At 41.8% G+C, this 72089-nt stretch overlaps 2 protein-coding genes, 1 long non-coding RNA gene and 1 gene segment (V, D, J or C); 3 read left to right on the forward strand and 1 right to left on the reverse strand.

The window, feature by feature from the left end:
- LOC143480512 (ADP-ribosylation factor-like protein 13B) overlaps positions 1-3458 on the reverse strand; it is a 10593-nt gene extending 7135 nt beyond the window's left edge. Inside the window, exons 1-6 of the mRNA XM_076978251.1 lie at positions 3123-3458; positions 1792-1862; positions 1196-1445; positions 651-756; positions 271-473; positions 62-186 (exon numbers count right to left, since the gene is read on the reverse strand). Coding sequence (XP_076834366.1) covers positions 62-186; positions 271-473; positions 651-756; positions 1196-1445; positions 1792-1862; positions 3123-3169 — 802 coding nt within the window. The 5' untranslated portion in view covers positions 3170-3458. The remainder of the gene's footprint in view (positions 1-61; positions 187-270; positions 474-650; positions 757-1195; positions 1446-1791; positions 1863-3122) is intronic.
- A 20123-nt stretch (positions 3459-23581) lies between these two features.
- LOC143480583 (immunoglobulin kappa constant-like) lies at positions 23582-29773 on the forward strand. The segment is given in 3 exon segments: positions 23582-23733; positions 24005-24042; positions 28993-29773. Coding segments are annotated over 3 exon segments (420 nt in total).
- Positions 29774-31211: 1438 nt separating this feature from the next.
- Positions 31212-33320, forward strand: LOC143480584 (uncharacterized). The gene is made up of 3 exons (XM_076978362.1): positions 31212-31365; positions 31472-31735; positions 31841-33320. The coding sequence occupies exons 1-3, from the start codon at positions 31361-31363 to the stop codon at positions 31881-31883; spliced, it is 312 nt and encodes a 103-aa protein (XP_076834477.1). The 5' UTR covers positions 31212-31360; the 3' UTR covers positions 31884-33320.
- Positions 33321-36337: 3017 nt separating this feature from the next.
- LOC143481197 (uncharacterized) lies at positions 36338-42268 on the forward strand. Of its 2 annotated transcripts, none has more exons than XR_013121975.1 (4): positions 36338-36440; positions 36519-36618; positions 39146-39321; positions 41623-42268. It is a non-coding gene; the product is annotated as an uncharacterized LOC143481197 (long non-coding RNA). The 2 variants fall into 2 exon arrangements; XR_013121974.1 differs by having other exon boundaries at positions 36338-36428.
- The last annotated feature ends 29821 nt before the right edge of the window (positions 42269-72089 follow it).

Here is a 72089-nt window from a genome sequence, read left to right on the forward strand (position 1 = left end):
AGCGGTCTGATTAAGAGGAACATTGAGGCACATTAAACACCTCATTGGCTGGGAGGGAAACCTGCCTCATGAACAACATTGTATATTGGCTGGAACGGGTTGGGCATGTTGGCACCCTCCTCCACCTCCTTCTTCTCCTTCACTCGCCTCTCTTCCTGCTCCGCCTCCTCACGCTCTTTCCTGTCCCTACAGGAAGAGTAAACCCTTCAAAATATATATTTCACCAGAACCAAAACAGTACTGTCTCTCTCACACACACGGTTTCCTGACCTCTCCTCCCGTATTTTCCTCACTCGTTCTGCTCGCTCCTTCCTGTCTTGCTCCTCCCAGGCCCGCTGCTTGGCCGTGTCCCTCTGCACACGCTCAGAGATCGCCTCGTAGTCCTCGGCGATGTTGCTCAGGAGCCATTTCAGGCCTCTCCTGATGGACTTGTCCACCGTCCGGCCGTAGCCCAACACCGCCGAGCACGGCTCCTGGTGAGGTCAGCACAAGTTCAGCCTCGTCTCGTTGGCTTGTTTTCTACAGCTGGATTTCACTCATCAAATGGCAACCTTGCTGTTAGCTAGCAGAGTGCTGCCAAAGTCTGCAGTAAGCTAGCAACCCCCCCCCCCCCCCCCCCCCGAATAAATACTCACTGAATAAATACTCACAAGCTGACAGCGACATTTATGCTCATTGACCAGCTTCTCCAATGACAGGCTCTCAATGATTTCGCCTTCAGGCAATGCTCCGTCCCGGTCCTGCTTATTGGCCAGTCTAAGGGGAGGGGGAGGGGGGTTAGAGTGAGCTGTATGTGTTCGCCACCAAGTGAAAGCTGTCACAAACACATGACTCAAGGTCTGCACTTCAGAGCACTGAAGAGGTGTGTGTGTGTGTATGTGTGTGTGTGTGTGTATGTGCCTAACACGGACAAAACACAAACAACACTGGACAACCAATACATCCTCATGGTGTCTGCCGTCTGCGATGTTGTGTCTCGTGATGTCTGTTACCACAATATCACGTTGGAGAAACATCTATGACAGGAGATGTCATGTGGATGATCTAAGGTCTGTGCTTCTCACACTGACGTTGTAGGAACTATGGTGTTGAAGTGCAGGGGTGCTCTGAAGGCTGCGAGGAGGTGCGGGAAACGAGACGTGCGTGAGACGCGTTTGAGACGCATGTGAGACGTAACGAGAGACGTGCCACTCACACTAGCACGGGCTTGCCGGCGATGCGAGGGTGTCGGAGGACCTCGGCCAGGGTGGCTCTGGTCTCATGGATCCGCTGGATGTCGCTGGAGTCCACCACGAACACCACGCCGTGCGACTCTGAGTAATAGTTCTCCCAGATGCCGCGGATGCGCTTCCCGCCGCCGAGGTCGAAGATGGTCACCTGGAACTTGCCTTGTTTCAGGTCCACCTTGGAGAAGCCCACCGTGGGGGCCACATTGACTGGGTTCTCTGAGGGAGAGACATGCGTTACTGTGAGACTACGGTGCGCTTAGCGACCCGCAGTAGCTTTAACCTTGGAGCGAGCTGAACTTGAAGAAAAGATAGACTTTGAAAAAGAAGAGAATAATAAGTAAATAAAAGCAAGAAATAGCAGCTACAAATGACAAACCACTATATTAATCACGATATGCTGTATGAAAGGGTGGGAATAAAACACTATGGCATCTGCACCTTGGCATTAGGAGTTTAAGGTGATGGATGAATGGCATACCACACACACTCTCACTCACACTCACACTCACACACACACACACACACACACACACACACACACACCCCCCAAGTGTATTCTCACCTCCCTGAATGCCCCGCACGGCTGCAGTCTTGCCAGCGTTGTCCAGGCCCACCATCAACAACGTCACCTTCCTGTGAGCACACACAAACACAACGCTAGCACAGAGCTCTTGCTAGTGGTCCGCCTGTGCCCTACCTCCTTCCATCGATAGCACGCACAGACAATGACTCAGGCTGCGTGTGGGCACTGCCCCGTGAAATGTTCTGGCCCAGGACTGCCACACTATTCTGGGATTAGCTGGGGATTTGCACTTTAGTCCTGAAGGATTAGTGGCCAGGTTGTTGGAGGGCAGTGTTAGTGTTTAGCATTCGGTGACACTAAATTAGCAGTAGGCAGCAAGCTTTATCACTGATTTTGGAGTACTCTTTACGTTGGGGTTGTGGTTTGAGCTGTATACTCAATCAGGGGAAGGACTCTGGGTCTTCCACCTCTTAGGGTATAGCTGCAACTAGGATTAACTAATATTTGACCCAATTCACTCTCACCATAAAACAACTTACACCAGGAAACAGTAGAACATTGGCCAATAGTGAGAGTGCACCAGTTTTGGAAAGATCTTTACTATGAAATTCAAAGTTTTCCATGCCAAGAAAGTTCACCAAGTTCACTGCACAGCTAGTGAAAGGTAAGAAATAACCTGTACCCCCAACAGAGGGAGCTTTGTGTTTAGTATGTGTGCACACTGTGTTTTTGGTCATTTCTCCAACAAACAGGGCTGAAGCAGAGAGATGTTATGAAGAACAGAGGTGCTCTGTTAGTGTTCACAAACCAACTTAAACTGCTTCCAAGGTGGAGGCCATGTTTCCAACATTGAAAGACAAAGACACACTCACTATACCACATATCATGTCTATAGTGTAGCCTACATAAGAAGAATTTTCTCTGAACTTGGTATTAGTTCTCAGTAATCAGACAGATTTTCTTCAGAACAAAATGGTCTCTCGAAAACACTGTCAAGTCTAACTTAGTGATGGTAATCTAGATTTAAAATGATATTGCAATAAATGTCAATACATCACAATTTGTTCTCAAACACCTTAATGACTGAGGGTTAACCGTATATAAACCTTAAAGAACAGTTGAAGGAGTTGATGAGGTGGAACCCACAACACACCTCATATAGTAGATCAGTACAGAAATGTACAGACCACATTTACAAACACATGTATGCCATTGTATATACAATACTTTGTCTAAATACATAGTACTATTAAGAAAAACAGATTTAAGCTCCTCTACGCGGCAATTACGTGGTCGTGCGGATTAAAAGTTAAAGTACAATTCAGACATCAGCGATGTATGGACAGTATAATCAAAATACACTGACTTACTTTGCAGGCTTACGCCACCTCTTCAACCAGCTGCAGCAGCTCGCCATCACACTGAACTTTATAATTCAGCGTTCACCCTGAAAGCCTAAATGGTCACCAAGACACGATCACACACTGGTCTTAATAACCAGTCAAACTAAATACAATTTAAACACAGATATAAAATCAAGAAATAAAGCTGTATGTATTAAACTTTGTCGATCCACGATTGTTAAAGGTAGCGCTAGCTAACTTTAGAATCCAAACAAGACGCTTTGGTTGCTGTTTACGCAGCGTTCTCTGGCTGCTATGGCTGCATGTGATTTCATACGTTCTGTCCCGCTGGCACGACCGTCCATATCGGCAGTAGCGCCCCTAGTGGACGGTGTGAGGATGTCAGGCCCAACACCTCACACGTCTCGGTAGCCGCAAAGCGATACAAGAGTAGTTTAGTAACTTTTATTCTGTGAAAAGAAACCGATTACATTGCATACTTGGAGTCGAGGTCCAGTTTTTGTAACCTTCCTACACTCTTCAGTGACAAGTTATGATCAGTGGGATTCATTTTGGAATAAACAAAAACATTTTATACTTTCATATATGCATTTTATAATTTTTTTTAGGACAAACATTTTGATATAAACCCTTGAACCCATCCCAATTATATATACCATTTTAATTTTTTTCAAACATTTACATAAGATAGAAAAAAATAATAAATAAGTAAATCACTGTTGCTCTTTGGAACAGTTCTGACATGTTTCTGTTGAGACAATATTTCTTCTCTTCATAATTCTGTTTAAAGAGAAGTCCTTTGGCAGGACACATACCATCAATGCTTTAGGAAGTTGTATGACTGAGACACACACACACACACACACACACACACACACACACACACATAAGCACACTCTCACACTTGGTCCTACAAATACCTTGGTGTCCACCTTAACAACAAGCTGGACTGGACTGACAACACAGCTGCTCTCTACAGGAAGGGTCAGAGCAGACTGTATCTCCTAAGGAGACTCAGATCCTTTGGTGTGCAGGGGTCACTCCTGAGGTCCTTCTTTGATGCTGTGGTGGCATCAGCCATATTCTACAGAGTGGTCTGCTGGGGTAGCAGCATCTCCACCGCTGACAGGAAGAGACTGGACAGGATCATAAGGAAGTGCAGCTCTGTCCTGGGGTGTCCTCTTGACCCAGTGGAGGTGGTGGGAGACAGGAGAATGAGGTCTAAGCTAAAACACATGCTAAAGAACCTGTCCCACCCCATGCACCACTCTCTGACCGCACTGAGCAGATCCTTCAGTGCCCGGCTGCTGCACCCGCGGTGCGTGAAGGAGAGATACCGCAGGTCCTTCCACACACCGTCAGACTGTTCAACACGCACTGCACTCAATAATCTGTAGTTAATGTTTAACATTGCTACCACATGCCGGACAAACTGTGCAATTCTTCTTTCAATATGGCTAATGTGCAATAGCTACTACTTCTATGTGCAATAACACCTTACATAAGATTACTACATTTTTAATAGCACATATTTCTGTAACCAGTATACATACATTTTTTTGTTTTTTAAATTATTATCTACCTTATATTATGTCTTTTTACTCCCTCTCCTTGTCTCTTCCTCTCTGTTGCTGTAATATTGCAAATTTCCCCGCTGCGGGATCAATAAAGGACTATCTTATCTTATCTTATCTTATCTTATCTTATCTTTAATAGTTAACCCGTCATTGAGATGGAAGTGCTAAGCTTGGCTTTGTTGGTTGCTAATACGTTCCTTCTTATAATTCCTTCTTTTGTTATTCCTTCTTTACACGTTCCACATCCATGCCTTCATATATTCAATTGGGTATTTAGGTCAAAAAAGTATCTTGCTGTTCTTATTTTAGATAACATTTCACACAACCTCCATGTTTATGTTTGAGATTAATGACAAAATGAAAACTAAATATATGTATAAAAAAAAGTGTTCATAGATTTAAAATACAAGTTTCTAAATAATTAAACTGAGTTTTCTCCCTACACATGCCAGAAATATGCTGCATTACAAAGCCAGTACATCCGCATTTATTCCTGAAATCAAAGTCAAAGCGATGAAACGGGTCAAAGCACGCTACGGCTCCCGAAGCCCTCCTTGGTCCAAACCAGACTCACTATGTCTTCCATCACCCAGAGAAAAAGCAGTCAGTGGGAACAAGAGAGGAAAGCAAGCCCCTCTTTACCAGATGAATGACGTGTTCGGCTCAAATCTGACCGATTTACAACTTAAACCACTCATAAATATTGTGTTTTACATCTGATTGCTGCAAGGCCTTATGCCATCCTCCACACTATGCACTGGAACATATAAAAGTGATGATCAACTTTTTCATTGAATTTTGAGTGTTTTAAACCAACGTTTTACATCTGTGTTGTTGTCGGTCAAATGTGACCGTCACAGGAAATGAATGGGTATATATGGTTAATATCATGTTCAAAAGTGCATTTTCTTAACTAAATAACAACTCTGCATTTCACAACGCAAACAAAGTTTTCTCTTTATACACCACTTTGTTAAAACACAGCAAGGTTTTCTCTTTATACACCACTTTGTTAAAACACAGCAAACCTGGTTCAGTATCCAATCATTCTTTCAAACACTAGCACAGATTCTCTATTTGAGATGAACATAATCAATCACTGCATAACCACTGTAAAAAACTAACATTTGATGGCAATACAGAAACAGTATTACATGTAATATTTTACTTAACAACAGATATTTTACAGTAACATCTGCTGTTTTCTTAGTCAGTTCATTTTTACTGTAATCCGCTTCGTTTGGACTTTTTTCAAATGTGTGCATTTTTGGCAACATACTGTCTACACAATGAGTGATATTTACTGTTAGGTACTATATGAAATGTAGATTAGACAAAAAAGGAGTCAGTAACAGTTTTGCAGTAAAGGGTATATTTTACAGTATTTGGGACATTACTGTGAATTGTGGCCTAACCCAAAAAATAATTACCGTAATTGTAAACATAATTAGCCATGGTCCCATATGTGTAAAAATACACATATACAAAAAAAAAGGCACACAAGGGGGAAAAAACAGAATACAAAACTGAACAGTCTTGTTATGTGTAATGTAAGTGGTCTTCAGCAGTTGGCCACATGTTTTCATCCACATCACATCAGATGTTGGCCCTTGCCATGCACCTGAGATAGAAACGCTTGGTATGCCTTATTCACCCCTGGCAGTCTTCAGCTGAAATGTTTCTGCAGCCGGGATCCATTGTATCCAGGACGAACTCGCGAATCGACAGCGCGCGAGGCCCTCGCGCACGGGCGGTGCCACAGCGATTATGTAATTTTCGCCGCGCGGACGCGTATAACCAGGCTTTACGTTCGCCACCCCCCCCCCCCCCCCTCCCCGTCCCCCTCGTCAACAAATTACGTTCTGGCCCTCTGCCAAATCTGGCCCGCAGATAAATATAGTTGAATAGCCCTGTACTAGAGCCTTCTAAAAAAAGTGTCTACATTAAAAGTATCTTCTTCTAAACGGCGTTTTCATTCATTTTAAAACCAAATTATCCATTCATTGCCAAACTGCGATATCTGTTGTTCATTACAGCCTACGTTTAACGAACACAAAAGACTACACATCTTTACCAGGACACTCGAGGACAGTACACAGACATGTAGGTCCCTGCGCGAGCGGCGTGCGCGTGAACGTCTCGCGGTGCACGAGGACACGCGCACAAAGACGCATCAAAGATCTACGGTGCAAAGTGCGGCGCGAAAGACAGCGGCCGCTGAAAACTCATATTTTGTTTCAAAACAGTGTTTGGATGTGATAACAAGCTGTTTTATCATGTTTGTAATGTTACACATGCATTTCCAAACAAGTAGTAAGTCTTGCATTAAGGCGTTCAAAACTGCGTTTGCTGGCGTTGTAAGTGCTCTAAACAATGTTTCTGAGCATAACTTGGGGCAAAAGTGCAACTTTTGAAGAATGAACTGAAAACTCATATTTTGTTTCAAAACAGTGTTTGGATGTGATAACAAGCTGTTTTATCATGTTTGTAATGTTACACATGCATTTCCAAACAAGTAGTAAGTCTTGCATTAAGGCGTTCAAAACAGCGTTTGCTGGCGTTGTAAGCGCTCTAAACAGTGTTTCTGAGCATAACTTGGAGCAAAAGTGCAACTTTTGAAGAATGAACTGAAAACTCATATTTTGTTTCAAAACAGTGTTTGGATGTGATAACAAGCTGTTTTATCATGTTTGTAATGTTACACATGCATTTCCAAACAAGTAGTAAGTCTTGCATTAAGGCGTTCAAAACAGCGTTTGCTGGCGTTGTAAGCGCTCTAAACAGTGTTTCTGAGCATAACTTGGAGCAAAAGTGCAACTTTTGAAGAATGAACTGAAAACTCATATTTTGTTTCAAAACAGTGTTTGGATGTGATAACAAGCTGTTTTATCATGTTTGTAATGTTACACATGCATTTCCAAACAAGTAGTAAGTCTTGCATTAAGGCGTTCAAAACAGCGTTTGCTGGCGTTGTAAGCGCTCTAAACAGTGTTTCTGAGCATAACTTGGGGCAAAAGTGCAACTTTTGAAGAATGAAATGAAAACTCATATTTTGTTTCAAAACGGTGTTTGAATGTGATAACAATCTGTTTTATCATGTTTGTAATGTTACACATGCATTTCCAAACAAGTAGTAAGTCTTGCATTAAGGCGTTCAAAACAGCGTTTGCTGGCGTTGTAAGCGTTCTAAACAGTGTTTCTGAGCATAACTTGGAGCAAAAGTGCAACTTTTGAAGAATGAACTGACAACTCATATTTTGTTTCAAAACAGTGTTTGGATGTGATAACAAGCTGTTTTATCATGTTTGTAATGTTACACATGCATTTCCAAACAAGTAGTAAGTCTTGCATTAAGGCGTTCAAAACAGCGTTTGCTGGCGTTGTAAGCGCTCTAAACAGTGTTTCTGAGCATAACTTGGAGGAAAAGTGCAACTTTTGAAGAATGAACTGAACACTCATATTTTGTTTCAAAACAGTGTTTGGATGTGATAACAAGCTGTTTTATCATGTTTGTAATGTTACACATGCATTTCCAAACAAGTAGTAAGTCTTGCATTAAGGCGTTCAAAACAGCGTTTGCTGGCGTTGTAAGCGCTCTAAACAGTGTTTCTGAGCATAACTTGGAGCAAAAGTGCAACTTTTGAAGAATGAACTGAAAACTCATATTTTGTTTCAAAACAGTGTTTGGATGTGATAACAAGCTGTTTTATCATGTTTGTAATGTTACACATGCATTTCCAAACAAGTAGTAAGTCTTGCATTAAGGCGTTCAAAACAGCGTTTGCTGGCGTTGTAAGCGCTCTAAACAGTGTTTCTGAGCATAAATTGGAGCAAAAGTGCAACTTTTGAAGAATGAAGTGAAAACTCATATTTTGTTTCAAAACAGTGTTTGGATATGATAACAAGCTGTTTTATCATGTTTGTAATGTTACACATGCATTTCCAAACAAGTAGTAAGTCTTGCATTAAGGCGTTCAAAACAGCGTTTGCTGGTGTTGTAAGCGCTCTAAACAGTGTTTCTGAGCATAACTTGGAGGAAAAGTGCAACTTTTGAAGAATGAACTGAAAACTCATATTTTGTTTCAAAACAGTGTTTGGATGTGATAACAAGCTGTTTTATCATGTTTGTAATGTTACACATGCATTTCCAAACAAGTAGTAAGTCTTGCATTAAGGCGTTCAAAACAGCGTTTGCAGGCGTTGTAAGCGCTCTAAACAGTGTTTCTGAGCATAACTTGGAGCAAAAGTGCAACTTTTGAAGAATGAACTGAAAACTCATATTTTGTTTCAAAACAGTGTTTGGATGTGATAACAAGCTGTTTTATCATGTTTGTAATGTTACACATGCATTTCCAAACAAGTAGTAAGTCTTGCATTAAGGCGTTCAAAACAGCGCGTTGTAAGCGCTCTAAACAGTGTTTCTGAGCATAACTTGGAGCAAAAGTGCAACTTTTGAAGAATGAACTGAAAACTCATATTTTGTTTCAAAACAGTGTTTGGATGTGATAACAAGCTGTTTTATCATGTTTGTAATGTTACACATGCATTTCCAAACAAGTAGTAAGTCTTGCATTAAGGCGTTCAAAACAGCGTTTGCTGGCATTGTAAGCGCTCTAAACAGTGTTTCTGAGCATAACGGAGCAAAAGTGCAACTTTTGAAGAATGAACTGAAAACTCATATTTTGTTTCAAAACAGTGTTTGGATGTGATAACAAGCTGTTTTATCATGTTTGTAATGTTACACATGCATTTCCAAACAAGTAGTAAGTCTTGCATTAAGGCGTTCAAAACAGCGTTTGCTGGCGTTGTAAGCGCTCTAAACAGTGTTTCTGAGCATAACTTGGAGGAAAAGTGCAACTTTTGAAGAATGAACTGAAAACTCATATTTTGTTTCAAAACAGTGTTTGGATGTGATAACAAGCTGTTTTATCATGTTTGTAATGTTACACATGCATTTCCAAACAAGTAGTAAGTCTTGCATTAAGGCGTTCAAAACAGCGTTTGCTGGCGTTGTAAGCGCTCTAAACAGTGTTTCTGAGCATAACTTGGAGGAAAAGTGCAACTTTTGAAGAATGAACTGAAAACTCATATTTTGTTTCAAAACAGTGTTTGGATGTGATAACAAGCTGTTTTATCATGTTTGTAATGTTACACATGCATTTCCAAACAAGTAGTAAGTCTTGCATTAAGGCGTTCAAAACAGCGTTTGCAGGCGTTGTAAGCGCTCTAAACAGTGTTTCTGAGCATAACTTGGAGCAAAAGTGCAACTTTTGAAGAATGAACTGAAAACTCATATTTTGTTTCAAAACAGTGTTTGGATGTGATAACAAGCTGTTTTATCATGTTTGTAATGTTACACATGCATTTCCAAACAAGTAGTAAGTCTTGCCTTAAGGCGTTCAAAACAGCGCGTTGTAAGCGCTCTAAACAGTGTTTCTGAGCATAACTTGGAGCAAAAGTGCAACTTTTGAAGAATGAAGTGAAAACTCATATTTTGTTTCAAAACAGTGTTTGGATGTGATAACAAGCTGTTTTATCATGTTTGTAATGTTACACATGCATTTCCAAACAAGTAGTAAGTCTTGCATTAAGGCGTTCAAAACAGCGTTTGCTGGCGTTGTAAGCGCTCTAAACAGTGTTTCTGAGCATAACGGAGCAAAAGTGCAACTTTTGAAGAATGAACTGAAAACTCATATTTTGTTTCAAAACAGTGTTTGGATGTGATAACAAGCTGTTTTATCATGTTTGTAATGTTACACATGCATTTCCAAACAAGTAGTAAGTCTTGCATTAAGGCGTTCAAAACAGCGTTTGCTGGCGTTGTAAGCGCTCTAAACAGTGTTTCTGAGCATAACTTGGAGCAAAAGTGCAACTTTTGAAGAATGAACTGAAAACTCATATTTTGTTTCAAAACAGTGTTTGGATGTGTTACAGCCTGTCTAGGCGTGAGGACCGTAACAGTGATGTATGTGAACAGCAGTGCGAATGTTAGTGATGATGGGACAACAGGAGTGGGTGGTTAAAGGTGTATTATACAGAAATTGTATTTTACAAGATATATACATACACGTAACTGGTCTCAGCTTCAGGAGTGGCCCAGGCCAACATAACAAACAGAACTGAACTATAAAATAAACCAAACACTAATTACTCTAACAGAAAACATACAGTACTACACTAACTCCCTAACAAAAAAAAAAACCATACAAACAAACCCAAATCCCAAAACAAAATGGCAGCCACTCCCTACTTACCAGAACACCAACACCACGTAGAATATTTACAAAATGTACAACCGGCAAACAATCCAACAGGGGCAAAGGCAAAAAGCATAAACAAGTTCAAAGCAGTCAAAAACCGGAGTTCTAAGATGAGGTACAAATGCAGAATACTAATTACTAACAACCAACACCAACCACGGAGCAAAAATGTCTCACTGGGAGGCACCGGGAAGGGCCTTATATAGTGCAGGGTGGAATGGAGTCTGGAGCGGAGTCTGGAGCGGAACAGACAGCAAACACAATACACAAACACTTTCATAGGACATAACACCCCCTCCATAAGTGTGAGACCTCCCACCAAATCACAGGTAACCCAACACAATCCAATTAACACCTAGAGAGGGTATCTGCCACATCATTCTCAGAGCCCCGTTTGTGTTTAATACAAATGTTAAAACCTTGGATATCAATGTCGTGTTCTAGTACGGAGGTACATGTAGGGACATCAACAAAAAGAGAAGGAAACCTAGCAATCAAAGATCTAAGATCAGACTGAGCAGCCAAAGGTAAATAAGTCAGCTTCTCAGACAGGTGCTTTAATGCCTCAGAGTTAGCAAGTCTAGCACTTGGAACACAGCTCCTACCCAAGTGAAGGTCATCCTGTTCAGGGGCATACTCAAGTGATGCAGATGCTACTGGCACAGGGACTGACAACTGAGCAACAGCTGTAGCACTTACAGTTGTGGGGCGATCAACATATGGCTTGAGCATGTTAATATGACAAAGACGTGACTTACGCTGACGATCAGGGGATGTCAACACATAGTTTGTTGAGGACAGTTTCTGCTGGACCACATAGGGTCCCGAAAAGCGAGTCTGTAGGGTAGAACCTGACATGGGTAACAGAACCAGGACCTTGTCACCAACATTAAATGAAAGAGCAACAGCGTTTCTGTCAAATTTCTTCTTCATAGCTTGCTGAGCTACACACAAATTCTGCTTAGCTGTTTCACGAGCTACCTTAAGGTGTTCACGTAACTTACTGACATAGAGGTCTACTGTTTCAAAGGAGCGAGTTGTAGAGGAAGCTAACCACTGCTCATAAAGCAATTTGAGTGGGCCACGGACTGAGCGTCCGAATACCAAGGCATTGGGACTGAAACCAGTGGACTCTTGCACTGTATCACGGATGGCAAACAACAGTAATGGGATACCTTCATCCCAATCGTTTCCTACTTCCAAGCAATATGATCGCAACATAGTCTTAAACGTCTGATGGAAGCATTCGAGAGCTCCCTGGGACTCAGGATGATAAGCACTCGACACTTGGTGCTGTATATGCAGATCTGACATGACTTGAGCAAAGAGTTTTGACATGAAATTGGACCCTTGGTCCGATTGTACACATTTTGGCAAACCGAAGGTAGTACAAAATTTTACAAGGGCTTTTATTACAGATCTTGACTTCAACGAGCGGAATGTAATGGCCTCAGGAAACCTTGTAGCAGCACACATTATGGTCAGAAGGTAAGTATTTCCTGAACGAGACTTCGGTAAAGGTCCAACACAGTCTATCAACAACCGTTCAAATGGATCTCCTACCACAGGTATGGGACAGAGAGGAGCAGAAGGAATGGCCTGATTTGGCTTCCCAACAAGTTGACAGGTATGGCAAGACCGACAATGACTAACATCAGATTTCATTGCTGGCCAAAAGAAATGCTGCAATAGGCGCTGAACTGTTTTTCGAATGCCTAAATGACCCGACAAGGGGTGGTCATGGGCTAAGGACAAAACATGCGTTCTAAATGGTTGGGGAACTACTATTTGGTGCACATCATCCCACACACCACTGGCATTTGCTGGAGACCATTTTCTCATCAGGACTCCATCTGTATAAAAATATGTCACACGAGTGTCTAGTGAGAGAGGGTTTTCCGTAACTGCATTAAAGAAAGGGACCAGGCATGGATCAGCCCTTTGTGCTCTGATTAATGCTGTTCTAGTAACAGGAGGAGGAACACTGGACTCCTCTACTTGTGATCCCAACTCACGTTTGCTAATATCCCTTGTCACATCAGGAACAGGGCTAGGGGGCACAACAGGGTTAGGATTCATAAATGTCTCTGCCAAATCTATGTCACCGAATTTACGTGCCTGTGCACGAGTCAACACACATGTAGGAAACACTGCATCAAGGTCTTTATCGAGTGAAACATCCACAGGTTCATCTACCACTTCTGGTAGAGTGAACAGTGTACCACCAGCAAGATCATTGCCCAGAATAAACGACACACCTGTGACAGGCAGTTTAGAACTGACCGCAACTTTAACATAGCCAGTAAGTGCCTCAGTACATAGATATACACGATGCAGAGGAACCCTAAGTACTCCAAGTTCTATTCCTTGGACAAGCACATCACTACCACAATAAGACTCTACAGAGAATGGCAACACACTCTCCAAAATAAATGACTGAGCAGCCCCAGTGTCCCGTAGGATGGATATGGGCTGTTTATGTGTACAATCCTCAGTTAGTGAGGTAGTCCCAGAAAACACAAATGGTTTAAACACAGGGTCTACTGTGGCTGAAACAGTGGCTCGACATCCTAGTGCAGGGGTACTCAACTGGCGGACCGCGGTCCGGATCCGGACCCGAACGCAGTCCTGTCCGGACCCAATCTCATTCCTGATTAACTGGATATGGACCAAAACAAAACCGGAGCATTTATTTCAGGGCTATTGAAAAAACACTCCGTCACGAGTGTTACGTTTGCCACCCCCGCTCAACAACTTACGTTCGACACCCCCCACCCCCCCACCCCCGCTCAACAACAAGCCTGCCTGGTTGACGCTTCGCGAGCGGCGCGAGGGTCCGCGCGGCGAAAATGACGTAATCGCTGTGGCTCCGCCTCGCGCGCTGTCGGTTCGCGAGGTCGTGCACCTCTCGAATTTTGTAACTTCGCGCCGCGCTTCAGCGCAATGAACAAAGTCACGTTTTCTGGGTTCATACACCTTTATAAGGTGGAATTCAAGCACTTGTACGTCACTTTCAAGGTCCATTTCAATATTTCCCAGCATGTTAAACATAATTAAGTTAAATATTTATACATATACTCGAAATAATTCGCTTTTTATCACATTATTTAATGGTTGTTTATTTAAAAAACGCCCAATCTTCACGTCTTCACGTTCTCTCATGTTTCGTCCTGGAATTACAAGAGGCTCGTATTTGTTAACCTAATACAAGAGAACTATTCAGTCAGACAGATATTTGTTGTGAAACCAAGTAGTTACAATTTCAAGCATTTTAAAGTACTTTAACCTAAATTCCAGCACTTTTCAAACCTGAAACATATAGCAACATTAAAATTGGTCAGGTAAATGTTCATTCCCCTGTTTTGAGGGGTGTTTCTACCACATATCGTTTCGGACAAAACGCCTATCGTTTCGGAGAACACTGCAGTGACGCTCGCGAAAGTATAAACGCCTCCACCGTTCGCGCACCCCCCCGCTCAACAACTTACGTTCGCCACCCCCGCCGCACCGGACCTCAGGTCACAGGTATCTGCCAAAATTGGACCGCGGACAGTTTTAGTTGAGTACGCCTGTCCTAGTGTCTCCTCTGTAGTGCTGGAACTAAAAACATTGACTTTCTTCACAGTAGGGTTTTGACGATCATTTTTACGCTTCAAAGTAGGACATGCAGCAATGAGATGGCCTTGCATATGACAATAAAAACATTCCCGTTTGTCTGTGGCTGAAGTGTTTTCCCGAGACTCTGAAGAAGCAACAGGTCTGGACATAACAGGTCGACTAGGGTTTACACTTCGGGGAGTCAAATGAAATACAGTTGTGTGTGTCAGCACAAATTCGTCTGCCAATGTAGCAGCAGAAGACAAATTAACTACCTTCTGTTCATTAAGGTAGACCACCATTTTCTCAGGAAGGCAATTCTTAAACTCTTCTAGCAACACAAGCTCTTTGAGTTGATCAAGAGTTGTTACACTGCAGGCTGCACACCACTTATCAAATAGGAGAGATTTCTCTCTAGCAAACTCAACAAAGGTCTGGCTCTGGGTTTTAGCCAGACGCCTGAAGTTCTGTCGATAGGCTTCAGGTACTAACTCGTATGCTTTCAATATAGTGGATTTTACAATGTCATAATCTAAGCTCTGTTCAAGAGACAGAGAGGAACACACTTCCTGCGCTTTTCCTACAAGTTTACACTGTAGCAGCAGCGACCAAAGACTCTGTGGCCAACTAAGTGTGGTGGCTATGCGCTCAAAAATGGGGAAATAGGCATCTACCTCATTTTCCCTGAACACAGGAACTAGGCCAATATGTCTACTGACATCAAAAGCAGTACTCACGGTTGGGCTTGCTGGACTTGTAGATGTACGTGAGGAACGAGGCATAGGGACTGGTGAGCTCACGTGAGAAAGGGGAACTGGTGCTGGTGAGGATACCTTCCGAGGATGAGGTATAGGTTTCTCCAAGCCCATACTCAACCTCTTCAGGGTAATCTCTTTGTCAGCCTCCACTTGCAACCCCCTGACTCTGAGTAGCTCTGCCTCGCGTTCCTGTATCTTAATTTCCAGCTCTAGCTCCTTCAGTTTCACTGCTAGCACAGGATCCACCTCATGAGAACGGTAAACACCAGGGTCCATGCTGGGCCTAGCCATGAAGTCGGTTACAGCCTCCGCTGCTTCCAGCCCCTGGGCCAAGCCAGGTGCAACACCAGGCGATTTGTCTCGGTCTGGCAAGATCCCGTCCTTAACCAACTGTGCCTCCAAAATCCTCTTAATCTCTCTCTTGGGAGCCAAACGAGGCACATCCACACTAAAGAAATCAGCCACCAACAATAAGTCAACCTTGCGACAATCATCAAACTGTTCAAGAGTCGGATAAACAGTGAACTGGGTAAGGTCAAAGTCCGGCATTTTACATACACACACACCCCCACCCACAAAGAACAAAACCCACCAGCCAAAACCAAAAGAAGCAGCAAACAAAGAGCCAAAAGAAAGGAGGACGAGCCCCCAATTCTGTTACGGCCTGTCTAGGCGTGAGGACCGTAACAGTGGTGTATGTGAACAGCAGTGCGAATGTTAGTGATGATGGGACAACAGGAGTGGGTGGTTAAAGGTGTATTATACAGAAATTGTATTTTACAAGATATATACATACACGTAACTGGTCTCAGCTTCAGGAGTGGCCCAGGCCAACATAACAAACAGAACTGAACTATAAAATAAACCAAACACTAATTACTCTAACAGAAAACAAACATACAGTACTACACTAACTCCCTAACAAAAAAAACCATACAAACAAACCCAAATCCCAAAACAAAATGGCAGCCACTCCCTACTTACCAGAACACCAACAACACATAGAATATTTACAAAATGTACAACTGGCAAACAATCCAACAGGGGCAAAGGCAAAAAGCATAAACAAGTTCAAAGCAGTCAAAAACCGGAGTTCTAAGATGAGGTAGTGATGGGACATCTGAAGCTAGGCTTCGAAGCGTGTACCGAGTAAAAAGGGGCGTGTCCGATGAAGCCCCGCTTCGGCGCTTGTGTCATATTGAGCAAAATCACGTGATCAGCAACAAACGAGGCCTCGCATTACATCGGCCACGTCATTGCTTCATTTTGCGTATCGTTTTTCAAAATAAAACGCTATGAACCCTGTTGCTTCGTGTTGTAGTAGGTGGTTAAATTTAAAATCTGGAACGTTCTAAATTCTTTTTGTTTGATCAGGATGTACATCAGATTCACACATCAAAAACAGACTAAAAACCATTGGAAGAGGCAAACCTTATTTGTAATGTTAAAAACATTTTACATTTGGCAGACGCCCTTATCCAGAGCGACTTACATTTTATCTCATTTTTATATAAGTGAACAATTGAGGGTTAAGGGGCACCTCAGTCATGGCCTCAGGCCTGGGGATCGAACCCACGACCCTCCGATTACAAGCTCAGTTCCCTAACCACTTCCCTTCCCTAACCACCAGGTCATGACTGCCAAACCAGATCTAGAAGCCCCAAGAAGCAATTATTTTAAACACATTCTGTTTTTAAAAAAAATCAGTTTCTAACTCCAAATATTCGGTCACTCAACAATCACTCAATTCCCAACATAGTAAAGTACAACATATCTTCATTGTCAAATACGTTCATGACATACAAGAAAACCCAACACAACCACTAATGGTCAAGGATTAGATTGGCTACAAATCATTTTAATAATTAAAACATGACAATTAAGTATGATTTAAATGATTCTCCTGTTACTAAACATGAGTTTGATGGAAACTTTGTGACAATATTGCATTTACACATTTTTGAAAGTATGATCCAACTGAATGACGAGGCTGTTACAGTTTCACCAGCAGATGTCACTAGTGAGTGATGAATGAAGCCTCGAGTAATGAACCTTTTTGCAAAGCAAAGGGTTGGAAAGCTTCATTGCTTCAAGAGGCTTCATTTGCCCATCACTAAGATGAGGTACAAATGCAAAATACTAATTACTAACAACCAACACCAACCACGGAGCAAAAATGTCTCACTGGGAGGCACCGGGAAGGGCCTTATATAGTGCAGGGTGGAATGGAGTCTGGAGCGGAGTCTGGAGCGGAGTCTTGTACGGAACAGACAGCAAACACAATACACAAACACTTTCATAGGACATAACAGGTGTGATAACAAGCTGTTTTATCATGTTTGTAATGTTACACATGCATTTCCAAACAAGTAGTAAGTCTTGCATTAAGGCGTTCAAAACAGCGTTTGCTGGCGTTGTAAGCGCTCTAAACAGTGTTTCTGAGCATAAATTGGAGCAAAAGTGCAACTTTTGAAGAATGAACTGAAAACTCATATTTTGTTTCAAAACAGTGTTTGGATGTGATAACAAGCTGTTTTATCATGTTTGTAATGTTACACATGCATTTCCAAACAAGTAGTAAGTCTTGCATTAAGGCGTTCAAAACAGCGTTTGCAGGCGTTGTAAGCGCTCTAAACAGTGTTTCTGAGCATAACTTGGGGCAAAAGTGCAACTTTTGAAGAATGAACTGAAAACTCATATTTTGTTTCAAAACAGTGTTTGGATGTGATAACAAGCTGTTTTATCATGTTTGTAATGTTACACATGCATTTCCAAACAAGTAGTAAGTCTTGCATTAAGGCGTTCAAAACAGCGTTTGCTGGCGTTGTAAGCGCTATAAACAGTGTTTCTGAGCATAACTTGGGGCAAAAGTGCAACTTTTGAAGAATTTACTCATTCATTCATTTTAAAACCAAATTATCCATTCATTGCCAAACTGCGATACCTGTTGTTCATTACAGCCTACGTTTAACGAACACAAAAGACTACACATCTTTACCAGGACACTCGAGGACAGTACACAGACATGTAGGTCCCTGCGCGAGCGGCGTGCGCGTGAACGTCTCGCGGTGCACGAGGACACGCGCACAAAGACGCATCAAAGATCTACGGTGCAAAGTGCGGCGCGAAGGACAGCGGCCGGGTGCGTCTCCCCATCAACTACTATCAGAGCAGCAAACTGTGGTTTATAAAGGAGGCGTGTAACTCAAACAGGGCAAATGAAGATACATTATTTACTTCAGTTAAATAATAGAGGAGCAGGCAGTACTCATTACACTTTGACTTATATTAAGGAGAAGGGAGCTGACGTTCAACGCTTTCCTTCTAACACATTAAAAGCATGTTCTGCGATGGCCTGGCGCCAGGGCCGGAGTGGGACACTTTTTCAGCCCGGGAGTTTCATGCCCAAATCCGGCCCAAAATTATTTTTCCCTCCCTATCGGCCCAAACTAGAGACTGACATGAGCCGGCCCATCGGGAATCCTCCCGAATCTCCCGATTAGCCACTCCGGCTCTGCCTGGCGCCATGTCCGAGTCTGCGTCCCGCTTTGTCGGTAAAGACTCCTGCGTTGAAGTCTTAAATGAGGAGGAATGAACGATTAAGCGAATGGCTGACTGCATGAATGAACGAAAAAGTGAATGAACATACCGTCAATTAATAATGACATGTTATTTTGTGTTTTATTGCGTTTTATTACTAGCAATAATTAATAATTATTAATAATCAAATCAAATCTAATATTGTTTTATTACATTTTAACAAGGATTTATTTGTTTCAATACACAAGAAACCGGAGGGGGATGATATATTTAAAATTGTCATTTATTTAAAAAAAGATAATCCACAGCACCATCTGCTGGGCACGCAAAGTGTTACGTGCGAGACTACTGTGTTTTTATATGAAAACCACATTACATTTCTTGGGACTATGATGACTTTGAACAGGTTTACAAATCGTAGAGGCGTATGGTTTATCTAGAGCTAATTAAAGTGTCCCAAGAGAACATATAACAGGAAAAATAATATAACAGAAAAAATTGCTGGATAGACTATGCTAATGTTTATACGTACATGGGAAAAGGTCTTCAAACGGGGTTATTTCCTGGGGTGTGTTTGTAAGAACGTGTCTGGGTTTGCTGAGTAGAACAGGTGTACAGAAGGGTGAGGTTCTTCTCCTTTACTAATGCAGAGTAACTACTGATATTCAGAAAGTATGAGGACCTGACACACACCCACACACACCCCTCCCCAACTGCTCTGTCTGTCTCTAGCACCTTTTTATAAGGAACTGTGTGTAGGAACACTCACGAAGTCTCTGCTATTCGATGCTGAGGGAAACATGGTGTGTGCCAGCTGCGTTTCTCTGACTGGCCCCCTGCTCACTGTGACCACTAAGAGCTTCTCAAAGCAATATCACTGAAGGACCGTTCTTCTGAGCGCATGGAGATTATGAGTTTGCTGTCAGATTACAGATTTTCCTTTGCTCTTTCTCTTTTATACTTTTTGTAAATATTACTTTGCCTGATTCTGTTTATGTAATAGTTTATTTATCAGTTTTCACTTCATTCGGGTTTGGCTGCCTACAGCTTGTCTCAAGAAAATCCATGAATCTGTGAGAGATGAAGAAGAAACGTTGCACTGCACCACATTTCATGGTAGGAACAAACAGTGGCAGCCCTCCGTTTCTGCTCAGAAACACCTAAAAACTGTAAAAACATTAAATAAAGTTTATTTGACAATAAAGAACATGAATTAAACAATATTGAAATAAATTGTAAAAATAAAATCATTTTATAAAACACAGGAGCCAATCATTAACATTCTGAATTGAAGTTTCTGCACTTTTTCCTGAACATGTGACTTGTCATGGTTGACCTTCCACCCCACTAGCTGTATATGACAAAATATAATAATAATGTGCAGGTCATCATCATTCAGCATTCTGTAGCATTTTGTTCACCTCTCTTTCTCTCACTGTGTGTGTGTATATATGTGCGTGTGTGTGTGTGTGCGCGCATACACACGTGCAGATGGTGAGGTGGTGATGGGGTGTGTGTGTGTGTGTGTGAGAGAGAGAGAGAGAGAGAGAGAGAGAGAGAGAGTACACTGGCTCCGTTTATAAGAAGCAGTGTGTGTGTGTTCTGCTATGAAGGAAGTCCCAGGCTCATCTCTCGTCTTTGAAGACTCAACATGATCCTGAACGTGATCCTCAACACTGTGTCCTTCTCTGCTCTCCTGCTGTCTCTGTCTGGTAACTCACAGCCAGCATCAGAGTTGTATAGTAACGAAGTAGAACTACTTTGCTACTGTACTTAAGTACTAAAATGCTGTATCTGTACTTTACTGGAGTATTATTTTTTTCTCCTACTTCCACTTTTACTTCACTACATATTTTCCATCAGTTTAATACTTTTACTCCGATACATTTTTTACGTGCTGTATAGTTACTCATTACAATTATAAACATGTTAGCTGGCGCTGTCACCGTGTCAAGCGATCAGGCTGTCTTATGAGAAAACTGCGCATGCTCCGGTCGCGTCTCGTTTACTCTGCTGCTGCATCTAGGTTCACTTGACACATCGTGACTGCCACAAGGGTCCGCGCGGCAAAAATGACGCAATCGCGGCGGCGTGTCGTGATGTCGTGATGTCGTGCACCACTCGATTTTTGTGCCTTCACCTTCAGCTTAAGCTTAATTTACATACAGTGAGTCCAAGAAGTATTTGATCCCTTGCTGATTTTCTTCGTTGGCCCACTAATAAAGACATGATCATTCTATACTTTTAATGGTAGATGTATTCTTACATGGAGAGACAGAATATTAAAAAGAAAATCCAGAAAATAAATCTAAGGAATATATATTAATTGATTTGTATTTCATGGAGTGAAATAAGTATTTGATCCCTTAGTATTCATTAGCAGTTCTGGCTTTTACAGACCAGTTAGACACTCCCAATCAACTTGTTACCTGACCGGAAGCCACCTGTTCTCACTAATCACTTGTGTGAAAAACACCTGTCCACAGAATCAGACAGATCACACAGATTTCAAGTCTCCAACATGGGTAAAACCAAAGAGCTGTCACAGGACCTCAGAGTCAGAATTGTTGACCTTCACAAAGCTGGAATGGGCTACAAAAAGATTAGTAAGGTGTTGGATGTAAAAGTAACAACTATTGGTGCAATTATCAGAAAGATTAAAGAGTATAACATGACAATCAACAGACCTCGGCCTGGTGCTCCAAAGAAGATTTCGCCTCGTGGGGTGGCAATGATGCTGAGAACGGTCAGAAATTGTCCTGCAACCACTCGGCAGGAGTTAGCAAATGACCTGAAGGCAGCTGGGACCACAGTTTGCAATGAAACAATTGGCAACACTTTGCGCAACAATGGATTCACATCCTGCAGTGCCCGAAAGGTACCCCTGCTGAAGAGAGCACATGTGGAGGCGCGCCTCAAGTATGCCAATGATCATTTGAAAGATGAACCAAGTTATTGGGAGAAGGTTTTGTGGTCAGACGAGACCAAAATTGAACTTTTTGGCCTCAACTCCACCCGCCATGTGTGGAGGAAGAAAAATGCTGCCTATGACCCCAAGAACACTGTGCCGACCGTCAAGCATGGAGGTGGAAGCATAATGTTTTGGGGGTGTTTCTCTGCCAAGGGTACAGGGCTACTACACCGCATCACTGGGAAGATGGATGGAGCCATGTACCGCACAATCCTGAGGGACAACCTCCTCCCCTCTGCCAGGGATCTGAAAACGGGCCGTGGTTGGGTCTTCCAACATGATAACGACCCTAAACATACAGCAAAGGCAACAAAGGATTGGCTCAAGAAACATCACATTAAGGTCATGGAGTGGCCCAGCCAGTCGTCAGACCTCAATCCGATCGAAAATCTATGGAGGGAGCTGAAGGTCAGAGTTGCCAAGCGACAGCCCACCAACCTTCATGATTTAGAGAGGATCTGCAAAGAAGAGTGAGCCAAAATTCCCCCTGGTGTGTGTGCTAAACTTGTGGTTAACTACAACAAACGTCTCACCGCTGTGCTTGCAAACAAAGGCTTTGCCACTAAGTATTGAGTGTGTTTGGCAAGAGGGATCAAATACTTATTTTCCTCATTGAAATACAAATTAATTAAAATATATTCTTTAAAATTATATTCTGGATTTTTGTCTTGATATTCTGTCTCTCCATGTAAGAATACATCTACCATTAAAAGTATAGAATGATCATGTCTTTATTAGTGGGCCAACAAAGAAAATCAGCAAGGGATCAAATACTTCTTGGACTCACTGTATTTATACAAATACATATTCGAAATTATTCCAAATAATTCGCTTTTTATCTCATTAAAAGAGATAGTACCGTGTTTGGTAACAGCAGAAGAGCGCAGTAAGCACTAGTTAGGTTAGATATCTTAGCCAACTAACCTAATTATGTTCATTGCGTGCTGCAGAATTCACTTAACATTAGCTGGCAATAAAGGCGATGCGCTGACTAATCATGTGGCCATTTTTATAGTGTAGTGTTTTTATAGGGTAAGGGCATTTAATGAGGGTAAACGCAGGGCAGTAGGCTCACCCTTAAAATCCGACGGACGGATTTTATGTCCAAAATACACCTCGTTTTCTCAGCTAAATTAAGGCAAATTTGTACTTCTGCGTCAAACCTACGACATAGCGGGACATAGCTTATCTGTTTTTTGTGTACGAAGTGTTAACCCCAGTTTTTTAAGTACATACAGAACACTTGTATTTGTGATCTTTGATATCTTTGATTTGTAAGTGATATATAAAAACTATTGATAATCAAAATTGATGGCTTTCTTTAATTCAAAACACAATACTTGTACTTTTTACTTTCAGTACTTGAGTAATAAATTTTAGACTAAACTACTTACAATACTTAAGTACAAAAAATGCTGAATACTTCTGTACTTCTACTTAAGTAAAGTTTTTAAAGAATACTTCAACTTCTACTCAAGTCAATGTTTTGATAGAGTACTTGTACTTTTACTCAAGTATGGGTCTCGAATACTTTATACAACACTGGCCAGCGTCAACCATGCTCACTTCTGATGTGGAACATTTTACATTTCTTCTTCACCTGTAGCAGATAGCTGTAACACTCTGCAATTGGTTATGTAATGATACATAGAAGACATAGAAGACTATGGACGTCAGTGTTGGACAGAATGTAAAAATTCTGTGTAAAAAAGATCAAAAGGGCTGGGCAATATCATGGTACCAACAGAAGCAGGGAGATGCTCCAAAGTTCTTACTTGCTGACAGCAGCAGGGCCAGTGGTATACCCAGCAGGTTCACATACACCGACAACGGCATGGATTAATACCTGAATATCAACGGGATGCAGGCGGAAGATGAGGCAGTTTACTACTGCGGCTGCATCATCTGTGAGGACCATCACAGTGTTGCAGCCTGGCACGCTGCCTGTACAAAAACCTCCAGTGCCTCTGGTGTCCTGAAACTACTCTGACTCCGTCTGGTACATTAGATCTAGCCAGGATGGGCCGGGTGAGGAGGTCAGCATGAGTCCTAGCACAGGACGCCGTTGATTACGTGCTGGTCGCGGATGTCTGGGTTCCAGGGTTCTGGGTGGGGGTGTTGGGTGTGGCCGTGGGACGCTGGGCTTCATGACTGAGGGGTTTTTGTACAGCGTTGTCACACAGTGCCACGGCAGCATCGGGGTCGGGACGGAGCTGAGACTCGGTAGGTCCTCACCACTCTCTCACCGCACAAATCACAAATCCATGTGAGATTTTACAATTGTTTGAAACATGCTGAGTTGTGTCTCAGCTGAACAAAGTCAGTTTTCTTTGGTGTGTTGTTCCCTTTGTATCTGTCAGTTATTTACAGTCAAAGTGATATCACACTAAAGACACAATTTCTGTGTTGGGGTTAGGTGCCTTGCTCAAGGGCACCTCAGTCATGGCCTCAGGTCTGGGAGTTGAACCCACGACCCTCTGGTCACAAGACCAGTTCCCTAACCGCCAGGCCATGATTGCCCCTAAATTTTGCCTTCAAAATTGGAATTTGAACTCTAATACAAAAATGATGACTGCATCATGTATGTTTAACTCGTCATAATAATGATATTTGTTTTGTGTTGCCATTTAAATTTTTTTTATTATTATTTTGAATTTTTTTATTACTTGTTAAAAGCGGAGGACAAATTTCGATTGCGGTGTAAAAATCACAATTGCCAAAATATGGCACATTTTTATGTATTTATTAGTTTGCTTATTCTACTGACCTATTGTAACATAACTGCTGTTCATTATAATACATGTTTGGTGGAAAACCTTATAGAGAACACTACAATAGGTTACTTTGAATTGCTACAGACTAAATGACCTGCACGCATCACGCATGAACCCATCATGTAGACTTACTGGTGATGGTGATTGAAGGTCAATCAAGGATCCTTTTCCATATGTTCATCAGATCTAGTTGGAAATGTACTAAAGAACTTTGGTTACATTTCTACAGAGGCACAAATAATTAACAAACCATTGGTTTAATGTCATGGGATTCCCCAAATGATAATGTTAGGTTAGGTTAATGTTAGAGTTATGTTTAGAATTAGGATTGGGTTTTGGATTGATGCTTCAGGTTGGGGATAGGTTTAGAGTTTAGAACTGGATCTACAATCTTTTTATTCCATTTAGATTTCAGCTGCTTTTATTTGATATTTAGATGAATGTTAGAGAATGATAAAATAATCATCTACAAAGTGTCAACATTACCAGAAGTATTACCAGGACTTGTATTATATAATTATAAAGCTCTGAAGACAGAAATACATGGCAAATGAAAAAAATGAAGTTATAATGTGCCATAATGAAATGTTTCTGCTCATGTTCTCCCCCGTCCCTATTGGTCCTGGCTCTCTCCCAGGTTCCACCCTCTGGGGACGTGGCCAGCATGGTGTGCCTCGCTCGGGGTTTCTACCTTGACGACACCACCCTGTCCTGGCCCGAGGACGCCACCACCATGGCGGGTCCCGAGGTCCAGATGGCGTCTCGGCGCCAGACCGATGGCACGTTCTCACGGAGCAGCTTCCTGAATCTCAGCGCCGAACGCTGGAATTCTGGACACAGCTACACCTGCACCGTCAGACACTCCGCCCTGACCAGCCCTGTGAGCTCCACCACCGGGATGGAGAAGTGTAGTTAGACGGGTGGATGAGATGATGCAGCGCTCACGCTGTACTCCTAAACACAGACGGGGGAAAAAAGGTGGGGAAACACGTCTACAGAACATCTGTGTTAATGTCACTTCAGCTCCTGGTTTCATCTTTGTAGATGTTGTTTTGTTTAGTAGCTAACTGGACCTGTACTAACAGCTGCATGTGTTTCCCTTAATAAAATACATCTCAAACATTTAAAGTGATGTGTGAGGTTTTGTGAGCGCTTGTACCAGGGATGATATTTGAGTGTTCAGTAATTACAACCTGCACTGTCCTGCTAGACAGTTGGGATTTCCATGTGAGTTAACTGTGAAAATTTGCTCTGTTTAGTTCATATGCAACAAATTCATTAATTTTTTTAACAATATTATCACATTTTGAATTTCAATATAATAATCAAGAATCCTAAGACATCTCGTAATCCAGTATGCTAATAACCTCTTGCTGCTTCAACTCTATTTCCACATTTAATCTTAATGTGTGTCCTGCAAATTACATTTGACTTGTACATTCATAGGAGACAAAAAAAATTCACATTCTGTCATTCTGACATTTTGACATGACACAAACAGACAGACAGACAGACAGAACCTTTCAACTTTCCGATTTTATCATAGTGTATCTCAATAATAAATGATTTAAATGTGATATTAGTCTTGATAACCACATTACATTATTGTTGTGTAAGTTAATTACACTGATATGCTGACTTGTTGCTCCTGTACAAGGGTAGAAAAATGAACATTAATGCAAATGAAGTTTTCATGATAAGATTAGGAGAACTAGGTGAACAGAAGATGATTGTTACACCAGTACTGCGGTTTGTCTGTGCAAGTGCAAAATCCGTAGGGCTCTCGTAACATGAGGCCACTAGAATTAAACCCATGTCTGAAAGTTATTTTGGGAAGATTTTTTATCCAATTCAATCCAAAATATGCATAATAGATAGAAATCTGGGTTTTCGCAAGTTTGTGTTTGGGTCCATCCTGTGCAACGTGACAGTTAATTGAATGAGTTGAGAGGTTGTGAGCTACATCTTAAAAGGTGGATGCATTTCTAAGAATCAGTTAGAAACACAGCATTCAAAGCAGATATCTATAAATACCCCCACTATCTCCCCAGTGATCACATTTACATAGAATAGTTTCTGTCCATTTTCACACACCTGTTATGGTTGATGTCTTACTTCCTGACTGTGTGTGTGTGTGTGTGTGTGTGTGTGTGTGTGTGTGTGTGTGTGTGTGTGTGTGTGTGTGATGGGGATATATTCAAGCGTGTGCCGTGGGAGTGAGTTGATCTGGGAAGACATTGAGGACTCCTCTCTGATCGTCTAGAGGACAGGACACCATGGACATCCATTTCTCCTCCATCAGCTTTCTGCTCCTGTTCACACTGTCTGGTGAGCGTAGCCCGTATCTGAGCCTTGTGCTGAGTGCATAACTACTTATAACATGAACAAAAAAACTGTTGAACTGCTTATGAGTTTTGTGTTATTATGTTGAATAAAGCAACTTGTTTTTTCTTTTCTCCTAAAGGTGTAGAGGCTCTTGTGCTCAACCAGGAAAAATCTCTATCAGTTAATGTTGGCCAGAATGTGAAGATTCTGTGTTCACCCAGCACTGGGGACTGGGCTTTAGCCTGGTACCAGCAGAAACTTGGCGAACGTCCGAAGTTCTTGCTGCTTGACAGCATTCGAGCAAGCAGACTGCCTGGTCGGTTCACTTACAGTGAGTCCGGGTCCCAGGAATATCTTCACATCAACGGCGTCCAGGCTGAGGATGAAGCACATTATTACTGTGCTTGCCATAATTGTGAGGACTCACACACAGTGCTGCAGTGTAGATTCCCTCCTGTACAAAAACCCCAGCGAGAGCTGAACTGGAGCGAAACTGGCTGAAGATGCCGGACTCTGCCTGGTACCAGTCACTGGAGTTGGGGGGAGCTGAGCGATGAATCCCACATCACTTCCTGTCCCAGCCGTGGTCATTTCGGCCTGTTTGGCTTGTTTGAACCGAACGGTCGTGATCACTGAAGCGTTCAGTCACATTCAGAGCTGAGCCTTCAGCACAAAGGTTTTTGAACTGCACCTTAGCACTGTGCAGTAGAATATTCCGTGATTTTTGGTGGAGGAACTGAGCTGATTTTTGGTAAGTGAAATCTGACATTCTGAAAGTGAATTCTGACTTTTGATAATTCAACTACACTGAATTCAGAACTACTTGTTTTTTTGCACTGCTACCTTTGTAGATACATTGAAATTCTTCTTCAATCATAAATGACAAGAAAGCTTTTTCTTCAACAAAATTATTTTTTAAGACAATCTGTACTGTAGGTGAAAGGAAAAATAAACTAAACATTTTCAGTAGTGAATGTGGAGCTTTATAGTGACACCACGTCCTAAATGAGCTGAACTCTGTACAGAAGACTCAACATGTGTAGTGTTGGTCTGTTACGCATGACTAAACAAAAATAAGGCACGTTCAAAATTTCAATAGATGTATAAATAAACAAATCAAACATTATCACATTTTATGCTTCAATGTAGCGGAGTAGAAAAATGTAATGCAGTTATATAAAATAAAAGTTTAATCATTTTACAATACCGCATGTGACACTGCTGTTCAAGCAGATGATATATCGTCAATCTAACACTGCCAGACTTACATTTTGGAAAATTTAGGAATGAACAAATACATTAATAAACATATGAATGAATAAATTAATGAATAAATTAATACTATCAACATAAAATTATAACTGTAATCAGCAAATGTTTAAACAGCTTAAAGCAAAACATATTAAATCTTCACAACATTAAATTGACTTTATTGAGAGCTAATAAATCATGATAAATGACTTGTTTATTTAGAGTTGTGGTTGCTCCTGAACTAAGAATAAAATATGATTGATGTAATTAACGTGGTTGTAATTCTGATAGCAGCCAAAAACCCAAACCCAAATGATCAAGTACAGTACCAGGACATAAGATGTTTGAACTGCTGCACTCGGACAGACGTTACACCTCAAAACAAGAACAAACCGTTTGAGAGAGTTTTTATAACAGGTCCATATCCCTATTAAACAAACACTGTAGAGTTCATCGGTAGGCAGATGTTTTGTCTGCCTACAGGGACAAGTGCGATAACCGATGCTGCTAAAATACAATGTGCAATAATTGATGCTGCAAATGTTAATAGCAGAACTTAGTGTGTATATAGGAGAGCTTAGATAATTTATGCTCATGCCCTGTATAGTTAATCATAGCTCTTAATCTGTTATTTAAATTGTTTATATTTAAAACTTTTCTATTTGCACCAAGGGGGGGGGGGGCTGTAAGCCAATTTCATTGCTCAAATGTACACGTACAGTGTGCAATGACAATAAAGGTTCATTTCATTTCAAACCCTCTCTCATCTCTCTCTCTCTCTCTCATCTCTCTCCCTGTCTCACTCACTCATCCTCTTCTCCAGCTCGTCCCGCGTCTCCCCCGTCCCTGTTGGTCCTGGCTCCCTCCCAGGCTCCACCCTCTGGGGGCGTGGCCAGCGTGCTGTGCCTTGCTCGTGGTTTCTACCCTGACGACGCCACCCTGTCCTGGTCCGAGGACGGCACCGCCATGGCGGGTCCCGAGGTCCAGACGGTGGCGTCTCGGCGCCAGACCGATGGCACGTTCTCACGGAGCAGCTTCCTGAATCTCAGCGCCGAACGCTGGAATTCTGGACACAGCTACACCTGCACCGTCAGACACTCCGCCCTGACCAGCCCTGTGAGCTCCACCACCGGGATGGAGAAGTGTAGTTAGACAGTGTCACGTATGGCAACGCCCCCTCTCCTAGCTGTCACTCCGGGTTCCCTTGTGCCTGTGTTCCTCACCTGTTTATCCCGCCCTGCTCGTTTGGTTCCTCGTTTGTTACCACACCCCCGTGTCATTGCCCTCACCTGTTCCCTGTTTAAAGTTCTGTATATATAGTCCCTGAGTGTCCCTTGTCCCTCGTCGGTTGTTTTGGATTTTGGATGTTTCATTGTTCTATTGCCCGTTGTCTGTTTCCCGGTTTTAGTCTTTGCTCGTTACATGTTTCTGTTTTGTCATGCCCGTCTTTGCTTGTTTTTCGGACTGCCCTTCCGTGTTAAACCCGGACTGGTTAAGTGACGATGAGTATGTTATTCCCATGAATAAATCTCGCTCTTCTCAGCGTTTGTGTCCGCCTCCATGCTCTGCGCCACGCAGAACGTTACAGACAGTTGGGATTTCCATGTGAGTTAACTGTGAAAATTTGCTCTGTTTAGTTCATATGCAACAAATTCATTAATTTTTTAAACAATATTATCACATTTTGAATTTCAATATAACAATCAAGAATCCTAAGACATCACATAATCCAATATGCTAATAACTTCCTCCTGCTTCAACTCTATTTCCACATTTAATCTTAATCTTTATCATAGTGTATCTCAGTAATAAAACATTTAAAATATATTAGTCTTGATAACCACATTACATTATTTTTGTGTAAGTTAATTACACTGATATGCTGACTTGCTGCTCCTGTACAAGGGTAGAAAAATGAACATTAATGCAAATGAAGTTTTCATGATATGATTAGGAGAACTAGGTGAACAGAAGATGATTGTTACACCAGTACTGTGGTTTGTCAGTGCAAGTGCAAAATCTGTAGGGCCCTCGTAACATGAGGCCACTAGAATTAAACCCATGTCTGAAAGTTATTTTGGAAGATTTTAAAATCGATTTCAATCCAAAATATGCATAATAAATAGAAATCTGGGTTTTCCCAAGTTTGTGTTTGGGTCCATCCTGTGCAACGTGACAGTTAATTGAATGAGTTGACAGGTTGTGAGCTACATCTTAAAAGGTGGATGCATTTCTTGAGAATCAGTTAGAAACACAGCATTCAAAGCAGAGATCTATAAATACCCCACTATCTCCCCAGTGATCACATTTACATAGAATAGTTTCTGTCCATTTTCACACACCTGTTATGGTTGACGTTGTCTCACTTCCTGACTGTGTGTGTGTGTGTGTGTGTGTGTGTGTGATGGGGATATATTCAAGCGTGTGCCGTGGGAGTGAGTTGCTCTGGGAAGAGATTGAGGACTCCTCTCTGATCGTCTAGAGGACAGGACACCATGGACATCCATTTCTCCTCCATCAGCTTTCTGCTCCTGTTCACATTGTCTGGTGAGCGTAGCCCGTTTCTGAGCCTTGTGCTGAGTGCATGACTACTTATAACATGAACAAAAAACTATTGAACTGCTTATGAGTTTTGTGTTATTATGTTGAATAAAGCAACTTGTTTTTTCTTTTCTCCTAAAGGTTTGGAGGCTCTTGTGCTCACCCAGGAAAAATCTCTATCAGTTAACGTTGGCCAGAATGTGAAGATTCTGTGTTCACTCAGCACTGGGGACTGGGCTTTAGCCTGGTACCAGCAGAAACCTGGTGAACGTCCGAAGTTCTTGCTGGTTAGCAGCATTCGAGCGAGTGGACTGCCTGGTCGGTTCACTTACAGTGGGTCCGGGTCCCAGGAATATCTTCACATCAACGGCGTCCAGGCTGAGGATGAAGCACATTATTACTGTGCTTGCCATGGTTGTGAGGACTCACACACAGTGTTGCAGTGTAGATTCCCTCCTGTACAAAAACCCCAGCAAGAGCTGAACTGGAGCGAAATTGGCTGAAGATGCCGGACTCTGCCTGGTACCAGTAACTGGAGTTGGGGGGAGCTGAGCGATGAATCCCACATCACTTCCTGTCCCAGCCGTGGTCATTTCGGCCTGTTTGGCTTGTTTGAACTGAACAGTCGTGATCACTGAAGCGTTCAGTTAATGCAGTTATATAAAATAAAATTTTAATAATTTTACAATACCGCATGGGACACTGATTTTCTAGTTTGGCTTGTAGCCGTGTCACTGATTTCTGTCTGTGTCTGTCTGTAGCTGCTTCCTCGGACAGGGCAGCGGGCCTGATCAGTGGCCCAGCGTCAGCTGCCTCTTCGAGCCCATTTGCCCCGGCGCTTTGTCGCCTTCACCCTGGCGGGCAGACCATCGCCCCGTCAGGGTGAACAGGTGGGCTGCCGTGGTGGGCTGCCGTCATGAGGGACTATACGGCGTCAACAGGGACGTAGTCCTGGACAGCCCTGGCCTCGTGGCCCGGACCAGAATACAGCTCTTTGAGCTGAATCAGAGGACACTGACCCAGTGGTGAGTTTACCCACCTTTAAGTCTTTTTGGTTTGAAATTGATCTCGTTGACACTGTGAGCTATACAGGCTGATTACTGATAGGCTGTGTTGCATTTCTGTTACAGGTACAACGCCAGGAAGAAGAAGCAGGAACAGGACGTTCTGTGAGCGTTGGCCAGTCCAGCACTCCCACGGTGGCCTCGGAACCCCTCCCTCCCGTGCTGAGCTAGCTCCCGGAGCGTCCCACGCACGCCCAACCAGCCTATGACTTCAACATCAAGGTGGACGCTTCCGGAAAGGCTTCCCTGCACGTCCGAGGCCACTTTCCTCCAATCTCCGATGATGCTCCAGCCATCCCTGCTCCACAAGACGGCATGCCTTCTGCCACTCCCACTGGCCCCGCCACACAGCCTGGGCCTAAAGTGCCCCGGACCACAGCATCACCAGAGGACATGAAAAAAAATTCCTTCAGAATTCCAAGACTATCCCGATTCTCGGGTTATCTTGGACTGCACTGAGCTCAGGTGTCAGACACCATCATCACCACTCCTACAAAGTGAGATATACTCCGCATACAAGTCTCACTGCACCATGAAGGGCCTAGTTGGCATCGCCCCACACGCTGCAGTGACATTTGTATCCTCACTTTACGCTGAGTCAGTCAGAGACAGAGTTATTCAAACAGTCAGGATTGGCCAAGTTGCTCACAGAAGAAATGGCAGTGATGGTTGACAAGGGCTTGCTAATTACTGATTGTGCTAAGTACAAAGTCTACTGCCCACCATTTTTGTCAAAGCAAAGTCAGATGCCTGCATACCAGGTATCTGAAACACAATCCATAGCCCGTCTTAGTGTACGCGTAGAACGTGTAATAAGGAGAATCAAACAATAATTAATTACTGTAGCAACCCTTGGATACCAAAGAGAGTCTCGACAGGCGCTTAAGTTTCCTTTATTTTTTGCTCATGAGAGCGTAAACTTAATTCATTTATTTTGTCTCAAAGCGCCGTGAAAACTGAATAAAATACAAACAATACATCAGTCACTCCATACAAATCACACACCAACCATATACAAGCCATACAAACGAAGACATACCTCGCTGCGCTGACCAAGGACTGCAAGCACGCATTCCCTTACTCCATCGTTAGACACAGGCGTCAATATTTTCACAGAAAAAATGCAAACCTGCAATACACTGCATCTAGGCTTGTTACAAACAGCTACGTCTCATTACGCCCACCTGTGACTTCTCTACCTTTATAGGTGCTCCGCGTTACGCAATCCACGGCATCCTCAGCAGGACAAATTTAATTATACAAATACAAAACACACACATAAACATCCACAGAATATAAATACATCAACACACAAATAATGAATAATTTGTAACATATTTACATTTGTAACTGTAACTAATTTTTTCATAAACATATTTTCAGGTTCTTTACATCAAAAACATGTGCTGTTTAACAAAAGCACAAATACTGTTAAATAAGTGAACGTATGATTTAAAAAAGATTCTGTATAGAACATGTTAACATTTCAATGACAGATATTTTGTCATATATGTGTAGAAGTAAAATAAATCTGTCTTCTCACGAATTTGTCTCTGTACATCTGCATTCATATAAACCAGCTCCACAAAAAAATCCTCCTTAGCCCACACCACAATCACACCAGTGAAGCCCGCTGATTAGTAACTGACATTTGAATCTGCCAGTAATACGCATGTCTTTTTTAGTTTTGAACATCCGTACTCCATATACAGATACTTACAGTCAATGTAATTCTTCACATTAGGGCATTTAATCTTGACCAAGCCAAACTGGGGGTATTCAGTGGGGTCAAATACGACACCATCAGGGGCTGCACCAAGCCAGGGAGCATCTGGGTGGATGATGAGGCCACATGGTGTGTGATTTACATTGAGTATCCTGCAATACTCAGATGCTGCTCCGGACTCCATCTCTAGACCTCTCTTCATTTCTGCCGTCCGTCTAGTACCTCTGATGATGCGTTCAGCAAGGGACTCTGCAGAGCAATGCCCTCTGACATGGCACACCTCACGAAAACGTCACGCTGTTACTCTAGGCTTGCGGAGCAGATGCCAGTCAGCACAAGAACTCTGCTCCCGAGTTGACATCTCAATTTTGTGAGCCATATCAAGTGGCACCTCCAAAGACTTCAGGCGAAAGAGTTCCTGTTCAGTGCACACAAAAGCACAGGTGGGTGCATTAAGGTGGTGGTCTTTTAGAGGAAGAAGTGGGGTTGATGGCACATCAGGGTGGAGAGTGATGTGTCGTGATGGTAAAACAGGCTGCTGATATGACAGACCACTGCCTTCCTGTACCATACCAAATGCACACTGCACAGCTGGCTTGTGGGATGCCATGCCTATAGTGGTCACCATGCCCCTGTAGAGTCCACTCCTACAAATTCAAGTACAGACAATACCCCAAACTATAAGCATTTAGTTTAATATTAAATTAGAATATTTAAAGTTAATTGTAACTATCCATTTGTGATAGAGCAGCTAAACTGCACAATTGCATGTCTAATTAGAAGTAATGAAGCACCTTACCTAACTCCACCTTGAGATGTTCCATTTGGCACAGGTTTTGTGATCACCATGTTGTTGATTGCTCCTGGCTTTACACCCTAATAATATGGACAAAAGTTGCTGTAATTTAATTCAGGCAGTGCATTAAATTAGATCATTCATCTAGTGTGATTATTATAAACTTACGATTGTCCAAGGTTTGTGCCAGCACTGTTCAGTTTCAGTACAGCTGTGCACAGGGGGAACAACTGGCACACTGAGCTGAGAAAAATGTGCAGTTTGAAAAAGCAAAGCCACTATACGTTTGCATAGGGCAGTGTCTGCGACACATGAACAGCATGTGTGTGTCAGCACAACAGGAGATGAATCAGAAAGTCCAATCTGTAAGAGGGTAAGCAAAATTAGTAATGACTGTTTAATTCAGGGGTTCCGTATACCAGTCCTGGGGATCCCATATAACACATTGTGTTTTACCTTTTCTAAAATCTGATTGACCTATTTAGCAAATTAAGATCATTGTGGGTGGGGCTGAGTAAAAAAATGTTTTAAAATGGAGAAAAAATGTGCATGGCATAAGAACCCCAAGAATGGAACCTGGACCCGCTTGCTTATTTTATGACAATAGATTTTGCATACAGAACATGGATAGGCTGTCACTGACATTAAAATAATCCTCAAGTTGTACATAATCCTGAGACACGTGTATCTGTCTAACCTGTCAACAAACTCCTTAAATTTTGTTAGTCTTGTTAGTCAAAAACAGTGAACATCTGAACTTAACGGCAAATAGAGACTCCAACCTAGTCACTGAGACCCCATGTCATGCATATTTTAGTGCTTTTCCTCATTTATTATACCAGATTCAACTAAGTAAAAACTGTCATATTGGAAGAACACAAAAGAAACTGTATAGTGTTCACAGGACTGACTCTGGGGACTCTGTTTTGCCAATATATTCAATCCTAGAGCACTGTTTCTTCAATTACTTGTGGTAATTCACATAGCTCAACACACATTATCCACTTCACTAATGACTTAATGAACCGTTGGTTTGATAAGCAGTTGGAGCTAGATCATGTACCTTAAATACTTGGTATGTTGAGTCATAGAATATTTAAAACTGTGTGGAGCAGTTAACAACAGGACTGAGAAACACTGCCATAGAGTTTCAAGCTCAGCTCCAGGATACCAACAGCTCAATGTTATTCCAATTTTAGAACAATACAGTTATATAAAATTAAAAATAATTTAATGCTAAACTGTGCAGTGTTGTGGACACAGGACTGAAATGTGAAACCCCTGCTTTAGCCCTACACTTCCTCCTCCCTACTCGTAAACTGTGTGGTGACTCCTTCTTCATGGACCTGTAACACAAGGCTCTCACACTGACCTCCCCTGACAGCCGGTCCCTATTAGACACTGAATAAAATATAACATTTAAAACAACTGCACAGTTAGCACATTAGACAGCTACATATCTAACCCTAGATAGTAGACTGTAAACAAATTAGCAATATTTTCATGCTGTTAAGACATTTGGCGCATCCATTAAAAAGATCTGTGGGCGGGGTCAGCAGTTGGAGCTCACTGATTGGTTATGGAGTGGCGGTTTTCACTAAGATCTTACAAAGGGGTAAAAGCCTCGACGAGTGATTCAAGCAATCTGGTTTCAAAGAAAAACACCACTGCTACAGATTGGCAGCATTTTGGATTAGTTTCAAATAAAAAGGGAGAGTCAGCAAACCTATATGACGCAGTGTGTAAGATCTGTTTACAAAAATTCTCCGCCAAAGATGGAAACACATTAAACATGCATTCTCATATTCAAACAAAGCACCCTTCAAGTACAATTCAGCAGGTGCTCGAAAAGTCCCGACTCAGTTACCATTTTACTTGGAGCTTTTGCCAAATAACGCGAGCATCCACCTGGACCATTTTGTGTTAATGCACCACTTATAGTGAGGGTCTTTTATTTTGACATGGGGCGGGGTTTGTGTTTTGTGGAGTGGCGCGATTTGGTCTCGCTTTGTGTTCGCTGGATTAAAAAAGTTAGTAGTCCGTCCAATTGGCTCTAGTGTGGAATTTATTTGTTGGATACGTCCTTCGTTAAGAAACTAGAGTTTATTTTAAACTCCTACGCTTTACACTAGGTGGCTAACTTGGTAATTGACTTTTGCTCAAACCTCGTAATGTTTTCCAGCTACAAGCGTTCATGATTTCGCCCTTTCTAACGCTCGCAGAACTTCATGGTGTGTTGGAGGAAGATGAGCAGAACATACGGAGGAGGGAGGAACTACAACGGGCAAAACAGGACAAACAGTTTCATTGCTGAAGAATATTGTAAGTAAAAAAAGAAAAGAAAATTATAATAGGCCTATTCTCGTAGTATAGATGCTCGCTGGGCAGTTGGGTTTGCCCATTAAACAAACTTGAAACGTTGAACACAGATTATGCTAATACAGAAACAAGTTATTGTCCTGCTTGAAAACTGATTCAATACATGTAGTTGTTTTTTAAAATATTCCAGCATTTTAAAGTCAATGATCCTGCTGCATATTCTGAAAACATCATGTCAATGTTCCTCTTCCTAGCGGACATTTTGAAAAACTCATGAAAACCTTAGATCTGGGACCCCTCAGATTTAGACAATTTAATATATAGCAACTTTTAATTTGGGTATCATCTTTTGTAAAAAAAAATAGTAATTAAGAGATTAATAATTTTAACACAATCTAGCACAAGTTGGAACTTGGATGCAAGAGAAAGTTACAGTTAATTCAAAAGACAGTTTTAATGCGTTTTAGCCAATGCTCCAATTCGTAGTTAGCATGCTAGTCATATGAGGCTGCTGAAGACACCAATATATTAAATCACACATGATAATTTCTGGGATGTGGACCCATACGATTGTAAAGCTGCTTTGTGACAACGTGTGTTGTGAAAAGCGCTATATAAATAAATTTGACTGACTTTTTTTTTAGCACATTTATTTCCAAATGGATGGGAAATATTTGTAAATTGCAGGATAAAAAAAAATTGTAGCATTTTTACATGAGCTTAAAGGATACAGTGGCATAAAAACTGGAGTGCATCAGTGTGAGCACATTGGAGAAAAGCTAAACACATCAGAATTTCTATCTTCACTACAAACAGTATATGATTATATCAGTGGTAAACTGTCAAGGCCTTCTCTGAAGGTCCTTTGATCTTGAAAAAAGATGCTTTATCTATTATACACTGCTCAAAAAAATAAAGGGAACACTCAAATAACACATCCTAGATCTGAATGAATGAAATATTCTCATTGAATACTTTGTTCTGTACAAAGTTGAATGTGTTGCCAACAAAATCACACAAAAATCATCATTGGAAATCAAATTTATTAACCAATGGAGGCCTGGATTTGGAGCCACACATAACATTAATGTGGAAAAACACACTACAGGCTGATCCAACTTTGATGTAATATCCTTAAAACAAGTTAAAATGAGGCTCAGTATTGTGTGTGGCCTCCACGTGCCTGTATGACCTCCCTACAACGCCTGGGCATGCTCCTGATGAGGTGGCGGATGGTCTCCTGAGGGATCTCCTCCCAGACCTGGACTAAAGCATCCGACAACTCCTGGACAGACTGTGGTGCAACGTGACGTTGGTGGATGGAGCGAGACATGATGTCCCAAATGTGCTCAATCAGATTCAGGTCTGGGGAACGGGCGGGCCAGTCCATAGCTTCAATGGCTTCATCTTGCAGGAACTGCTGACACACTCCAGCCACATGAGGTCTAGCATTGTCCTGCATTAGGAGGAACCCAAGGGCCAACCGCACCAGCATATGGTCTCACAAGGGGTCTGAGGATCTCATCTCGGTACCTAATGGCAGTCAGGCTACGTCTGGTGAGCACACGGAGGGCTGGCTGTGCGGCCCTCCAAAGAATTGCCACCCCACACCATTACTGACCCACTGCCAAACCGGTCATGCTGAAGGATGTTGCAGGCAGCAGATCGCTCTCCACTGCGTCTCCAGACTCTGTCACGTTTGTCACATGTGCTCAGTGTGAACCTGCTTTCATCTGTGAAGAGCACAAGGCGCCAGTGGCAAATTTGCCAGTCCTGGTGTTCTCTGGCAAATGCCAGGCATCCTGCACGGTGTTGGGCTGTGAGCACAACCCCCATTTGTGGACGTCGGGCCCTCATACCATCCTCATGGAGTCGGTTTCTAACCGTTTGTGCAGACCATGCACATTTGTGGCGTGCTGGAGGTCATTTTACAGGGCTCTGGCAGTGCTCCTCCTGTTCCTTCTTGCACAAAGGCGGAGGTAGCGGTCCTGCTGCTGGGTTTTTGCCCTCCTACAGCCTCCTCCACGTCTCCTGGTGTACTGGCCTGTCTCCTGGTAGCACCTCCAGCCTTTGGACACTACGCTGACAGACACAGCAAACCTTCTTGCCACAGCTGGCATTGATGTGCCATCCTGGATGAGCTGCACTACCTGAGCCACTTGTGTGGGTTGTAGAGTCCGTCTCATGCTACCACGAGTGTGAAAGGACCACCAACATTCAAAAGTGACCAAAACATCAGCCAGAAAGCATAGGTACTGAGAAGTGGTCTGTGGTCCCCACCTGCAGAACCACTCCTTTATAGGGGGGGTCTTGCTAATTGCCTCTCATTTCTACCTGTTGTCTGTTGGTTTCACAGAAGTGTGGTTGACGGAGTTATATTGTGTTGTTGAAGTGTTCCCTTTATTTTTTTGAGCAGTGTATATAATATATATTGTTAACGCTTCACCGATAATTTGTATTTTTTTCCTCTAAATCCGTGCTTGTGCTGGAAGAAAAACTTTCATAATATATTTCACACCATTTTTTCTAGGTAAAAGAGAGAAAGGACCTCCCCCAGGACCTTCTGTTTATCTGTTGCATACTCTTGCCTTTTACATTGAGAGCTGTTATGTTCATGTGCTAGCTAGTTAGCTGTATGATTGTATCATTGAGCAGTTCGTTCAGAAAGAAAGGAGGATGGATTTTGTATTCAAGTGATTGGCTCTGGTGAGTGTTTTTTTTAATTGATGGTTGCTAGTTATGTTTATAATAAGTGTTCAGCTATTAATAATTGCTTACATTTGTGAACTAATTGTGATTTTTGGACTTCTAACTGACTTCATTTGGTGGTTAAATGAAGTAGAAGTTGTGTAGGTATGTTGCACATAGTAGATGCGATAATGACGTGTGTTAATACTACGGTCATGTTTTTGTTTGGCTCCGTCTAGTGAAGGACCATATTTATATTGCCAGTTCGCCACTGGATTATATAGTACACTGCAAAGAACATTTTTGTGACAATTCTGATGTTAAAATAAAGTCTATTATATTTTAAATGTGTAAGTATTGCTGTCCCCATTAAGCTCAGGGTGTATGGAGTGATTTTTGTTTCAATAGTTCCACAAAAGCAAAAGTAAATCCAAGAGCAGAAAGTATATGTTATGAATGCAAAACAGAAAAAAATATATCAAAAGTATATTTTTTTAATATAATTGGTTATTTGAAACTTATTTTCGTTTGCATTTTGACAAGTTTTTGGTTCCATTATTTTTGTTTTTTTGGATTTTCTCAGTAAGGTCTTTTGCTTCTGGAATCTCTCTTTGCTTCTGCTTCGTTTTTTGCTTCTGACTTTTGGAACACATTTCACGTGTGGGAGGGGCTTAGATGAAGGCGTTCCTCTGCAATCTCCATTGATCACTGATTCCGGACTGACACGGAGCTCTGAAACCGCCTCTGGGACCAAGCCACACCCACCCCACTAGCTTCCCAGCGTTTTCAAACATGGCGGAACATGGTGGTTCTGTTTCACAGCAGCATGTAAACCGAGTTTTACCATTTAAAGTTTATACAAAGGTTATAATTAATTGCTAAATGGTCTGTAAATATTGCAAATGTACACTTTATAATAACTACATTAAGCATGAAGGTTAATATTTAGCACACTTCACCAGCGTGAGCTTTTTAAAATAAAAAAAAAATCTGTTTTGAAGTTGAAAAGGGTGACCAACGCGAATCGTGTAGATCTGAGCGGGGAGGGTAAATATTTTTTATATATATATATATATATATATATATATATATATATATATATATATATATATATATATATATATATATAATCTCGTTCAATCGTTTTCATATTTTATGGTAAAACAAACTTGTGAAAAATAGGTAGTCATCTAGATAGATGGGTAACGGTGACGTAAAATAAGAAACAAGATTTTTTTGTAGTTCTAACAGGTGAATCCAGGGACGTGTGAGGATAACATTCGCACCAGAGCTGATGTGGACAGCATGGACAGCACAAGATGAATGTGGTGTGTGTGTGTTTGGCACCTGCAGAACACTGAAAAACAGTGTGAGTGAACAAAGCTGGTTGTATATAGGGTGGCTACTTTTCAGTATTGCTTTAATTTTGGTATTTGGCTTTAATTTTGGTATTTTTTACTATTATGGATTTTACTTATATTTTGCATCACCTCCCGTCGCCATATGCCCGTGCCGTCACCTGTTGCTATACCAGATATTGCAAATACTCATATTTCTTCCACACATCAGTGTTTTCTCTCCATCCAGTTCATTAAAATTTAAAAAAGCTCACGTTAGTAAAGTGTGCTACATTTGCAATATCTACAGACCATTTAGCAATTAATTATAACCTTTGTATAAACGTTTATGGTAAAACTCAGTTTACATGCTACTGTGAAACAGAACCCCCAAGTTCCGCCATGTTTGAAAACGCTGGGAAGCTGGTGGGGTGGGCGTGGCTTGGTCCCAGAGGCGGTTTCAGAGCTCCGGATTAAGTGACCAATGGAGATGGCAGAGGAACGCCTTCATCTAAGCCCCTCCCACACGTGAAATGTGTTCCAAAAGTCAGAAGCAAAAAACGAAGCAGAAGCAAAGAGAGATTCCAGAAGCAAAAGACCTTACTGGGAAAATCCAAAAAAACAAAAATAATGGAACCAAAAACTTGTCAAAATGCAAACGAAAATAAGTTTCAAATAACCAATTATATTTAAAAAATATACTTTTGATATATTTTTTTTCTGTTTTGCATTCATAACATATACTTTCTGCTCTTGGATTTACTTTTGCTTCTGTGGAACTATTGAAACAAAAATCACTCCATAAGGGTGCTCCCTTCAAGCTCAATTACATAGACTGCCTATGTGAATATTTTTAGACCATGAACTAATCATTAGTTTTCTGTGTAAATTAATTAGCAATATATATTTTTTTACAGGCTTTCCATGTGTAAATTCAATTTAAAATTTAACAGTAATTTTAAATGTAAAATTTTCCTGTGAGCTGTACCCATTAAGCACACCTGGCGGTGGGAAGCTCAAGACGTCGCAACAGCGCTGGCGGAGAGCGAACGAATCCAGTTAAAACGAAGTGATTAAATCAACGTGGAAAACCAGCCTGACTATTTGAATAGGCTCATGGTGGAGGGAAGAGAAGCCGACATTGTGCGAGCAGAACCCCGCGATGTGGTGGTGGAATCCATGGTGGTGTGGAGGAAGAAGCCGACATTGGGCGAGCAGAACCCCGCGATGTGGTGGTGGAGGCCGTGAGAACTGCCTAGGGCAGCTACCATCAGGCCCGTTCAGGTCTGCTAGTGACGGGACCCGGGAGGACACAGCGGAGCAGCAGGGCCGCTACATTGTGGGGCTGCTGGGGTCGGACCTGAGTGTTGCTGAAACTAGGCCCAGGAGTACGTAAGTCATGTTGGGACCATGTCAATTACAAAAATCCTCCATCAGACCAGAGTTAACGATCTGGAACAATATACTAGACGAGATGATTTGGTAATCACGGGTCTTAAAATAAAACACAGGTCCTATGCAAAAGCGGTGGCAAATGTACACACTACAGAGGACTCTCCACAGGACGATTTGAGGACTCTGGAACGACAGGTTGTGACATTTCTGCAGAACAAGGACATTGAAATCAAACGAGGACATTTCAATCTGTCACACTTTACCAAATAAATCGGATAAACTCAAACCAGTAATAGTTATTAGATTCATCAGTAGGAAAGCAAGAAACAACCTAATTATGCAAGCAAGAAAACTAAAGGGTACAAACGTCTATATAAATGAACATTTAACAAAAAAAAATGGAGTTATAGCACAGGAGGCAAGGTTGCAAAAAAAACAGAAAAATAGCTTTAATAACTTTCTCAATAATAGCACTTTCAGAGACATGGCTAAATGATTCAAACATAGATAATATTTACATTGAGGGGTATGAGTTGTATTATAAGAACAGGAGCAATAAAAGGGGCGGTGGAGTTGCTCTACTAGTTAATAAAGAAATAAGATGTAAAATCATTAATAAAATGTCATTGACTATGTATAATATGGAAATAACAATTGAAATAATAAATAAGAATTCAAAAAACATAATTATATCAATCACCTGAATCAAACAGAGGTTTTCACAGATAAAATCATGAACGTCTTTGTTTGTAATGAAACAATTGTTTTGTGTGGAGACTTTAACATTGACCTGAGTAACAAAACCGACTCAAATAATATTGTTACATTTATAAACTCAATGCACAGTTTAAATCTTTATCCAACAATATTAAAACCCACCAGAATAACTCACAGTGCAACAATATTTGATAATCCTTTTACAAATATAACTAATGGAGAAGTGTTGGGTGGTGTTTTGGCATCTGATGTAAGTGATCACTTACCAGTTTTCTTGATTTATAAAAATAATCAATATATTACAAAAGTAATTACAATCAAAGAAAAAACAATAAACGCATCAAAAAAAGTGTTGGATATATTTTAGAAGATCTGTATGAAAAGCACTGTTTCCAAAACAATTATACAAAGAGAAATACTGTTGACAAACCATGGATTACAAAAGGGTTGAGAAATGCAAAAAACTTCATTTATATTCATGCTTTCTGAAATTAAGAACAAAGAATCAGAAGTACAAGAAATATAAAAACAAGCTAGTATGGATTAAGAAAGCATAAGAAAGAATTCTACAATGATTTATTAGATAAAAGTGATATGAGGGCAACAAAATCTATGTGGTGTTAAGAGCCTGTCCTCACCGTACGCAGAGCTCCAGTCAGGATAGGTGCCAGAGTAGAAACCTGTGGGAGCACTGGCCACAGCGAACTGCTGGACCGAGGGCACGTCCTGAGGGTGGTACTACCAAACGCGCGCACACACTAATCATTTCAGCTTGGAAAGGTAACAAGGTGTTTTTAAATTCACGTTGAACACTATCATTAGCATTACCTGTCCAGCTGGAAGGAAGTAGGCAGCGTCCTGGGAGATGGGGAAGTGCAGCTGCTGTTGAGAGTTCATCATCTGGGAGTTCTGGTTTATTACTGAAATGTTTTAAATTCAGAGGTTTTGAATCAATTAACAATCAATTAACAGTGTTAATCTTAAATCAATTAACAGTGACCACACTAAAATAAGAATGACAGCCCATTAATATGAACATATTGCACTAAACCACAAAATTGAAGAAATATACTCTCCACGTTACACTACAGAGAATTTGATGAGATACCCGAGCAGTGTCAAAACCCTGGAGACATGCGTGCCGCTTATGTTGGCGTAGGCCCCTACTCGTTGCGAAGCTAGCCTCACAACTTGACCCCTGAGCTGTCACCTCCTTAGCTGCCCCCCGACACTTGGGCTCATGGCAGCTAATTGAGTGACTATTCTCATTGGTCCGCCCGCACTTACGACATCTGTATAAAACCAAGATACTTTTATGACAGGCCGCAAAGTGTCTTGCAGCCTGCGTGATTTTTCCTGGCTGTACGCCACAAAGAGAGCAAACGGTGTCCGGATCAGGGAGATCAACAATGAGTCCGCACCTCCACCCCCCAGGAAGGCGAGGGCGTGGCCAGGTTAGCATCCCTGGTGGGGGATGCCACTGCTGGGATTAGGGGCTCGGCCACAACCACTACCGGAGGGGTCTCAATCACTGAGTCGTCCTGCTCACTAACGACAGGATTCTGATCAACGTTTATTTCGTGACTCTTTACCCCTACGTTAGAGTTCACAAAAGTCATTGTCTCAATCAGTAGGGGTCCATCCCCAGCCCATCTGACCTGTGCTGCCCCTATCTCAGCACCTCTGGACCTCTCAACGGGGAGGTCTGCGTGCCAATGCTCACCAAATTCAACCTCCATCTAGGGCATGGGGGCAATTCCTCTGGTGAGCTACCCACCGTGGGGCTGACCATCAAATCCGGAAGGAGCACAGCCCCCTGCCCTTCCGAGGGACCTTGTAGTAATGGTGGAGATCCGATCCCCGATACCACCATAGGGCCTTGCCATAGTGGTGGAAGCCCGACCCTAAAGCCACACCACGGTACCTTTTTATCCGGTCGACGTACCATCCGGCATGAAATTCCATGTATCGACATTCTCATAATTCATTCTCATTCTGGGGCAGTCATGGCCTGGCGGTTAGGGAACTGGTCTTGTGACCGGAGGGTCGTGGGTTCGATTCCCAGACAGGCCATGACTGAGGTGCCCTTGAGCAAGGCACCTAACCCCAACTGCTCCCCGGGCGCCGGGCTAGGGCTGCCCACCGCTCTGGGTACGTTTGATCCACAGCCCCCTAGTAATCACTAGTGTGTGTGTGTGTGTGTTCTGACTGCACAGATGGGTTAAAAGCGGAGGACAAATTTCGATTGGGGTGTAAAAATCACAATTGACAAAATATGGCACATTTCATTTCATTTCATAATTCCTTGACCAGGCTAATGAGTCGGTTCGGTCAGGCCGACCCATGGGGTTGCCTCTCTTAGCCATCCTAGCCGCTAGGATGTTACCGTGGGTACCACTTGGAGGTGGAGGCCCGGCGACGTTAACAATGACTCTCCAGGTTCAGGTCCCCAGCCTGAACCCTTAAGGAGAGTCACCGCTACCTCTGCCATACCCGCCCGGCGCGCACATAAGCGTCCCGAACTTTGGACAGAGGCCACATCGCTTCCACACCCTTGGCTTGCTCACTGGGGGCTAGGACTCGGCACTTGTAAAGCTGCTTTGTGACAACAACTGTTGTAAAAAAGCGCTATATAAATAAAATTTGATTGATTGATTGACTTTACAAAACCACATGTTTTTATATATCTAGCTGTAGGTATATATTTTAGGTACCGTATTTTACGGACTATACGGCGCACCGTATTATAAGGCGCAGTCTGAATTACGGGCTCTATTTCTGTATTTGATACACGTATAAGGCGCATCATACTATAAGGCGCAGGCTCAATTACGGTTTCTATTTCTGTACGGCACCGTATTATTCTGTACGGCGCAGTATTATAACATAGCACATGCTAAAACATACGGTCTGCAAGAAAAGTAAAGGACGCGAAACGGTGAGTTTTAATTGAAGTTTACTATATTTGTTGGAATAGTGACTGTCGAGAAGCTTCTCCCAGCCGCTCTTTGTTCACAGATCCATTGCTCAAGTTTGTCTTCTAACTGTGGCCACCTCGCATTTTATTTTGCGAAACGCACGTAAACCAATCCGAGAATACTATGGTATGTTAGTGTTAGTGTTCTCTGATTGGTTTACGTGCGGTACTCAGTACACGTATAAGGCGCACCGTATTAAAAGGCGCACGTCCGATTTCTGTGGAAATTTTAGGCTTTTAGGTGTGCCTTATAGTCTGGAAAATACGGTATCTAGCGAACTCAGAATGAGGACGCGGTCTACTATTTAATTTGGGTAGCCTTGGCCCAGGAGAGTATCCACTTGTAATCTGACCGGATTCAATGTAACATCAATGTAATCAATGAAAACCATAAATAGCTAGCTAACTATTTATAATTTTAACATGTAGCCATTACTAATCACAATTTTCAACGTTACAGTGGCAAAACACCTACAGATCTGTATTCACCATCTCGGAATAACCGCAATGTGGTACCAGGTAATAACACTGGCCAAAATAATATTGCTAATATTATACCGTAATGCATCATAAACACTCATGGTTCAATTTCGAGTGTTGACGTCCTAACCTGAACTATGATGTCATTATGTGACAGATTCCATAAAGAACACGTGAATAATTAATTCCAAATGCCCACTGAAGCCCGTCAAGTCGAGTTTTAAATAGAAAACCATGATGGTTGTCGGTCACATTGGTTTACAATGTGACTTCTTCAAACTAACTGCTACTGATTTGATGGGCAGAGACGTTCATGTGAGTGGGAGTTCATGTTTAACTTTTAACATACAAACTCAAAAGAAAATGGTGGACATTTTTGTCAATTACAAAAATCCTCACTATAAAAACAAATAATGCTGTTGTATCACCTGTCGCCACTGGCAGATGAAATAATTATATTACTTGCAAAATAATATTTGTGGTGCGATTTTAGTCGCTACCCATCGAGTTCTGCTACATTTGGCCACTGTGCATGCGCATGCTATTTCCTGCCAGTGTTTCTCCTACGCCCGTAGTGCCGGTGTCCTCGGCACATGCGTCACTTCTTCGTTTGGCATAAGGATGGTCTGATATTCTCGGTTGGTATGTGGAAGTGCCGGTGTTATGGCGACTCAGGCAGCGGTAGGGATGATTGCATGTCCACAAGTTCAAGAATGAACTGCCCCTTGTTAACAGAAGGCACCACTTCCATTGTGCTGGCGGACAGATTGTCGTCTGTAGCAAGAGCAGCAAATGGGTCTCTGGTAAAACGCATCACCTCTGTAGGGAGTGAAAGGCCATCCAGTCGGCTGGCAAAGTTGTCTTGTAGTTTTGCAACTAAAACGGTCATCGCCGCTGAGACAGGTGCCGTACCTGTGATGCATTTGCGTAGCGTAGGAAAATTCCTATGAGTTCAAGTATGCAGCAAATAGTTCCAGCACGTCTGTTCCACCAGATCAATGATGGTTTTCTCTCTACCCTGTAGTCCGAGGTTTAGCTGATTTAAGTGTTTGAACAAATCAGAAAGGAAACGCACGTCTGCCATCAAATCGGTGTCCGTTATCTGGTTTAGGTGCGTCTCTGCTTTTTTATTGCTTGCTGTCATGAAGGAAAATTTGAATCTCCTCCTTGAGCGCTCCAGCGAATTCCCTTTGGATAGCCATCTAACGTCGTTGTGGAGAAGTAAGTCATGATGTTCTGGGGACATGTCAGACAGCAGCTGGTGAAACAAGCGATCCACCGCGCTGTCAATCCACTCACTTTTCCAGTCATAGACGGAGCACCATCAGTCACAAGCATACAGACCCGAATCATAACTAACCCGTTTTCTTGAAAGAAAGCTGAGATGTGATCAAAGAGCACTTCGCCTGTAATGTGACCTTTGAGTGGTAAAAGACAGAGCAGCTCCTTGTGAAAACATCGGTGTCCCACATCACAGAAGCGCACGTACACACACACAACTGTGCTGTGTGCACGCTTTTGACTGCACACTTTTGAATGTCACACTGGCTTTGATTTACAATCATGCAGTCTCTGACGGTTTCAGAATCAGGGAAGGGTCGTTTTATCTTTGCTAAATTCCATGACACTCGCAGTGAGGCGGCTGTGGCCTCTCTTGTGCTGTAAATGTCTTTAGTAATGTGGAACAGCTCCTGTTATTATAAGATGCTAGCAGGCTCTGCACCTTAGTTGCCCTCTCCTCTGTCCCTTCAGGAAATGCTGTCCCAAAAGCTCAGTGTTTCTTAACATGGCGCCGAATGTTATATTCTTTTAACACTGACAGGCTTTCATTGTAAATCAAGCATACTGGCTTAGAGTTCAATCTTTGAGGTAAAATAAACACGTATTTATCAGTCCAGGCAGGGTTATAAGTGCGATTTTCATTGTCAATTTTACTTCTCTGACCTGTCAGACGACACTGACATCTTTTCGTGGTTGTCCTACTTGGAGAGCGTATTCTGGACTGGTGTTGCTAGGATACCGGGAGCGGTGCATTCAATTAAAAAAAAAAAGGAAGGGTGGGAATTTTTTTAACTCTCAACAAATATGATTTAGGGCGTACTCACACTAGGCTCTGTGATCCGGGCCCGGGCACGGTTGCCTGCCGAAGCACGGTTCGTTTGGCTAGTGTGAGCGCTCCAACCGTGCCCGGGCCCAGATCAGTTAACCGTGCTCCGGCCCGCTTTGAAGAGGTGGGCCAGGGCACGATTCATGTGGACTCGGGCACGGTTCGCTTCTAGTGTGAGCGCTATCCGTGCCCGGGCCCGCTTGGTGCCTCGTCTGATTGGTTCATTTCGCTGGAACTCAAACATGACATCAGTGATGCGACGCTCACGTTAAACAGTCATAGCGGCAAAGCGATTAGCAGACAATCGTTGTGTTAAATTATCAATAAATCTGTGCTTGCACCGTGTTTCTGCACTCCCAAAACGACTCCAAAAATACAATAAAAAGAGAATCGTGAACTCCATAGTGTTGTGCGAGCGCGCTTTTTTTCCAAATAAAGCGGCGTTGTGATGACGTAAGCGTGCTCGGGCCAGGTTGCTGAAGCCAGTGTGAGTGCAGGCCAGAGGGGGAGTGGGGAGGGGGGATAACCGGGCCCCAGCACGGAACGAGCAAACCGTGCCTAGTGTGAGTACGCCTCTAAATGCGTTTTTACGGCTTAGGCTGGTTCAGTCGTGGGGTGGGCCAGTCAAAGGGGGTAATTGAATAGCCCTGGTCTATAGTAAACAAATGGGAGTTTGTTTTACAGATTGAGTTATGATCATCAACCTCTATGGCTCAAAAGCAGAATATAGTCCACCGTAGCTATTCTTCAAACAGCATGTTCTAACTCAAATCATTCATTTCAAATCAAGTAATTTCATCTTAACTTCTTAACCTTTCTCCTAAGAGCTGCATGAAACCAAGCAAAGAGCTGCGGGTTGGCCACTCCTGACCTAAACATTCGCTACCATTGCCTCAATGTGTATTAATGGACATTTGGCTAGTAAATGGAATTTTTCATTTAATCCACATTGACATCTCGTGGGGATTTATAAACCGCACGCAGCTTCAACTTGGTGTACAGACTACTCAAGAACCAACTGATTTGACACCACTCGGTTCTTAAGTATAGTCTGTACACTTTTTTTTTCTTTCAGACTTCTTTCTGTGTATCAGTTTTCAGTGTATTTGCATTCGAAGTATTTTAAGTTTTTAACTAGACCCCGCCTCTTTGAAACAAATGTATAACAGTTCCAAAGGTTTAAGAGTTGGTTGCACATCAGTAATAAGGCACGTCAAAAGTCACTATATATCGATGCTCTTTCCAAAAACAAATGTTAAATCTATAGCTACTTTAAAAACCGCATTTTAAAACATTAAAAACATTATACATACAACAGTTAGTTCTGACCCCACAATCTGAGGTCGATATTTGAGAGAACAGCATGGCATTCTCACACTAAATCTGTATTACTCCGTGGACGCGTTGCCAAGCAATGGCATATACACACAAGACGTTTTTGTATCTGTGCTTAAACAACCTGCAAAAATTAATCAAATGGATGCCTTTAACATAATGTTTGACCTGCAGCCAGTTTGGACAGACTCAGAAAAAGTGTGACTCCACACTTGGAGTCGTGGGCTCGTGCCTACGACCAAATCACAGCCGGTTATTCGCGATAACACACTCCCTCTCGTGTTCTATTGCTTAATTAAAGCTTAAAGTCAAAGGAATGTCAGAAATCCTTAGCGCTAAAAGTCCAAAAGACATACATACCTCTGCAGCAATCTGCGTAGCTGAAGCCTATATGCGGTGGTAAATAAATACTGTAAATGTGTCCAAGACCGCGTACTGATCTCCTCTGTCTGTATCCTGCAAATGACGCTCTTAGCGTGAGTTTATATACAGTTGCCGCTTTGTGACGTCATGAGAATTCGGTGACGTCACAATGTCCAACGTCAATCTCCCACTTCCCCTTACACTGGTCCCCTCACAGCAATGTACACTGGTTAACTGGATCTGTTCAGGGATGTGAAATACTGACATGTTAAAATACCACAGATACTGCTGCTTACACATCCTCTCACTCTAAATCGGCTTTCAAATCCACTTTTTGTGCTTGTGCTGAAAAAAATGTTGAAATTTAAAAAACAATCAACCAATCAGAATAATTCACACCGTTGTTTCTAGGTAAAACAAAGAAAGGACCTGTGAATTAACATAATAAAGGGTGATGTTTGGCTTTGCTAATTGCTGGCAAGAAGGAGAAGAAGGAGGGATGATGTCCTGAGAATCCTGAAATCTCAGGAGCTCAAGTGTTAACCAACCAATCATTTTTCGAATTAGAATGGCAGGGGCGTGCTCCAGTGGTCTCAGGGTATTCTCGCTGGGCCTCGTGCATCAGTTCTGCGTGGTTGGTGTCTCGTGAGCTTTTAGCTTGTGTGCTAGCTAGTTAGCAGCTCCTAGCCAGCACTACCGTGAGGTTTTACAAGCGGAAAGGATGGAATCACAGGATAAAAAGTGGATATTGTGAGAAAAGGCCGACCAACACCATCTTCAGATTGTAACACAAGCCAGGAAAGGGTACGTTAATGACAACAGTGGTATGGACGCGTTTTTAATACTACGGTCATGTTCTCATTTGGCTGTGTCTAGTGGAGGCCAATGGCCAGTAAGTACGGTTCACCAAGATGTGTATGTGAAAATAAGTTTCAACTGAATGCATTGTGAGATAGATAACAACCCTGATAGCACATATACGTCTCAGAGACATCTGTTGGACATAACACAGTTTCTCTGGAATACATATTTAATAGAGCGTGTGCTCATCGGCAATACATCTCTGATAGTCTCAGAGTGTGATCATAGGATCTTGCTAAAGCGGTGAGAACACTGGGTTGGAGTCTCAGGCACAGCCCTTTCATGGTTTTACTCTTACTTAACAAATCACTATCAGTTTGTAGAGCTCAATAATATTCCATCCAAACATACAAAAGTTAAATATGGGGTCCCGCAAGGCTCCATTTTAGGACCACTATTATTTACATTATATATGCTACCATTGGGCACAGTTATAAACAAACATGGTGTCAATTTTCATTGCTATGCAAATGACACTCAACTTTACATATCAGCCAAACCTGATGACGAATTCAGTTTAGGAAAAATTGAGGCCTCTGTAAGAGACATTAAATGCTGGATGTCTCTAAACTTCTTCCAACTTAATGAGGACAAAACAGAAGTTCTCCTCCTGGGCCCTAAGGCATCAAGACAGAAAATTCCAGATCTAATGCTTAATCTCGCAGACTACCCCATTACACCTGGCACAGTAGCCAAAAACCTAGGCGTCATACTCGACTCCGACCTATCATTTGATAAATACATAGATAATACTACTAGGATAGCTTTTCTACATCTCTGCAACGTTGCCAAGTTAAGAAATGCATTATCACAGGATGCAGAAAAATTGGTGCACGCCTTTGTTAGCTCCAGATTAGACTACTGTAACTCACTACTGTGAGGATGTTTAAATAGAAATCTAAATAAACTTCAAATAGTTAAAAATGCTGCAGGCAGAGTTCTGACCAGAATTAGAAAATTTCAGCATATCAGACCAGTCCTATCAGCCCTGCATTGATTCCCAGTTAAATTCCGTATTGATTTAAAAATTTTATTAACTTAAAGCACTGCATGGGCTTGCTCCTGAATACCTCCAGAAACTTATTTCCTATTATGAGCCCCCACGTCCACAAAGATCAAATCAAATCAAATTTTATTTATATAGCGCTTTTTACAACAGTTGTTGTCACAAAGCAGCTTTACAAGTGCCGAGTCCTAGCCCCCAGTGAGCAAGCCAAAGGCGACAGTGGCAAGGAAAAACTCCCTAGTTTTTTGCATGAGGAAGAAACCTTGAGAGGAACCAAGACTCAGGGGGGGAGCCCATCCTCCTCTGGCCGACACCGGTCACCATGACAACAACAACAACAATATAGACAGAATGTAGACAGAATGTAAAAGATGCAATAATGTCCATTTAGACAGAATATAAAAGATGTAATAATGTCCATCATGGTGTAGGCATCCGGTTAGGCAGGAGGTGGCCGGCCCAGGATGGATCGCTTGCCTCTCCTCATCTCATTATTCCTCAAGCAGGCGGGCAGCCATGTGGAGAAATGAAACAGGGAAAATTAGCTCTGTATGAGGACATGTACAGGACAGGTAAAATTATAAACATTTCTGGAGTGTGGCAGCAACTCCGGCACTAAGTTAAATTATTACAGCCTAGCTAAAAAAGGCAGAACCAGAAGGTAACATAGGCTGGGGGGCATTCTGAGACAATGGCATCCGTCCACTGCACTGTCAACAAACTTGAGTGACCACGAGCAGTGACAGGATGACAGCACCAGCACCCCAGTCTACCATAAAACCCTTCGTCTATGAACCCCTGGATCTGTACCTTTATCTAAGGGGGATATTAATTATCAAACGCTAGACTAAATAAGTGGGTTTTCAACCTAGATTTAAAGATTGTGACTGTGTCAGAGTCCCGGACACATTTAGGAAAATTATTCCAAAGCTGGGGGGCCTTACAAGAAAAGGCTCTTCCCCCTGCTGTTTCCTTATTAATTTGTGGAACTAATAACAGACCAGCACCCTGTGATCTTAGTTGACGTGGGGGTTCATAGTAGGAAATAAGTTCCTGGAGGTATTCAGGAGCAAGCCCGTGTAGTGCTTTATATGCTAATAATAGAATTTTAAAATCAATACGAAATTTAACTGGGAGCCAATTCAGGGCTGATAGGACTGGTCCAATATGCTGAAATTTTCTAGTTCTGGTCAGAACTCTAGCTGCGGCATTTTGAACTATTTGAAGTTTATTTAGATTCCTATTTGAACATCCTGACAGTAGTGAATTGCAGTAGTCTAGTCTAGAGCTAACAAAGGCGTGCACCAATTTTTCTGCATCATCCTGTGATAATGCATTTCTTAATTTGGCAATATTGCGGAGATGTAGAAAAGCTATCCTAGTAGTATTATCTATATATTTATCAAATGATAGGTCAGAGTCGAGTATGATGCCTAGGTTTTTGGCTACTGTGCCAGGTGTAATGGGACAGTCTGCAAGATTAAGCATTAAATTTGGAATTTTCTGTCTTGCAGCCTTAGGGCCTACAAGGAGAACTTCTGTTTTGTCCTCATTTAATTGTAGGAAGTTTAGAGACATCCAGCATTTAATATCTCTTACACAGGCCTCAATTTTTCCTAAACTGAGTTTGTCATCGGGTTTGGCTGATATGTAAAGTTGAGTGTCATCCGCATAGCAGTGAAAATTTACACCATGTTTGTTTATAACTGTGCCCAATGGTAGCATATATAATGTAAATAATAGTGGTCCTAAGATGGAGCCTTGCGGGACCCCATGTTTAACCATTGTACGTTTGGATGAAATATTATTGAGCTCTACAAACTGATAGCGATTTGTTAAGTAAGACTGAAACCATGAAAGGGCTGTGCCTGAGACTCCAACCCAGCGTTCTAACCTTTCTAGCAAGATCCTATGATCAATTGTGTCGAAAGCTGCACTAAGATCAAGAAGCACTAACAGTGATACATAGCCTTGATCTGATGCAAGGAGGAGATCATTTGTTACTTTAACTAATGCTGTTTCAGTACTGTGATGGGGCCTAAAACCAGATTGGAACTTTTCAAATATGTTATTCCTATGCAGATATAGGCATAATTGCTGGGCAACAGCTTTTTCTATGATCTTAGATATAAATGATGTGTTTGAAATGGGTCTATAATTAGATAGCACAGTCGGATCAAGATTTGGTTTCTTGATCAGAGGTTTGATAATTGCTAACTTACATGATTTGGGCATGTGACCTATTGTAATGGATGAGTTAACTATAGTTAGAAGAGGTTCAGTTACAGCTGGTAATACCTCTTTTAATAACTTTGAGGGAACTGAGTCTAGTGTGCAGGTAGTACAATTTAAAGAAGAAATTATTTTCTCTAATTCTGATTTTGGGAGTGGATGAAAAGCATAAAGTTTTTCTCCCGGTATGTAATTTAAATCAATATCAACCAAACCAGATGACATACCAGTTGTATTGCTAATAAAGGGTTTTATATTTTGTCTAATATTCTCTATTTTATTATCAAAGAAATCTATAAATACATTACTAGTGAGGTTTACTGGAATCTGAGGTTCTGTGCCTGCTTGATTTTTTGTAAGTTTAGAAATAGTATTAAAAAGAAATCTAGGATTGTTTTTATTTTTCTCTATCAGTGAGGCTAAGTATGCTGAGCGTGCTTTAGTGAGTGCCCGTTTGTAGTCAATAATGCTATCCTTCCAGGCACAGTGGAATACTTCCAATTTAGTAGATCGCCATTTCCGCTCTAATTTACGTGCTATTTGTTTTAAGTTTCTAGTTTGGTCAGTGTACCACGGGGTGAGCTTTTTGGATCTAGCTTTTTTATATTTTAGTGGAGCTACTATATCTAGAGCTGATCTGCAGGTATTCTCTAAGTAGTCGGTTAGACTATCTAACTCTCCTGGATCGGATGGCGAGTGGGCTAAAGCAGTTAAGTCAGGGAGGGTTTCAATAAACTGTGTTGCTGTTGATGAATTTATCGAGCGCTTTATACACTGCCAAGGAGACGGGTGGGTATTTATGTTAAGGTGAAAATCGAATTTGACTAAATAGTGATCGGAGATTGCTACGGTTTGCGGGAGTATGTTTATATTATCTACGTCGATACCCAGCGTTAATATTAGATCTAGGGTATGATTTCGATAATGTGTGGGTCCTACTACGTTTTGTTTAATGCCGACAGAGTTCAATATAGAAGTAAAAGCCCTTGTCAGTGGATCCTCCGCATTATCAAAGTGTATGTTAAAGTCTCCAACCATTATTATTTTGTCACTACATACTGCTAAATTTGCTGCAAAATCTGTGAAATCATTTAAGAAATCTGAGTAAGGCCCTGGTGGTCTGTATACATTGGTTAGGGAAAATGTACTTTTATTTTCAGATGGACTAATTACATTAATAGACTGCATCTCAAATGAGTTTGAGATATCCAAGTATCTAAGTATCACGATAGATTATACATATTCCACCTCCTCTGCCTGATAGTCTAGGTCTATGTATATAACTATATCCCACAGGAGTGGCTTCGTTTAGAGTTAAATAATCACCAGATTGAACCCACGTTTCAGTTAGACATAGAATATCAATTTTCTGGTCTGTTATAAGTTCATTTACAAAAACTGCTTTTGAGTTGAGCGATCGAATATTGATTATTCCAATTTTCAGATCGGTCATATAGGTTGTAATAATTTGATGTGAAGTCTGAATATTAGTTAAAAACTTAGGGCGGACTATTTTCTTATGATTTAATTTAACCCGGGGCACAGACACAGTCTCAATCCTATGGGATCTTGGTGACGCCTCTAAGCAGCTCGCAGACAGACGGTTTAGCCCGTTAGTCTGCGGCCTGGTCGCGACTCTGGTTAGTCAGCAGCTCCTAGTGCTACACTGCCCACTAACTAACAGACTACGGGCTATGCTGCAAGATAACAGGGCAGCGCCATCCCGGGTGGGGTGGACACCGTCCCTGCCTAAAAGACCAGGCTTGCCCTCGAACTCTTCCCAATTATTAATAAAGCCCACTTGATTTTCTGAGCACCACTTGGACATCCAGCGGTTTAGCGACGTGAGCCTGCTGTACTGCTCATCACCGCGCCGCATTGGGATGGGGCCAGAGCAGATTACGGCATCGGACATCGTTTGGGCTAATTTAACCACCTCTTTAACATTAGCCTTAGTCACTTCTGACTGCCGCAGACGTATATCGTTGGCCCCTACGTGAATCACTATCCTAGAAAACCTCCTATGAGCTAACAGTCTAAGGTTGCCACTAATGTCCGGCGCTCTGGCTCCCGGTAAACAGCTGACTGTAACCGCTGGTGCCCCTACAGGAATAGCGACTTTCACGTGCCGAACTATAGAGTCTCCTATGACCAGAGTCTCCTCAGCGGGTGTAGCACTGAGCGGGGCAAACCTGTTGGACACGTGAACCGGGGAGTGGTGCTCTGGTGGGCTAGCGCTGGCGTTAGCGGTAGCTGCAGCCCTCGCTCTCCGACTACGCCGCCGAGACGTCACCCATTCGCCCCGCTGTGAGGGCTCTATCGCCGGAGTCGCGGAGGCGCTAGTTCTCCCTGGCGCTTCCACACCTACTACAGACCCTGACCCTGTCTCTCTATCCCTCAATAATGAGTGGACGCGTCGCTCTAAGCTTTCCACTTTCGCCACGAGAGAATTTACTAGTTTGCACCTCTCACAAATACTACCACTATTACTGTCGGTGGCGAAAGGGTCTAAACTGAACATGCCACACTCCGAACAAGGAAACAAACCAACACCAGCCATGAATAAATCAAAACACTTACCGTGTCTAGCCGATATATAAACTTACGCTAGCTGATTTGTGAAGGCAGAAAGTTGGTCAGCGGCCGGAATAAAACCTGTAAAATTTATCTAGGAAGGCAAAAGGTAAAGATTAGCACGTAAATAGATTATTATACTTTAGAAAAACAATTTCAAAATTCGCTCCGCAACAGCGTCGGCAGGAAGCAGCGTCACACAGAACCGTCACACAGGGTGATGGTCTTTTATTAGTTCCACAAATTAATAAGGTAACAGCAGGGGGAAGAGCCTTTTCTTGTAAGGCCCCCCCAGCTTTGGAACAACCTTCCAAAATGGGTCCGGGACTCTGACACTCAATCTTTAAGTCTAGGTTGAAAACCCACTTATTAAGTTTAGCGTTTGGTAACTAATAAGCCCCCTTAGATAAAGGTACAGATCCAGGGGTTCATAGGCGAAGGGTTTTATGGTAGACTGGAGCGCTGGTGCCGTCATCCTGTCACTGCACGTGGTCACTCAAGTTTGTTGACAGTGCAGTGGATGGATGCCAATGTCTCAGAATCCTCCCAAATCTGTTACCTTCTGGTTCTGCCTTTTTTAGCTAGGCTGTAATAATTTAACTTGATCCCGGAGTTGCTGCCACACTCCAGAAATGTTTATAATTTCATCTGTCACGTATATATCCTTATACAGAGCAAATTTTCCCTGTTTCATTTTCTCCACATGGCTGCCCGTCTCATTCAAAACAACCTGAGCACATACAGCCTTCTCTTGTTGTGTGAAAATGGAACCTCTGCCTCCCTATCAGCTAGTCTTGATGTCCTATATGGTAGAAGAGTGCAAAAATGCCAATTTTTCAATTAAACATGTCAGAATGCATATTTTTGAATTACAGTACATATGTTTTCTCTATGAAATGTTTGAACGATTGAAGACACCGTTGTTCTTCCAATATTCAGCCTCACCCAGCAACCAGCTTCAGCCGTTGTGAGACCATGACTTGCATGTAAAACATGGTCCACAATTGTTGCCCTTATTTCACTGTTTTGTCCCCTCAGCCTTACACCACAGTCTTACCCCTCTACACCACACAGTCTTACTCCTCTTCTTGGCTATTCACCCTGTACATGGCCTTGTCTTTCCATTATGAGACTTTGTGATACTGCAGTGTTTAGCGTCTATAAATGTTTGCAATTACAGTAAAGGTCCATGAGACGCACCTCTGACCTATGGTTGAAACCATTGGTTGATCTAAACCTTCACAAACTTCCTTTCTTACTGTAACTGAATGTTAAAATTAGGATAAATTACCAAAATGTAACAAAAAAATTACCTAAATAAATAAATGTAAAATGATGCCTTAGAGATTGACATGTTGAGCACTTTTGCATATAATAATCTAGGTGATGACCTAAAGACTAAATATTTTGGAGTGTAAGACAATTCAACAGATAATCTGTACAACACATTTTGATAAACATGACATAAGCAACTGATGATGTCAAAAACAACAGACAACTGTCCATGTTCATTTGCAATATGTACAAAAGCATTTGCAAAATGTGAAACACAATAAGAAATGCAATTATGATGTGCACAAGTGACAAGGAGATGTGGAGACTGAATGAACAGTTTTGAGAATTTCAATTCTGATCTGAGAAATGAACCAAAACGACTGAGAAACTGTAAAATCAAACCTTCTTAGATTAAATTTTATAGTCTTCTTCCTCCCTAGGTTAAAGCTATGAAATACACAAACAGCGAGATTGCATGAGCCATTAAGAAGCCCAAAGACTCAAACAGAAATCTATACTGGAAAAATTGTGCTATTATTTTATGTAATTAATATTAATATTATTACCCCAAAACAAAATTAAGTGAAAGGGATTTTCCTTTAACATGTTTATTTAACAGAAAATCAACAATATGCAACAAATGTAATTAAGGCTGAACGATTTTGGAAAATAATCTAATTGCTATTTTTTTATCTATAAATTGCGATTTAAAATCGTGATTTTTTTTCCCACTGTTTTCAGCAAACTCTGTTTCTGCATTTTTTTTATACAGCTCAGATACAGGGTTGCCAACTTTTCAAGATCACTTGGAGTGAGACTTGAACCTGGAGTGGGTGGCGAACGTAATTTGTTGTTATGGGGGGGGGGGGGGGGGGGGGGTGTGTAAAATGGACTAAATTTAAGTATTATTATTATATCGTGATCGATCGATCGCCTGTGGTTGGCGCCAGAGCTAACTAGTAACTTTTTAGTCTAAGACGCTCAATGCGTGAGAGTTGGCAACCCTGCAGGTATAGCAACTTGGCTAAAATATGTGCATGAGGGCATTTGGTAGCGCATATCCAGTGTGTTTAACAAAGCCATGAAGCCGGGCTTGTTCACTATATTAACGGACATCATGTCTTTCACTATGAACTCCGTTACTGCCCGAGTTATTTCAGTGTGCCGCTTCAAATTATATCCATAAGGAGTTACACTTTCGGTTCAGTCAGTGAACCCTGTCTGCTGGACCGCGGTCAAGCTATCCGCGCTTTTGCAATTCATCCGTGCTTTAAATCTTATTGCGCCTATATGTGTGATTTTACGGTATTTCGCTGCTCACCGCATACTAAAGCTGTAAAAGCGCAGAGAAACACTTTTGCGTATTTGAAGATGCAGCACAGGTCGTTGGCATTTTAACCTTACAAATATCATATGAGGCTTTGTGGTGGTTTTTTAAATGCTGAAGGTTTGTAGTGTTACCTCGCGTCATAGTAACAGTAGCAAGGCACGTTTTGCACAGTACCTGACGTTGAGCAGCATCTTTTTAAAAGCCAAATTAATTTCACACAACTGATGTGCTGCCCCTCTTTGGTATTAAGACTTTCAGTTGTGTCAGCTTCTGTCGAGCCTGAAGCCATTTTGCAACAAGTTAAAGTGCGCTGTGTTAACTTCACTTCTCCACATCCCTGCCTCCTGCTCGGGTTTGCTCAGTTTGTCCTCGGCTCAGGTCAGCTCGCTCCCAAGTCACGTGACCAGTTTAAATCGCAGCCTGTGCGATTAGAGAATCACGTTTTAAAATATTGCGAGATTATCGCAAATGCAATTAATAGATAGATACTAGATAGATAGATAGATACTTTTATTGTCATTGTACATGTACAACGAAATTAAGCAGCAATCCTTAAGGTGCTATAGGACAGAATAACAATAAAACAGTAGAACAACAGTACAAACAAAGTCTAAACGTGGGCTAAGGACTGTTAACCCTAACTGGGTGTGGACAGTGAAGACAGTGGGGTATATATATACACAATAGTGGGACATTAGCAGTAGTAGATGTGGTTATTGCACAATCCTATAGATGGTAAACAAGACAACACTTGAGACAGTTACTGCACTGTCTGAATAAATAAATAGTAAAAGTGACAATAGTGCATGAACACTGGGCAATTGAGGCAGATATTGTACGTTCCTGAGTAGATAGAAAAGTCAGAAAAGTAGTTCAATTTGAGTAGTTCAATTTTGGAGGGTGGTGTAAAATGTCCAATTAACCAGTTCGGTGGGTGTATTTGTTAGTGTTCAGTTCCCTTATCGCACTGGGGTAAAAACTGTTTTTAAGTCTGTTGGTCCTGGATGTAATGGACCTGAGACGTTTCCCAGAAGGCAGTTGCTGAAACAGTTGATGTCCAGGGTGAAAGGAGTCTTTCAAGATGTTAGCTGCTCTGCTGAGACAGCGGGATTTGTACAGGTCCTCCAGACTGGGCAGTGGGCAGCCAGTGATCTTCTGGGCTGTTTTGATCACTCTCTGAAGTGCTCTCTTTTCTGCTGCTGAGCTGCTACTGTACCGCGTTGAGATGTTGTATGTTATCACGCTCTCAATGGCACTGCGGTAGTAGGACACCAGGATCTTCTCTTGGATGTTATTTTTCCTGAGAATTCTTAGGAAATAAAGTCTTTGCTGTGCCTTCTTTACAGCAGCCATGGTGTTTGTGGTCCAGGAGAGATCCTCCGAGATGTGAGTGCCCAGGAATCTGAAGGATGGTACACTTTCTACACAGTCCCCATTTATGGAGAGTGGTGTGTGTTCTGACCTTTTCCTCCGGAAGTCTATAATGAGCTCCTTTGTTTTGGAGGAGTTCAGGGACAGATTGTTTTCTGCACACCATATGGCCAGTCTTTGGGCTTCGTCCCTGTAAGCGGTCTCGTCTCCTCCGGAAATGAGTCCCACCACAGTTGTGTCGTCCGCAAACTTGATGATGGTGTTGCTGGGGTGAGTGGGGGTGCAGTCGTGAGTGTAAAGCGCATAGAGAAAAGGACTCAACACGCAGCCCTGTGGAGCTCCAGTGTTGAGTGTTACACTGGAAGAATGATAGTGTCCTAATCTGACAGACTGTGTGCGATTCGTTAGAAAGTCCATGATCCAGGTGCAGGTGGGTTGGGAAAGTCCCAGGTCTGTGAGTTTGGCCACCAGTCTGCTGGGGATGACTGTGTTAAATGCGGAGCTGTAGTCAATGAATAGCATCCTCACATAGCTCCCCTGGTGTTCCAGATGTACGAGTGCTGTGTGAAGAGCAGTGGAAATGGCATCCTCAGTCGATCTATTTGCTTTGTAGGCAAACTGATGTGGGTCGAAGGTGGGTGGAAAGATGGCTCTGATGTGCTTTAGAACCAGTCTTTCAAAACACTTCATTACTATTGGTGTGAGAGCTACAGGGCGATAACTGTTAAGGTTGCTGATAGTGTTCTTTTTTGGCAGCGGGATGATTGTTGCAGACTTCAAACACGGTGGAACGATGGATTGGGACAGGGACAGGTTGAATATTTTTGTGAAGATACCACAGAGTTGATCTGCACACATTTTCAGCACTCTACCCGTCACGCCATCAGGGCCCGCAGCCTTCCTGGGGTTCACTGCTCGAAGCACCCGTCTCACCTCATGTTCCTGCACCGTGAGGGTGTGGTTGTTGGAAACAGGTTGATATTTTGTTGTTGTCTCCACTATATCCACCTCAAAGCGAGCAAAGAAACAGTTGAGTTCCTCAGCCAGTGAGGCGTCGCCCTCATTCATCACGGAGTTCCTGGACTTGTGGTTTGTGATGTGCTGGATGCCCTGCCACACCTGTCGTGGTTCATTGTTAGTGAAATGGTCCTCAATTTTCCTCTTGAAGGCAGTCTTGGCCTCCTTGATGCCTCTCCTCAGGTTGGATCTTGCCACGCTGTACAAGACACTGTCTCCTGACCTGAAGGCAGTGTCACGTTCTTTGAGGAGGGCTCGGACCTCTTTTGTAACCCAGGGTTTTTGGTTCGGATAAATCCTGATGTTTTTATCCACTGTTACAATGTCCACACAGTTCTGTACAGTAGATGTGTACTGTTCCAGGTCCTGGTCCTCAAATATGTCCCAGTTTGTCCTTTCGAAGCAGTCCTGCAGCTGTGTGGAAGCTCCTTCAGGCCAAGTCTGGACAGTTTTTGTGATGGGTTGGGATTTCCTTTTGATGGGGGTGTATGCTGGGGTTAAAAATATAGAACAGTGGTCTGATTGTCCCAGATGGGGCAGTAGTGTGGTTTTATAACTGTCCTTTATGTTTGTGTATACTTTATCCAATGTGTTTTTCCCCCTGGTAGCACATTTGATGTGCTGGTAGAATTTTGGAAGTACAGATTTTAAGTCAGCATGATTAAAATCACCAGCCACTATGTAGGCTGCTTCAGGGTAGCCATTTTGTAAATGAGTGATAGCGCTGTGCAGGTAGCCTAGTGCTATTTTAGCGTTAGCACCGGGAGGTATGTAAACGGCCGTTACCATGACGACGGAGAATTCGTGCGGAAAATAAAACGGCCTGCATTTAACTGTCATGTACTCCAAATCAGCAGAGCAGTGATGATCAATGATCGTTCAGTAATAATCGTTCAATAATCGTTCAGCCCTAAATGTAATTAACAAATTAAAAGATTAGTGTCTTGCTGGTGCCAGGTAGTCTTTTAGGCATTTTTCGGCCTCTGCTTCCGTGGGAGCTGGTAGCGCTGGGTTCTTCACTGCGGCAGCTGTGTGTCAAAATGTAGAATATTAGGCTTATTACTATTCTTGATAAATGTGTAGCCCTTATGCCTCTTTATCAGCTGTATTACCCTGAATACATTAAACTGCATGTAAGAGATTAGGTATTGGGCTACAAGCATAGTAATTAATTGGAGGGGGACTAGTATTTTCCGGTCATTAATTGGAGGGGGACTAGGTGTTATTTACCGGTCATTTCATCATAAAACTTAAAAAAAACGCTTGAAAACCACATGACCTATAAGCGTCCCTAAACGCTATGCACTTCATGTTAAAGCTAATAATGTAACATGTAAGTCGTTCCAATATACACCAATAATAAGCTGTCCACAAGCTGTCTGTTTTAATCCTCGCTTGTGTCCCCTGCCACACCAGTTAAGGCTTTTTGCCAGGTTTGGGGTGAAGACCTTGCTGGAAATCCGCCATATCGTATATTTAAATGTCATTCCATCAATCATGATACAATAATCAAAATGTTGGTGTCCTGTATGAAATTGTCTTCAATGTCTATACAGTACCTTATAGTTATAACAAGCATTCTGTTGTACATTTGGAAGATCTTGATGTAGACTCAAGCAGTATGCAAAAAGAAATCTCAACATGACCAATCAGAATATTATACACTACTGTCACATCAATTACTGTTCAATGTGGAAATTTCATATTGTACACATGTTGCATTCAATGTCACTTGGATTACCTTCATCTTTTAATGCTTGATGTATCCTCTTCTGTTCCATTCGTGTTGTGCTCAAATAGTACGGGAGGAAAAATGAAAAAGACCAAGTAAGCCAAAACTCACAGTGAAACATTTTAAATGTCATTCCATCAATCATGATACAATAATCAAAATGTTGGTGTCCTGTATGAAATTGTCTTCAATGTCTATACAGTACCTTTTAGTTATAACAAGCATTCTGTTGTACATTTGAAGATCTTGATGTAGACTCAAGCAGTATGCAAAAAGAAAACTCAACATGACCAATCAGAATATTATACACTACTGTCACATCAATTACTGTTCAATGCGGAAATTTTATTATGTACACATGTCAGGGCTGGCCCCAGGGCGGCGGCTCCTGTCGCCACCAGGAGGAGCCCACGAGTCAGAACACAGGCTAATCAGTGGTGATGGAGTGCACCTGCCATCCTTTCTTTATAAGGACGACAGACGCTGAGTTGTCTGCTTCGTGTTGTCAGCCTCAAGCCATTTCTCTAGTATCTCTGCTTGGTGTCTCACCACCCTGCCTATTGCTCGTTCTAGTCGTTTTGTTTGTTTTCTGTCCTTTCGAGTACTTACCTCCTGCGCCGCTCCCTGGCCTCTCTCAAGTTTTCCTCCCGCTGTTATCCTTCCTATCCGTTTGGTTTTGGTTTTTGGGAAGGGTTTTTTGTTCCACGCGGCGTCTGCCAGCCAGCCAGCCAGCCACTTCCCCTGGCATGCTTTGTTTCTCTTTGGTTTTTGCTTGTTCTTTTACACGTTGAGTTTTCCGCGATTGTTTTCTGTTCTCCCCCATTATACGCGTCGAGTTTCTCCGGGATTACTTTGTTCTCCCTCGACGTTGGCACTAAAAGCACAGCGTGCCGTGTCTTTATTCTCTCGCGTGCGTGCTGTCGTTCAATGCACGGACGAGGCGCTTGGGTCCGCCATCCCAAAACACCCGCGGGAGATTCCGTCTCCTACATCTCCCGCTCTGACACATGTTGTATTCAATGTAACTTTGATTACCTTCATCTTTTAATGCTTGATGTATCCTCTTCTGTTCCATTCGTGTTGTGCTCAAATAGTACGGGAGGAAAAATGAAAAAGACCAAGTAAGCCAAAACTCAGAGTGAAACAATTTAAATGTCATTCCATCAATCATGATACAATAATCAAAATGTTGGTGTCCTGTATGAAATTGTCTTCAATGTCTATACCGTACCTTTTAGTTATAACAAGCATTCTGTTGTACATTTGAAGATCTTGATGTAGACTCAAGCAGTATGCAAAAAGAAAACTCAACATGACCAATCAGAATATTATACACTACTGTCACATCAATTACTGTTCAATGTGGAAATTTCATATTGTACACATGTTGCATTCAATGTCACTTTGATTACCTTCCTCTGCTGTGCCTTGCAAGTTGTGCTCAAATATTATTTAACAGCATTAATTGAAAGTAATATAAATCCAATGAAGTTTGGAGTTATTAACAACAAGGGTGTGACACCTGAAATGAAAACAAACACATGCAACACTAAAACTGGGATATGACTGAAAGGTGGGGGCGGGGCAGGCTTAACACAGCGTTGCATTTCTTAAGTAATGGTTAAAAACCTCAAAAGGTGATTGGCTCTAAAAACATACTACAATGTCTATCCCCCTTTGGCAAAAGTGTTAAATATGGTTTTAAAAATTTACTGATTTGATATTTCTCCATCTGTGTATAGATTATATATTTTGCTTCATGAAGCATTTACTTCATGAAACCTTACTAATCTTTTAAAATCTATACATACTTTTTTGCTGTTGAATAGAAATAAAACCTTTTGTCATCATAAGGAAATTCAATGTTTGGAGAAACTCTTCAGAATATTACATACGAGAATATTACATAACATGCTCTTTCAGTGAGAACATGTCAGAGTAGGGATGAGAACATCATGAACAGGCAAAGATAAGAATATTTGTGTTATTTTATTGTATATTAAGCCATCACTCTTTGGTTTGTTTGAGATTCACATGTGACAGATTTTGTTAAGGGTTAAAGAGTGGTGTTTACATGTGGGGCATTAACCAGAGCTCTCCTGCTGCTATGTTCACAACTTCTGACAAATTCAGCCAAATGTATATTTATTTGTCTAGGCCCCTGAGTCAGTGTGTCAGTGCTTTTAACCTAATCTCAGCATTTGATTTAGTTGGATGGTCTGAATCATTTTGCCAATATCTTAAACACTGTATGGCCTAGAAACAAAATTCTACTTCAGCTATATTCCTTGGCTCAAGCCAACCCAAAAAGCCTCAAGAAGCCCTTACTGCATACATGAAAAAACACACAAACACACAAAGCTAATCACAGCATGTGATTAATTTGAAAAGGGTTAAAGAGTGGTGTTTTCATGTGGGGCATTAAACAGAGCTCTCCTGCTGCTATGTTTACAACTTCTAACAAACTCAGCCACCCTAGCCATGTTTAGCCATTACTCATTGACACACAAACACACAAAGATTTTTAGCTTTTTTCCCCATACACACTCACACACAGAACTATGTTTATGCTTCATATACACACTTCTCTAGCCATTTCCAACACACTAACTGATGTTTAGCTTCTTTTTGCTATCCCAGCACACACTAAGCTAATCTCAGCAAGTGATCACAGAGTGCTGGCCTCTTATTAGTTGCAACAATTAATAAGGTCACAGCAGGGGGAAGAGCCTTTTCTTATAAGGCCCCCCAACTTTGGAATAACCTTCCAGAATGTGTCCGGGATGTGTCTCTTACACACTCTCAATCTTTAAGTCTAGGTTGAAAACGTACTTATTTAGTTTAGCGTTCGATAACGAATGTGCCCCCTTACGATCCAGGGGTTCACGGGCGAAGGGTTTTATGGTAACCCCCCCCAAGTCTTAGTTCCTTTCAAGGTTTCTTCCTCATGCTCTTAGGGAGTTTTTTCTTGCCACTGTCGCCCTTGCCTTGCTCACTGGGGGCTTGGACGCAGACACTTGTAAAGCTGCTTTGTGACAACAACTGTTGTAAATATAACTGTTGCTATATAATACATTTTGATTGATTTATTTATTTCTATGATCTGAATTGTTTTGCCATTACAATGCTTTGTGACCTTTTGTCCCTTGGTGACTCATAAACCAGTTAAATGGACACTGATGCTTCAGAGCACGCTACATGTATTCAAATCAAAGATGAATTATTTACTTTAAACAATGCTCATATCCTATATGGCCCATGGGCCTCTGCATATCTTCATGAGATTCAAGACATTTAACATTGGGTGACTTTATTTACCTAACGTGATTAATGTCAGAACATGAAATAAGAAAATTAATTAAAACATAAAATGTTTTCAATGTAAATAGTGGATTTTATTGCATTGTTTTTGAGACCACCTTTCTGCACTCATTCAAGAACAATCTCCATTAGAATAATATAAATCTTCCTTTAATAATGAGCTGGAGTGCCCTATACTGAGTCACAGCAATTAAAATCTATGTCATCTGTCAATACAATATAACGTTTTCAATATGTGGTGAAGTGAACACACAAGCTGTTCAACATCACATGTGAGTTAACACTGTGATGATACATACAGTTTCAGAATGGATATTAATAGATGTAATAATTAAGTAACATATGTAGCAGTAAATTCTGTCTTTGCATGAAGCACTTCAAGGTAGTTGAGGTCAGGCCACAGGATTCTTAGGGAGAGCAGTCTTCTTAGGGTGTGGATGTTGATGGTCATCTTAAATTAATCAGGGATGAGAGAGCATACATCTCAGAACACCTCTGCCTGCTGACTCACATGGTTTGAGGACCCAGGCATTTATGCCATCAGCACTAGATGCATTTTGTGAACCAACTCTCCTGAAAGATATGAGCACATCAAACACAGACATGGTTATGTACAGCTGTCATGGTAGGTTAACTGAATTGATAAATATGTTTGTCTAGAACAGTGGTTCCCAAACTTTTTCTGCCGTGCCCCCCTATGAGAATATTAGAATATTTTTGCGCCCCCCTACACCCCCCCCCCCCCCCCCCCCCCCCCCCCCATATTGACTTGGGATGCACCGATTCACGTTTTTCACTTCCGATACTCATTCAGATATCTGAGGCTTCGTATCGGCCAATACTGATCCTATACCCAGTGGCGGACTTAGCAATTTGGGGGCTCAAGGTGAAATTAGGTAGGGGGCCCATCAACATTAATATGGGAGAAATAAGTCCGCTAATCAGGGGGCCCCTACAGTGGGCTGCAGTGGGAGGGGCCCAAGGCAATTGCCTACCAATGCCTCTATGCAAAGACCGCCTCTGTGTGTGTGTGTATGTGTGTGCAATGGGAGGGGCCCAAGGCAGTTGCCTAGCCATGCAAAGACCACCTCTGCCGATACCGATCTGAGTAAAACTGCTGAATCAACTTAAAGCATTTTTTTAAAAACACAGACATACTAAATTACAAGTTTATTGAAAACTCTGCACCAGTATAGCACACTTAAACACACATAAAACATGTAAAAACAACACAACTTGCATTCATGTATGAACAGTGAAGTATTGCTGGAGCCCAGGTTTATTTTGGTCAACCAGCAAATAAACGGACTAAGTGGAATACCACCAGCGCGAATATTAAGGTTGAACTAACTCCGAAAAGCAAGCAATACAAGCATAGAATTAGAGTGAATAGATCTGTTTTTATGGATCGGTCACATTGTCCCCGATACCCGATCTAGAATTTTTTCAGATATTAATATCGGAATCGGTGCATCCCTAATATTGACACATGTGCACGTTTTACTTTCAAGCTCCGCGCCCCCCCTGCAATAGCTCCGCGCCCCACCTAGGGGGCGTGCCCCCCACCTAGGGAACCACTGGTCTAGAAAATGGGCACAGAACAGATCAATCTTACCTGATCGTGCAGAAGGTACACCTGGGTGGGTCACAGTTCTGTCCATTTTGGTAAACTGTGATTCAGTGCAAGCCAGTCCACATGTTTGATGTCATATCCTTGGTAGAATCAACTCTCTTGAAAGACACATCAGACAAGTACATCAAACACAGACATATTTATGTACAGCTATCATGGTAGGTTAACTGAATTGATAAATCTGTTTGTCTAGAAAATGACCGCAGAACATGTAAATCTTACCTAATAGTGCAGCAGATACACCTGAATCACACACACAGATGTGTCCATTTTGGTAAACTGTGATTCAGTGCAAGCCAGTCCACATGTTTGATGTCATATCCTTGGTAGATGACTTGTTACTGTAGCACAAGGCTCTTGGAAGATAACAAGTTCTTGCAGTAACATCATCTTAAATCCAGGATTTTTGGTTTGGCCAGGATTAGATGTGAATTTTTCAGACAAGGTTGTCAATTCATAAGCTGATGAGTCCTTGGAGTCATATCTCCTACCATATCTGCTACCTGTTAGAAAATCTGATGATCTGTGTCTTTGATATAGTCCATAAATGTGAGGTGTGATCAATTCATTGACAGAATGTGCTACTGATTTTGTTTTTTTATATGAATGATTTTTATCATAAAATAAAATAACCTGAAATCAATACTGTGAACCAGTAAATAGGACAGCTTGAGCTCCTTAATCCCTTCAAACATAAACTAAAATAAAATAAAATAAAAATTCACATAACTTAATGAGACACTTTAAGGTTCCTTCCCACAGGGAGTCGTCCAAGTTATTCTACCCCCCTGTATCCCCCTCCCCCCCAACTTATGGACTTTTTTTTTTGTAATATCTATTACTTCTTATTATTGCTTAGTTGTTATTCTTGTACATCTTATTGAAAGTTATTCGACTGTATAGCTGTTAAGTACCTGAAACTGAACATTAATAAAAACAGGTCAAAAGACACTCATGGCAACTGAAATATGTTGGCATAACAGAAACTCTTATATCTTCTGTAGAAATATCTTTGACATATATATGATCAATCAATGTGCCATATTCAGTGTTTGCTTCTCTTACAAGTTGAGTAAACCCATGGAGTTGCATAGTACTGCTAATTGTATTTGTTACAAAAAGATTTTCATTGAAATCTCCCATGATAATTTTTCCGCCTGGGAAATGGTTAATATGAGAAACTAAATTTAGAAGATTATGTTGGAATCTTACCAGACTGTATGAAGGGGGTCTGTACAGAACTGCCACTGTTGTATTGAGCTTTGGTATGATGACCTGTAGGCACTCAATATTCATACATGGTAAATTGACAACTTGACAATCAGTATGCTGTTTATAATATACACCAACACCACCATGTTGTTGCTCTTTCAGGTCAGCAAATATTGCCTGACTAGTGTCATATGAAACACATCTTTGGTAATTACAAAATGAAAATTCAGACAGTTCTATGTCAGCATTACAATAATGTGACTTTAACCAGGTTTCTGTTAGACAAGTCACGTCAGCGTCCATGTACCTTTGATCATGTCGTATATCTTCCGTATGGCATGTTAGTCCTTCAATGTTGTGCAGAAGAATCTTGTATGAAACTGGAGATGGTGATACTTCTTTCACTGTTTCAATAAATAGGCATGTTTTGTAATGACTCCTCAATGTCTGCTTTTGCATAAATAGCACTTTCTTTGAAGTCTTTTATCTTAAGTTCTTCCAAAGATGTTACACGGCTTAATGCTACATATGCTTGTCCTGCTGCAAATATCTTTTTAAGTGAAACAAGTGCCTTTTCCACAGTAAGACCTTGTACTTTGTGAACAATGCAAGCCCAGGCTAATTTCAGGGGAAACTGACGGCGCATTCCACCACTTTGTCACCCTTTCTTCTTCTGGTACAATTGGTGTGGCTTTTTCAAATCCTGGTTTTAAACAAGGATGTTTTGCTCTTAATTTATGTCCTATTCTTTCATTTTCAAATGTGATATATATTTTGGCTGGAAAGTCATCTTCAGAATCAAAACACACTTCAGCAACTGTACCAAATGCACCGTTTACAAGTCCGTCTGCCACATCAATGTTTTTAAGTCTACTATCGTTTTGACTGATTGGACTTCATCAGAATATTTGACAAACGCAGTCTTATAAAAATCTTCATAAGTGTTGAAAGTTGATGGCTTGAGTTGACAATCCAAATAATGAGGCAAAAAGCTTTGATAATGCTTCTCTGGATGTTTTGTGGGTGAAGCGAGCCAGCTTCTGTTCGTGTCCGTTTCTTTATGAATCCTAAGTTTTTGTCCAACTTTATGGCATCATGAGCTGAACTTTCTGATTTTGACAATATTCTGTATTCTGATGTGAAACTGGCTAAACACATCTGGGAAAATTCTTCTGTTTTGGGTCTACATTTGTATCTGTCTGTGATGCTGTTCATCCATATATTTTGATTATCGTCATTGTCATATTCAGCTCGCGTTTGTATTAAGTGAAGTGGAAGACTCATTCTCACTACATTGTCACCGGTAGGAATAAACTGCACTTTGCGAGATGCTTCTTTCAGTTTCATGTTAGTAAGGTAGTCACGATATACACTTTCCTGAACTGAAACCTCTCGATTGTGCAAAAATACACTGCCGACTTTCCGTAAAGCAACATTGCCTTGTTCTGTGGCTTCTTTCTGAGTACGTGACAAAAGCAATCCCATCTCTCTCTCAGCTTTGGAAATGTAAGAGATTATATACATAATGGAGGAATATGCATCAACTGAATGTCCAGGTTTGCATTCCAGCAACGCAAAAGATCTCTGTTGTATTGATAAACTCAAATGTCACTTGGTTTTCTTTTTAGAACAAAAGTAATTTTTTGGGACATTCGTATGTAAGCAGCTTCAAATATTTCTTGACTTATACCAATTGAAGCAAATAACTCCTCAGTAGAGTTAAAGATGGCATCTGTGTTCAATAAAGCATCCTTTACTTTTTTCATAATCGCTTCTGCTACATCCCTTTCCATTGAAGTCACGTTATTACCAGTGACTGATTGCACATAACTGGCATTTTTATCATCAGTGTCTTTTTCAGTGTTTTCAGTTTTACGTTTTGAGATAAATGTTCTGGTACTTGGAGGGCGTGGAAAGTTGAACCGACAAGCTGTTCCCCTTTTTTTGCATGATTTGGAATGCCTTTTGCTGTGTTGTTGTACATTGGAAACAATTTCATGCATTTCTTTGTCCTCCTCTGATGGCATTTCACATGTCACATAGTGATCTACAAATGACACAACTTCATCATCATCATTTTTGTCCACTTGAGGTGCATCTTTCACCCAAAACAAGCAGTGAGTGTGAGGTGAGCCACGCTGTTGAAATTCAACTCTGTAAAAATAATCAACAATTTTGCCAATCGGTTGGGCTTCAGACATGATCACATCTTTAAGGAAGCAGTGGAATCGATGTTCAAACATCCTGGCTGCTGTCACAGGGTTACATGTTAACAGAGCACATCTTTCTGACCAGTCCAGATCATCAGTTGAAGTTTTTCTCCCCTCTTGTTTGAGAATGGTTTGTAATAATTCTGGCCAACGCAGATCAGCAGATGACAATGAGCAAAACCACGTGGGAATACCCAGTTGTCGTACCATTGCAAACAGGTCTTTTTGAACACTTTGCCAGAAAGGAGGTGTACCACAAATAGGTCTTAAGAATTTATACCCTTCATCAAAATTAAAAATC

This window comes from Brachyhypopomus gauderio, chromosome 17, assembly GCF_052324685.1.
Source record: "Brachyhypopomus gauderio isolate BG-103 chromosome 17, BGAUD_0.2, whole genome shotgun sequence".
Classification (NCBI taxonomy): Eukaryota; Metazoa; Chordata; class Actinopteri; order Gymnotiformes; family Hypopomidae; genus Brachyhypopomus; species Brachyhypopomus gauderio.

Bases quoted from the DNA above. Each gene is read 5' to 3' on its own strand.
- LOC143480584 (XM_076978362.1), top strand. The intron at 31,736-31,840 runs GTGAGTTTACCC...TTTCTGTTACAG, and splicing joins CAGAGGACACTGACCCAGTG to GTACAACGCCAGGAAGAAGA.